This window comes from Pristiophorus japonicus, chromosome 10 (assembly GCF_044704955.1).
Source record: "Pristiophorus japonicus isolate sPriJap1 chromosome 10, sPriJap1.hap1, whole genome shotgun sequence".
Taxonomy (NCBI): Eukaryota; Metazoa; Chordata; class Chondrichthyes; family Pristiophoridae; genus Pristiophorus; species Pristiophorus japonicus.
The window spans coordinates 122,626,583-122,698,671 of record NC_091986.1 but is presented as its reverse complement, the minus strand read 5'-3'; the positions used below and the strand labels follow the sequence as shown (position 1 = coordinate 122,698,671).

Here is a 72,089-nt window from a genome sequence, read left to right as displayed (position 1 = left end):
GCTAAATAAATGCAAATTGTTTATGTTCTTGAGACCCCAATGATCTATGGTTGGCCTCCGCCCCTTCCTCATCTACATGCTGCCCCTTGGCAACATCATTTGAAGACATGGAGTCAACCTGCACATTAATGCTAATGACATTCAGCTCTACCTCTCCACCAGCACTCTCAACTCCTTCACTGCATCAGTGTTGTCAGATTGCTTATATCGACATCCAGTTGTGGGTTAGCCACAATTTCCTCTAATTAAACATTGGGAAGTTTAAAGCCATTGAATTCGGCCCACACCACAAATTCCATACCCTCGCCACCAATTCCATCCCCCTCCCCAGACACTCAGATTGAACCAAATTGTTCACAGCCGAGGAATTCTATTGAACCTCAAGCTGAGTTTCCGACCACAACCAGGAGGATCGAGGCCCAGATAAAAGGGTGCGGCAGATCGGGAGGAGCCAGTTGGTGCAGGGACAAGAAGTTTAAAAAAAAATAGAAATTGAAGTGTGACATCACAGCCAAGCAGGTAAGTGATTGGCTGGGGGATTGGTGAGTATTTTTCTTTTCTTTAAGAAACCTTTGGCATTGTTGTAAGTAGGAACTGCAAATTAAATCAGCTATTTGCTGAGTAGTGGCTGGGTATGTTTTGCTAAGGTTTAGAGTTTAGTTCTACTTGATAGTTGTGAGTGAAACTAGAGGGATGGCAGGGCAACTCAGTCCCATGGATTGCACATCCTGTGTCATGTGGGAAATCCTGGATGCTCCGCGCAGCTGGGACGACCACTTGTGGAGGAAGTGTCTCCAGCTGCACCAACTCGAGCTCCGTGTTTTGGAGCTTGAGCGGCGGCTGGAATCACTGCAGTGCATCCATGAGACTGAGAGCTACGTGGATAGCACGTTTCTCGAGGCAGTCACCCCACAGCTTAAGAGTGTGCAGGTAGATAGGGATTGGGTGATCCCTGGACAGAAGAGGAGGACTAGGCAGGTACAGCAGGAGTACCCGGAGTCCATCTCGCTCTCCAATTGGTATTCTCTTCTGAGTAGAGTTGGGGGCAGGGAGGTGTTGCTACAATTGTACAGGGCCTTGGTGAGGCCACACCTGGAGTATTGTGTACAGTTTTGGTCTCCTAACCTGAGGAAGGACATTCTTGCTATTGAGGGAGTGCAGCGAAGGTTCACCAGACTGATTCCCGGGATGGCGGGACTGACCTATCAAGAAAGACTGGATCAACTGGGCTTGTATTCACTGGAGTTCAGAAGAATGAGAGAGGACCTCATAGAAACGTTTAAAATTCTGACGGGGTTAGACAGGTTAGATGCAGGAAGAATGTTCCCAATGTTGGGAAAGTCCAGAACCAGGGGACACAGTCTAAGGATAAGGGGTAAGCCATTTAGGACCGAGACGCGGAGGAATTTCTTCACCCAGAGAGTGGTGAACCTGTGGAATTCTCTACCACAGAAAGTTGTTGAGGCCAATTCACTAAATATATTCAAAAAGGAGTTAGATGAAGTCCTTACTACTAGGGGAATCAAGGGGTATGGTGAGAAAGCAGGAATGGGGGACTGAAGTTGCATGTTCAGCCATGAACTCATTGAATGGCGGTGCAGGCTAGAAAGGCCGAATGGCCTACTCCTGCACCTATTTTCTATGTTTCTATGCAATGGTGGCTCCAGGGAGTGCAGCCAGAGCCAAGTGCATGGCACCACGGGTGGCTCAGGGAAGGAAGAAGAATGGAAGAGCTATAATGGTAGGGGATTCGTTAGTCGGGGAGCAGAATAGCTGTTTCTGCGGCCGCAGACATGACTCCAGGATGGTATGTTGCCTCCCTGATGCCAGGGTCAAGGATGTCAAGGAGGGCATTCTGGGAGGGGAGGGTGAACAGCCAGAGGTCGTGGACCACATCGAAACCAATGACATAGGGAGGAAGAGGGATGAGGTCCTGCAGGCAGAGTTTAGGGAGCTAGGAGAAAGATTAAAAAGCAGGATTTCAAAGGTAGTTATCTCCGGATTACTCCCGGTGCCATGAGCTAGTGAGTACGGAAATAAAAGGATAGAGCAGATGAATACGTGGCTGGAGAGATGATGCAGGCGGGTGGGCTTTAGTTTCCCGAGGCATTGGGACCGCTTCTGGGGGAGGTGGGACCTGTACAAGCCAGACGGATTGTACCTCAACAAAACCGGGACCAATATCCTCGCGGGGGGGTTTGCTAATGCTGTTGGGAAGGGTTTAAACTAGCTTGGCTGGGAGATAGGAACCTGAAAATAGATCCAGTAGGGAGGGGAGTAAAGCTGGAATTAGAAAGCAAAAATAAAGAAAGTGAGTTTGAAGGAGAGAGAAAACAAGCCGGAAAAAAGTGTAAAAAAACAAGATTAAAGGCACTTTGTCTAAATGCACATAGCATTTGCAACAAAATAGATGAGTTGACGGCATAAATTGAGACAAATGGGTATGACCGGATAGCCATTACAGAGACGTGGTTGCAAGGTGACCAGGACTGGGAATTAAATATTCAGGGGTATTTGACAATCCAGAAGGACAGACAGAAAGGAAAAGGAGGTGGAGTAGCTCTATTGATAAAGGATGGAATCACTGCAATCGTGAGAAACGATATTGGCTCAAATGATCAGGATGTTGAAACAGTTTGGGTGGAGATAAGGAATAATAAGGGGAAAAAGTCACTGGTGGGCATCGTCTATAGGCCCCCTAACAGTAGCAACTCTGTTGGTCGGAGCATAAACCAGGAAATAATGGGGGCTTGTAAAAAGGGAACAGTAATAATCATGGGTGATTTTAACCTCCATATTGATTGAACAAATAAAATTGGACAGTGTAGCTTTGAGGAAGAGTTCATATGAGTGCATAAGGGATGGGTTCCTTGAGCAGTATGTAACGGAACCAACCAGGGGGCAGGCTATCTTAGATCTGGTCCTGTGTAATGAGACAGGATTAATAAATAACCTCCTAGTAAAGGCTCCCTTTGGAATGAGTGATCATAGCATGATTGAATTTCAAATTCAGATGGAGGGTGAGAAAGTTGGATCGCTAATCAGTGTGCTAAGCTTAAATAAAGGAGACGATGAAGGTATGAGGGCAGAGTTCGGTAAAGTGGACTGGGAAAATAGATTAAAGTGTAGGACAGTTGATGAACAGTGGTGTACATTAAAGGAGATGTTTCACAACTCTCAAGAAAAATATATTCCAGTGAGGAGGAACAGATGTAAGAGAAAAGATAGCCATCTGTGGCTAACTAAAGAAATAAAGGACGGTATCCAATTAAAAACAAGGGCATACAATGTGGCCAAAACTAGTGGACAGAAGATTGGGAAGCATTTAAAAGCCAACAAAGAATGACGAAAAAAAATGATTACGAAAGGGAAGATAGACTATGAAAGTAAACTAGCACGAAATATAAAAACAGATAGCAAGAGTTTATATAGTTATATAAAAAGGAAAAAAAGAGTGGCTAGAGTAAATGTTGGTCCCTTAGAGAACGAGACTGGGGAATTAGCAATGGGGAACATGGCGATGGCAGAAACTCTGAACAAATATTTTGTATCAGTTTTTATGGTAGAGGACACTAACAATATTCCAACAGGGGAGAGTCAAGGGGCAACAGGGGAGGGGAGGAACTTAACACAATCACAATTACTAAGAAGGTGGTAGTCAGTAAGATAATGGGACTAAAGGCAGATAAATCCCCTGGACCTGATGGCTTGCATTGTAGGGTCTTAAGAGAAGTAGCAGCAGGGATTGTAGAAGCATTGGTTGTAATTTACCAAACATTCCCTGGATTCTGTGGAGGTCCCTGCAGATTGGAAAACTGCAAATGTAATGCCCCTATTTAAAAAAAAGGAGGCAGACAAAAAAAGCAGGAAACTATTGACCAGTTAGCCTAACATCAGTGGTTGGGAAAATGTTGGAGTCCATTATTAAAGAAGCAGTAGCAGGACATTTGGAAAAGCAAAATTCAATCAGGCAGAGTCAGCATGGATTTATGAAGGGGAAGTCATGTTTGACAAATTTGCTGGAAGTCTTTGAGGATGTAATGAACAGGGTGGATAAAAGAATAAGTAGATGTGGTGTATTTGGATTTCCAGAAGGCACTTGAGAATGTGCCACATAAAAGGTTAGTGCACAAGATAAAAGTTCACTGGGTTGGGGGTAATATATTAGCATGGATAGATGGTTGGCTAATGAACAGAAAACAGAGAGTCAGGATAAATGGTTCATTCTCCGGTTGGCAATCAGTAACCAGTACTGCAGGGACCCCAACTATTTACAATCTACATTAACAACTTGGAAGAGGGGACTGAGTGTAACGTAACCAATTTTGCTGATGATACAAAGATGGGAGGAAAAGCAACGTGTGAGAAGGACACAAAAAATCTGCAAAAGGACAGACAGGCTAAGTGAGTGGCCAAAAATTTGGTAGATGGAGTATAATGTTGGAAAGTGTGAGGTCATGCACTTTGGCAGAAAAAAAATCAAAGAGCAAGTTATTATTTAAATAGAGAAAGATTGCAAAGTGCTGCAGTACAGCAGGACCTGGGGGTACTTGTGCATGAAACACAAAAGGTTAGTATGCAGGTACAGCAAGTGATCAGGAATGCCAATGGAATCTTGGCCTTTATTGCAACAGGAATGGATTATAAAAGCAGGGAAGTCTTGCTACAGATGTACAGGGTATTAGTGAGGCCACACCTGGAGTACTGCGTGCAGTTTTGGTTTCCATATTTACGAAAGGATGTACTTGCTTTGGAGTCAGTTCAGAGAAGGTTCACAAAGTTGATTCCGGGGTTGAGGTGATTAACTTATGAGGAAAGGTTGAGTAGGTTGGGCCTCTACTCATTGGAATTCAGAAGAATGAGAGGTAATCTTATCAAAACATATAAGATTATGAGAGGGCTTGACAAGGTGGATGCAGAGAGGGTGTTTCCACTAGTAAGGGAGACTAGAATTAGGGGGCATGATCTTAGAATAAGGGGCCACCCATTTAAAACTGAGATGAAGAGAAATTTCTTCTGAGGGTTGTGGATCTGTGGAATTCCTTGCCTCAGAGAGCTATGGAAGCTGGGACATTGAATAAATTTAAGACAGAAATAGACAGTTTCTTAAATAAGGGACAATGGGTTATGGAGAGCGGGCAGGGAAGTGGACCTGAATCCATGATTGGATCAGCCATGATCATATTGAATGGCCGAGCAGACTCGAGGCCGTATGGCCTACTCCTGCTACTATTTCTTATTTTCTTATGTTCTTATATCCTCTCCATCACATAGATGGCCTACTTCCACCTCTGTAATATCTGTAGCCTCAGCCCATCTGCTGCCTCTCATCCAACAACAACAACTTGCATTTAGATAGCGCCTTTAACATAGTGAAACATCCCAAGGCTCTTCACAGGCGTATTAGGAGATTTTATAAAATTGACATCGAGCTACACAAGGAGAAATTAGAGTCGATGACCAAAAGCTTGGTCAAAGAGGTAGTTTTTAAGGAGTATCTTAAAGGAGGAGTGAGAGGTAGACAGGCTGAGAGGTGAAGGCAGGGAATTCCAGAGCTTAAGGCCGAGGCAACAGAAGGCAATGATTGAGTGATTTAATCAGGGATGCTCACAAGAGCAGAATTAGAGAGCAGATAGCTCAGGGGGTTGTGGGGCTGTAGTAAATTATAGAGATAGGGAGGGGTGAGGCCATGGAGGAACTTGAAAACTAGGATGAGAATTTTGAAATTGAGGCGTTGCTTAACTGGGAGCCAATGTAGGTCGGCGAGCACAGGGGTGGTGGGTGAGCAGGACTTGGTGCGAGTTAGGACCTGGGCAGCCGAGTTTTGGATGACCTCAAAATTACAAGCGTGGATGATGTGGAATCTGTATGGGTAGAGCTGTGGAACACCAAAGGGCGGAAAATGCTAGTGGGAGTTGTGTACAGGCCACCAAACAGTTGTAATGAGGTTAGGGATGGCATCAAACAAGAAATTAGGGATGCATGCAATAAAGGTACAGCAGTTATCATGGGTGATTTTTATCTACATATAGATTGGGCTAACCAAACTGGTAGCAATACGGTGGAGGAGGATTTCCTGGAGTGTATTAAGGATGGTTTTCTAGACCAGTATGTCGAGGAACCAACTATCCTAGACTGGGTGTTGTGTAATGAGAGAGGATTAATTAGCAATCTTGTTGTGCGAGGCCTCTTGGGGAAGAGTGACCATAATATGGTAGAATTCTTCATTAAGATGGAGAGTGACACAATTATTTCAGAGACTAGGGTCCTGAACTTAAAGAAAGGTAACTTCAATGGTATGAGACGTGAATTGGCAAGGATAAACTGGCGAATGATACTTAAAGGGTTGACGGTGGATAGGCAATGGCAGACATTTAAAGATCACATGGATGAACTTCAACAATTGTACATCCCTATCTGGCATAAAAATAAAACGGGGAAGGTGGCTCAACCGTGGCAAACAAGGGAAATTAGGGATAATGTTAAATCCAAGGAAGAGGCATATAAATTGGCCAGAAGAAGCAGCAAACCTGAGGACTGGGAGACATTTAGAATTCAGCAGAGGAGGACTAAGGATTTAATTAGGAGGGGGAAAATAGAGTATGAGTGTAAGCTTGCAGGGAACATAAAAACTGACTGCAAAAGCTTCTAGAGATACGTGAAGAGAACAAGATTAGTGAAGACAAAAGTAGGTCCCTTGCAATCAGAATCAGATGAATTTATAATGGGGAACAATGAAATAGCAGACCAATTGAACAAATACTTTGTCTTCCTTAGTGAAGACAGAACCACAAAGAACCTTCCGTAAATACTAGGGGACCGAGGGTCTAGCGAGAAGGAGGAACTGAAGGAAATTCCTTATTAGTCAGGAAATTGTGTTAGGGAAATTGATGGGATAGAAGGCCGATAAATCCCCAGGGCCTAATAAACTGCATTCCAGAGTACTTAAGGAAGTGCCCCTAGAAATAGTGGATCAGTTCCTATGGATTGGAGGGTAGCTAGAAAAGGAGGGAGAGAGAAAAGAGGGAATTATAGATCGGTTAGCCTGACATTAGTAGTGGGGAAAATGTTGGAATCAATTATTAAAGATGTAATAGCAGCGCATTTAGAAAGCAGTGACAGGATCGGTCCAAGTCAGCATGGATTTATGAAAGGGAAATCATGCTTGACAAATCTTCTGGAATTTTTTGAAGATGTAGCTAATAAAGTGGACAAGGGAGAACCAGTGGATGTGGTGTATTTGGACTTTCAAACAGCTTTTGACAAGGTCCCACACATGAGATTAGTGTTCAAAATTAAAGCACATGGTATTGGGGGTAATGTATTGATGTGGACAGAGAACTGGTTGGCAGACAGGAAGCAAAAAGTAGGAATAAACCGGTCCTTTTCAGAATGGCAGGCAGTGACTAGTAGAGTAGCGCAAGTTTCAGTGCTGGGACCTCAGCTATTTACAATATGCATTAATGATTTAGACAGAGAAATTTAATGTATTATCTCTAAGTTTGCAGATGATACTAAGCTGGGTGGCAGGGTGAGCTGTGAGCAGGATGCTAAAAGGCTGCAGGGTGATTTGGACAGGTTAGATGAGTGGGCAAATGCATGGCAGATGCAGTATAATGCAGATAAAGTGAGGTTATCCACTTTGGTGGCAAAAACAGAAAGGCAGAATATTATCTGAATGGTGACAGATTAGGAAAAGGGGAGGTGCAATGAGACCTGGGTGTCATGGTACATCAGTCATTGAAATTTGGCATGCAGGTACAGCAGGCAGTGAAGGCGGCAAATGGCATGTTGGCCTTCATAGCTAGGCGATTTGAGTATAGGAGCAGGGAGGTATCACTGCAGTTGTACAGGACCTTAGTGAGGCCACAACTTGACCATTGTGTTCAGTTTTGGTCTCCTAATCTGAGGAAGGACATTCTTGCTATTGAGGGAGTTCAGCGAAGGTTCACCAGACTGATTTCTGGGATGGCAGGACTGACATATGAAGAAAGACTGGATCGACTAGGCTTATAATCACTGGAATTTAGAAGAATGAGAGGGGATCTTATCGAAACATGTAAAATTCTGACGGGATTGGACAGGTTAGATGCAGGATGAATGTTCCCGATGTTGGGGAAGTCCAGAACCAGGGGTCACAATTTAAAGATAAAGGGTAAGCCATTTAGGACCGAGACGAGGAGAAACTTCTTCACTCAGAGAATTGTGAACCTGTGGAATTCTCGACCACAGAAATTTGTTGAGGCCAGTTTGTTCGACATATTCAAAAGATGTGGCCCTTATGGCTAAAGGATCAAGAGGTATGGAGAGAAAGCAGGAATGGGGTACTGAAATTGCATGATCAGCCATGATCATATTGAATGGTGGTGCAGGCTTGAAGGGCCGAATGGCCTACACCTGCACCTATTTTGTATGTTTCTATGTTTACATAAGGTAAAGCATGAGAGGCCAGCCAGGAATGCATTGGAATAGGCAAGTCTAGAGGTAACAAAGGCATAGATGAGGATTTCAGCAGTGGATGAGCTGAGGCAAGGGCAGAGATGGGTGATGTTACAGAGGTGGAAATAGGCATTATTTAGTTCTGCTGTGGATGTGTGGTTGAAAGCTCATTTCAGGGTCAAATATGAATCCGAAGTTGTGAACAGTCTGGTCCAGCATCAGACAGAAGTTGGGGAAAGGGATGGAGTCAATGGCTAGGGAACCGAGTTTGTGGTCGGAACTGAAAACAGTGGGTTCGGTCTTCCCGATTAATTTTTACTCATCCAGAACTGGATGTCGGATAAGCAGTTTAGAGACCGTGGATAGTTCGAGGAAAGTAGTAGTGAGGTGGAGCTGTGTGTCATTAGCATACATGTGGAAACTGACATGGTGTTTTGGGATGATGTCGCCAAGGGGCACCATGTAGATGAGGAATAGGAGAGGGCCATGGATAAATCCTTGGGGGCTCCAGAGGTAACTATGTGGGAGCGGGAAGAGAAGCTGTTGCAGGTGATTCTCTGACAACGATTAGATCGATAAGAATGGAACCAGGCAAGTGCAGTCCCATCCAGCTAAATGATGGTGGAGAGGCATTGGAGAAGGATCTATGTCTTTGTTACCACCAGACTTGGCTATGTCCCACTCCAGAGACTTGAGCGCAAAATCTAAGCTAACAGTCGAATGCAGTGCTGAGAGAACGCTGCACTGTCGGAGGTGCCGTCTTTCAGATGAGACTTTAAACAGTGCCCTCTCAGGTTGACGTAAAAGATCCCAAGATACTATTTCGAAGAAGAGCAGTGAAGTTCTCCCCGGTGTCCTGGCCAATATTTATCCTTCAACCAGAGTCACTAAATTACAGATTATCTAGTCATTACATCACAGCTATTTGTGGGACATTGCAGCTATTTGCTGTGTGCAAATTGTCTGGCACGTTTCCTACAATACAGCAATGACTACACTTCAAAAAAACTTCAATGGCTGTAAAACGCTTTGAGATGTCCTAAGGCCATGAAAGGCGCTATATGAATGCAAGTGTTTATTTCTTTTAGTGCCATGGAATCATTCTATTTCCTTTGAATAAGCAGATATGGCCTCAATTTAAACTTTCTTTTGAAAGGCATCACTTTTGATTGTGCAACACTACCTCTATGCTGCACTCAAATGTGAGATAAATTAGTCAGGCTTGAGCATTTGACCTTCTCATGCAGAAGGCAAGATTGCTACAACTGAGCTAAGTTAACATAAAATAGACATCTTACTGCAAGGCTAGCATACATTTTAAAATTCTAATTTTGACAAATGCAAAAAAGATTCAGGTTTTGCCAGGTGCAATATACAATATATATTGAAAATAAAACCACTATAGTATTTCTCATCAACAGTTTTCAGAAAATCATGTTAAAAGATGGTGAAAAACACTCTCGTAAAACAGCATACAATGCCAAATTAGCAATAAGAGCTGTGATGGAAATTTAATTTAGCTGTGCAACACCCACCGAACTAGGCAAATACTGACAAGAAGATCTTTATATTTGAAACATGCATAAAGTAGTCAGCAATCATTCTTTTATCTTGGTAAGATCTTTGAATTTTGCATAACCTGAGGTAACAGTATTTGATAGATGTATAAATAACAACAGCTGATCAGAAGTTAGAGAGTCTTAACGAAAATACATGCGGGCCAAGATTCCCTATTGCCCCGGTTGGGGACAATAACCTCTTCGCCTGGTGCAGAAGTCCCGCCCCGGAAGTGAAATTCGGGATACCATCCCTCAAGGAAGTAGAGTGCAATGTCGCACGCTCCACTTCCTTTTGGGGCAGGATCAGGGTGCTACCCGGGCGCAATGCATTTCAACGTCCCTCCCCTTCTGTTAAAGGGGCGGGACGCTGTGAGCTCCACACAGCCCTTTGATGGCCGCGACTGAGCCACCAGGGCAAAGGGATGCTATGGCGGCAGCCTGAAACCGAAGCGGAGTGCTGGGTGACATGATCGCTGCCTGGACCCCGTGAAAGGAGTGGACAATGACCCGACTGGTAAGGGGGGGTAAGAACAAAAGTTGCCAGTGTGCGGCATAGCGCACCTTCCCTTTAAGTTTTGCCACGTGATGGGTATACGGCTTGGCTCGTGACCAGTGAGGCTGGTGTGGGCATCGCCCATGACGGCCTCACGGGGCGCTGGCCAATTTCCACCATGGGGCGAAAAGGAGTCACCGCGCATGCCAATGACGTCATCATCGCCGGCACAGCGCTACCAGTGGGATGCGGCGCTAATACATTCACACCTCCGCCAACTCCCACACAATTTTGCGGGAGCCGGTAGCATGTCAAAACACTTTTGCGCCTCCCAGAGGCGCACAACAGGGGAATTTCAGCTCCATGGTCTTATACATTAACACAGACTGATGTAGCTTCATTGATTCATGAGCTTCATCTTACACAATTCTAATGGTGATGAGTTCTTGTTCCTTCTGTTGTGCTGTGCTGTTTTTGTTTGTCTCAACTCAACAGATACTTTAAAAGACAAAAAGGTCAAAATACAGTAAAATACATCAAAAGAATCTTTGCTCATTCTATTCATGTTATCACTCCTTCGAAGTGCTAACTAAACAGCTAGTATCAGTTTTTGTTAGCACATAAAGACTAATATAAAATGCCAAACCCAATGCTTTGAACCATCATAGTTGCTCAAAGGTGATTAATTCCTCATGTGCATAACTGTCTGTTTCTATTTTCTGGCGACCTGATGGCGTAGCATTATTATTCACTTCACAATCCAAAAAAAGCAGGTTTGGATGTTACATACTGATCTGACAAACACAAATAAGGTATAAATATAAAAGGGTTCTGATGAAAGGTCACCGACCTGAAATGTTTCACATAGAATTACATTGGCCTGGAACTTGCGGTCTGGATGATGCCGAAATGGCAGTGTTCGCCATCATTCCGCCTTTAAAACTTCGGGATTTGCACATGGACAGGTACATGTGGAAGTCCTGAAGTTGCAGTCCATCAATGACAGCTCCTCCACAGACTGCACTGTGCCTCTCCTTCCCACAAAGCCAGCAATCTGTGTAATCTGCTCTTTCAGGGAAACTGACATAATCTCTGGTTGTTCCGCTGTTAAATCCCCCACTAAAAGTTAGACCAAAGGGATTAGGTGTATATGGGGTTTTGAGAGAGTTATTACTGCTAAACAAATGTTGAGGGCCTAGAAAATTAATTTTAATTTTGTGCAGTTTGAAATGTATCCATTTTAATTAAAAATTACATTTTTCAGAAACTTTTATTAGTTTTAAAAATTTGTTCATCTTTATTTCAGGTTTGTCTTTTCCACATGTGAGTGTCCCAAAAAAGTTTTGCTTTCTCCAACATTAAAAAAAATGTGAATTTTAAGAGCTTACCCACTTCCTTGTTCACTCTAAGAATTCTGTGTTTGATTGGTTCGACAGCATGGTAATGTCACAGCAGCCATACAATGGGATTCCCACTATTCTTCTTTGATTCGAATTGAAGGTCAGAAAACCCAAAGTTCTTGACACAGGAATCACTAGATCCTTGTGCGAAGTGTACTTCGAGGCCAGTAACGAACACCTTTGCTTCGCTGCTGACCATGAATTCCAGGCCATAGAATCAACATAATCACACCTTAAATAAAAGCAGAAAATGCTGGAAACTAGACGAGTATAAGAGAAAAGGGAATAGAAAGATGTGCTGAAAGTCTGAGATGAGGTAGATGAAATGGGAGGAGACTCGTGTGGAGTATAAACACCAGTACAGACCAGTTGGGCTGAATGGCCTGTTTTTGTGCCGTATATTCTATATAATTCTATGTAATAAATGCTATTTTATCATTGCCTACTCTCAAACAACGTTACATAAAACTTCCAAGTTAAAGCACTGTAAGGGGTATAGAAGAATTGCAAGGGGATAAAATACGGTCACGAAAGTGGAAGTCGACAGACAGATAGATGGTCACTAAAGTGGATACTGAAGGTAGTGAATTGATCTGACACATGGTCCAGATTGTAGGGCTTATCAGTAGTAGGAGGTGCTGAGGAATCGGGAGTTCCTCTACCTTACGTAAAACTCGCTTCTGTATGTAAAGCACGCTTATAACACTCGCATACAATGGGTTTTAAGAAGGGGAAGCAGCAAAGCTTGCTATGCAACAAAGCTTGATGGTTAATGAACCATCCGTTATGTTAACCTTAGTACAGATGGATGGAAACTTACATTCAGTACAGAACAACATCCACCAAGGACAGGAGGAAGTCAACAGTCTAGAAACAAAGATTGTAACTGCATCTGAATCTCATGAGAATGAGAACATTTTGACTGGAGTTCTCTTGGGAAAGGGATAAGAAAGCAGATGTTCGGGAACAAGATAGCAAACCATGGGAAACAAGGTTAATTCACACGTCATGAGGAGCTGAGGCAAAGTTGACACCACTGATCAACACATTCCGGAAGGGTGACATATGATGGGAGATGAACAGGTGGGGGCAACCACTCAGAGCCAGTTTGATAAGGGTCAACAAATCAATGTAAGTTCATTGATAGCAATAGGCCAATCGGTGTTTTTTGTAGGAGGGTCGCACATCTCGGAAACTGTATAACTGTAGATGTAAAACCTCTGTTCTTAGAAGGCTTCATCGGAACTCTTCCCCTGCATGCTTGAATAAAAACCGGTTGAACCTAGGTTTCATCTGAGTGATTCCGTGGTCGCTATTCAGGTGAGTGTTGATTCCTTATATCAGGGAGTCCACCTTGAAGTCTTCTGTTTATCCCAACAACCACTTATCCCCATTCAGATGTATAGGTGATTCATGTACCAACGCGAAACAGCTTAAAATGTAAAAAGCTATTCCCCACAGGATTGCTCCTGAAAGCCCTGCTGTTCATAACATTTATTACAATTATGAAGAATATATCAGTAAAGCTAATGTGAGCAGATTGTATCATCTGTTAATTTACGAAAAATGTGTGCAGAAATGTAGGATACTCAGATATGATGGATATAGTAATACAGATAGTAAAAGCTTTTACTGATATATAAAATGGAAGAGAGTAACTAAAGTAAATGTTGGTCCCTTAGAAGATGAGAAGGGGGATTTAATAATGGGAAATGTAGAAATGGCTGAGACCTTAAACAATTATTTTGCTTCGGTCTTCACAGTGGAAGACACAAAAACCATGCCAAAAATTGCTGGGCACGGGAATGTGGGAAAGGAGGACATTGAGACAATCACTATCACGAGGTGGGTAGTGCTGGACAGGCTAATGGGACTCAAGGTAGACAAGTCCCCTGGTCCTGAAGAAATGCATCCCAGGGTATTAAAAGAGATGGCGGAAGTTATAGCAGATGCATTTGTTATAATCTACCAAAATTCTCTGGACTCTGGGGAGGTACCAGCGGATTGGAAAGCAGCTAATGTAACGCCTCTGTTTAAAAAAGGAGACAGACAAAAGGCAAGTAACTATAGGCCGGTTAGTTTAACATCTGTAGTGGGGAAAATGCTTGAAGCTATCATTAAAGAAGAAATAGCGGGACATCTAGATAAGAATAGAGCAATCAAGCAGACGCAACATGGATTCATGGAGGGGAAATCATGTTTAACTAATTTACTGGAATTCTTTGAGGATATAACGAGCATGGTGGATAGAGGTGTACCGATGGATGTGGTGTATTTTAGATTTCCAAAAGGCATTCGATAAGGTGCCACACAAAAGCTTACTGCAGAAGATAAAGGTACGCAGAGTCAGTGGAAATGTATTAGCATGGATCGAGAATTTGCTGGCTACAGAAAGCAGAGAGTCGGGATAAATGGGTCCTTTTCAGGTTGGAAATCGGTGGTTAGTGGTGTGCCACAGGGATCGGTGCTGGGACCACAACTGTTTACAATATACATAAACTGGAAGAGGGGACAGAGTGTAGTGTAACAAAATTTGCAGATGACACAAAGATTCGTGGGAAAGCGGGTTGTGTAGAGGACACAGAGAGGCTGCAAAGAGATTTGGATAGGTTAAACAAATGGGCTAAGGTTTGGCAGATGGAATACAATGTCGGAAAATGTGAGGTCATCCACCTTGGGAAAAAAACAGTAAAAGGGAATATTATTTGAATGAGGAGAAATTACAACATGCTGCAGTGCAGAGGGAATTGGGGGTCCTTGTGCATGAATCCCAAAAAGTTAGTTTGCAGGTGCAGCAGGTAATCAGGAAGGCGAATGGAATGTTGGCCTTCATTACGAGAGGGATGGAGTAAGAAGCAGGGAGGTCCTGCTGCAACTGTACAGGGTATTGGTGAGGCCGCACCTGGAGTACTGCGTGCAATTTTGGTCACCTTACTTAAGGAAGGATATACTAGCTTTGGAGGGGGGTACAGAGACGATTCACTAGGCTGATTCTGGAGATGAGGGGGTTACCTTATGGTGATAGATTGAGTAGATTGGGTCTTTACTCGTTGGAGTTCAGAAGGATGAGGGGTGATCTTATAGAAACATTTAAAATCATGAAAGTGATAGACAAGATAGAGTTGTTTCCACTGGTCGGGGAGACTAGAACTAGGGGGCACAGCCTCAAAATATGGGTGAGCCAATTTAAAACCGAGTTGAGAAGGAATTTCTTCTCCCAGAGGGTTGTGACTCTGTGGAATTCTCTGCCCAAGGAAGCAGTTGAGGCGAGCTCATTGAATGTATTCAAATCACAGAGAGATAGATTTTTAACCAATAAGGGAATTAAGGGTTATGGGGAACGGGCGGGTAAGTGGAGCCGAGTCCACGGCCAGATCAGCCATGACCTTGTTGAATGGTGGAGCAGGCTCGAGGGGCTAGATGGCCTACTCCTGTTCGTAATTCTTATGTTCTTATGTTATCTTTCAGAGAGATCTGCCATGAGATTACAACTGGACATAGGCAAGACAAATTACATTTAATATTGAGAATCCAGTGGTGATAACTGCAAGATAATGCATATTTGTAATGGAATAGCATGTATGATTACACAGTGATGGCTGCACTATTAAAGTGCAAGAATTCAATGTACCGAAAATGTTACTGCCAAAACAAATCAAATGCAAGGTTGGGCAAGTAGATCTAAAAATGCAAGTCACCAGAAGTTATAATAATACCATAAAGTATGCACGATACCATGTTTGGAGTATTCTGTCCAGTTTGGTTACTTTTTACATTTTGGGGGGATAAATTGTTGTGTTCATTGAGATGAAGCACATCAATCCTGAAAAATGCAGCACTTTTCCAGTTTTATTATTGTGTGTAACCATCAAGCAATATCAAGGATTGGTTTAATCTTAAAGTTAGTCTATTTCCCCCTAATAAAGTACTGGATCTCTAACTTGAGAAAAGCGCCTCACTGCACCAATGTGATTTTTAAAATGTCAAATGCTAGTCTACTTATGACCTTCTGATGGAAAATGCCATGCAAATATCAATTTGTGTTGAATTTCAGGCAATTCTGGTGTTATGGGCGTAAACCTACTAAAACTGGATTGAAACTGTTTAACACCGAGAGGTTTATTTTTCTCTGGCTGATTGTAATATAGCTCCACCTAGTGGACTACTGTGGTAATGCAACTGCTGCTGCAAATACTGTATAAAAGTCACTTGATGTATTGGAGCCATCTTGTAAAGTTTGTGCGTTAGTGATGTCATAAAGAAGATATCACATTGGCGATGAAGATAGGATAATCGGATTCCATAGCTGAAATTTTTGTTGGTGGATGTTCCTACAAACAACAGGGAGACTTTGGGGGCCTTCATTGTTTTGCAGCACATCTAAAAATCCAAGGTAAATTTCAAGCACATTGTTGACACTGCCCGCCGACTCCTCGGGGCCCACCGACTGTTTTGAGGCCCGCTGGGGCTCGCTGACTGTTCCGAGGCCCGTGGAGGCCCACTGACTGTTCCGAGGCTTGCTGGCTCTTCGAGGCCCACCAGCCTGCCGGCTCTTCGGGGCCCGCCGACTCGCTGACTGTTCCAAGGCCCGTCGGCTCTTCAGGGCCCACCGGCTCTTCGGGGGCCCCTGCACACTGATTGGCTGACTGACAGTCGATCCAACCAATCGGTGCAAGCACATACTTACCCCAGCAACAGCACTTAAAGGCGCAGTCGACCCAAACACGTGACCTCCCCTCATCCGGCTAAATCCCTCGTTCGGAATAGGCCAGGTCCCAAAGGTGCTGGATAAGGGAGGTTCAACCCATACTACATAGTGGGGAGGAGAGACCAATTGCTTTTGCTTCATGCACTCTCATGCCAGTGAGTGTAATTATGCACAGATCGAAAGAAAAGCTTTGGTATTAATTTTTGGGGTCAAGAAGTTCCACAAATACTTGTATGGTCTTAAGTTCACCATCGTTACTGACCATAAGCCCCTGACAGCAATCCTCCATCTAAAGTCATCAGTTCCAATGTTAGCTGCAGCCCGAATGCAGAGATGGGCTTTGATTTTGTCAGCATATAAGTATGACATTGAATATAGACGATCAGCTGATCACAGTAATGCTGGCTGATGCTATGTCCAGTTAGCCAGGTCTAGGTAAAGCTATAGAGTACATCATTATTCAGTGTACAACATGTCAATCGGTAAGCAAGAAACCAACATCAGCACCATTACAGCCATGGAAATGGCCTCCCAGGGTGTGGTAAAGGTTACATGTAGATTTTGCTGAGCTAGAAGGATAACAATTGTTCACTGTGATTGATAGCCATTCGAAGTGCTTCAAGGTGTTTCTGATGTGGAAAACAACAACAAGTAAAACATGAGACAATTTGCGAAGATTGTTTTCTTCATATGGGCTCCCAGAAGAAACTTTGTCTGATAATTGGCCACAATTTTGTTCAGAAGAATTTGCACAGTTCATGAGCAGAAATGGTATGAAATATACCAAAATTCCACTGTACCACCCTGCATCAAATGGTGCAGCAGAGCGCAGAGTACAAATTGTAAAACATACCCTCATCAAGCAAATGTTGGATCTAAATCCAAAGAAACGTCAATTGTCGTTGGACCACAAACTAGAAAATTTTCTAATTACTTTTCATAATACTCCTCATGCAACTACTGGTAGAACACCAGAAGAATTGTTTCTCAAACTACAGCCATGAACCATAATCTCATTATTAAAGCCAAATGTGGCACAGTCGGTAGAAGAGAAACAATTGAGACAGAAAGAGACAGAGAAAAGTGTGAAATTGAATCAGAAGATTAGAGTGAAGAACCATCCCAATAAATGGTTAAAGTGGTTACCAGGAAGAGTAGTGAAGATATGTGGTCCTCATACATATTTGGTCAAGATGTTTGATCATGAGAAGGTTAGGTTTGATTACATTGATCATATTTCACCTCCAGATGTAAAAGGAGTTGAAAGTCGGAACGATTTAATTATTTCTGATGAGTCAGATAGTCTTGTTACAAATAGAGTTCCAGTAGCAAATCTTACACCAGATGTACAAGAAATAAGTCCAAGAGAAAGTCAGAATTTAAGTCTGAGTCGAAGTTGTAGAGAGTCAAAATGTAGATCAAGGGTTACCCTTGGAGGCAATCTCTCCTCAGGCTCAGAAGAGAATGAGTCTAAGTTTAACACCATGTTTGGAAAGTTCTGTTCGAGAGCGAAGGTATCCTCTTTGAAAGAGAAAATAAGTGGTTAAGTTTGGTTTGTAAATATGGCAAAATAAATCCATATCTTTTGTTGTGTATAATCATGCAGTTATGTTTGATGATACTTCTTCATTAAGGAGGGAGAAGTGTAATATAGCTCCACCTAGTGGACTACTGCTCCACCTAGTGGACCACTCTGCTAATGCAACTGCTGCTGTAAATACCATAAAAGTCACCTGATATATTGCAGCCATCTTGTCAAGTCTGTGTGTTAGTGATGTTGCAAAGAATGTATTACATCGATATTTTAACATGCAATAAATGGATTGATGAAAGCAAGGACATATTAACCAGTGCAACGGGAAGAGAAAACTAAAGCAGGTGACAGTTGAGCAGAAGTATTTAAAACAGCTGCAATATTAACACTCGTGATTCATTTGTTTGTCCTGTGATTTGCAGAAGTTGAAGGTATTAATGGACGTCAGAAAATTAAATGTGTAGAATGCAATATGCCACTGAGTAAATCATGAGCAATAGAAAAAACATCCAGAGAAGAATATGGTGATAGGGTTAGATAAAGAGGTGGGAGAAGGCCCGTGTGGAGTATAAATACTGGCATAGACTAGTTGGACTGAATTATATGCAAGACCATAGATCACACACAGATGCTCCACAGGTCAACATGCATTCCGTGGGAGGAGTCGGGTTTTGTTTTGTCAGACTGCAGCAGAAGGCAGCCGGGGAGGGGGGGGCGGGGCAGTGGAGATGCATCTCCTTACTGCCAGTAGTGACTGTTCTAGTCTGCATCACTCAGATGGATCTCACAATCCTGTAGATAGTCTCAACAGATGAGGAATGGATCTAAAGGGACATCAATGCTGGCCATGACTTTCGTGGCACTCTAGATTGCTTCCAAGATGTTTCAATTAGAGAAGCAGAATGTGTGTATAAAAGTGTATCACTCGGGCTACCTTCACTCCAGCATTCCTGTGACAGGAAAGGGCAGAATCTATGAAGTTGACATCTGATGTGAAAGAGTGAATTGGCCTTTATGCATTTTATTGCAAACGGTGGTGGGAAAGGTTTTATCCCCCAGATTCCTTCCTTTCTGTTACGTCCGGACTCTAATGTACTGACTTACACGAGACACATACTGAAGTCAAGGTCACTCAGGACTTGCACCTTTAATTACAGCTCTCCCAGTGCTGCACTTGCCTGAGACCTCCCTTTATATACCACAGTGGGACAGGTATGGAGTGTCTCCTGCAAGTGCACCTCTGGTGGTAAGTTATGCTGATTGTTACAGGTCATATCCAGTTTCAGTCATGTATAGCATGGTAAGATACAGTTATATACAGTAATGTGAGATACATGACATCACCCTCCCCCAAGGTCTTATTGCCTTTATAGATTCAGTCTCTCAGGTGGTCTGCGCTCTCGCGTGGAGCGTCTTAGTTGTGGTTCAGTTGTTTGCCTTGGTGTCTGTTTTTCATTCGGTGTGATTGCTGGTATCTCGCCTGGGCTGTCTGTTGAGACTGCCCTTTCCTCAGGTTGTTCCACCTGTCTGTCCACCAGGTGTGGTGTGAGTTCCACATTGTCGTCTGCCTCTGGTTCTTCAGTGTTATCAGTGAATCTACTTTTTACTTGGTCTACATGCCTCCGGCAGGTTTGGCCATTGTCCATTTGTACAACCAGTAGCCTGTTTCCCTCTTTGTCTGTTACTGTCCCTGCAAGCCATTTGGGACCCCGGCCATAGTTTAGCACAAACACTTTGTCCCCTCTCTCATTTCACATCCCCCTCGAATTTCGGTCATGGTACTCAGTTAGCTTTTGATGCTTAGCCTCAACAATTTCATGCATGTCTGAGATGATTAACGAGTGCCTGGTCTTTAAGGTTCATTTCATCAATAGTTGCGCGGGGGAACCCCAGTCAACGAATGCGAACGAGATCCATATGCCAGCAGCAGTCATGACAGGCGGCTCTGCAGCGTGGGACCTTGTATTCTGAGCATGCCTTGTTTAATGATCTGCACTGCTCGCTCCGCCTGGCCATTGGAGGCCGGCTTGAAAGGTGTCGTCTTAACGTGATTTATACCATGGTCAACTTTAAAATTGTGAAATTCTGCGCTGATGAAGCACGGACCATTATCACTGACCAATATGTTAAAAATGCCGTGCATTGCAAACATGGTTCTAAGGCTCTCCACAGTGGTGGAGGTGGTGCTTGAGTTTAAAATGGTGCATTCGATCCATTTTGAAAATGCATCAACGATTACCAGGAACATTTTGCCCATGAATGGGCCCACATAGTCTACATGCACCCGCGACCATGGTTTGGTGGGCCAGGGGCTTAGGTGGACCTCCCTGGGGGCATTACTGAGTTGGGCACAAATGGTGCAACGACAGATGCAGAGCTCCAAGTCCGCATCAATGCCAGGCCACCAGACATGAGATCTGGCTATGGCCTTCATGAGGACGATCCCCGGGTGCTCGCGATGGAGCTCCCGGACAAACGCCTCCCTGCCTCGTAAGGGCATAACTACTCGGCTGCCCCACATCAGGCAGTCTGCCTGTAGTGAGAGTTCATGCATGCGCCTATGGAAAGGTTTGACCTCCTCGGGGCAGGCATCGCGAGCCTCTGCCCAGTCACCGGTTAAAACGCATCTTTTAACTAGAGATAATGGGCCCAAGTTTCCACATGATTTGCACCTGATTTTTAGGAGCAACTGGTGGAGAACGGACTATCTTAGAAATCGCAATTCTCCACATTTTTTTTTCTGCAGTTCTAGTGAGGTTGAACAGTTCTACTTTGGAACAGAATTTTTTTCTTCAAAAGGGGGCGTGTCCGGCCACTGACGCCTGATTTCAAAGTTTCTACAGTGAAAACGTACTCCAAACTAAAGTAGAATGGAGCAAGTGAAGATTTTTGTAGAACTGAAAAAACCTGTTCTACACATTAAAAAATCAGATGCAGGTTACAAATTAGGTGTCCAAAATGAGGTGGGGGGGGGAAAGGGAAGTCATTAAATTCTACGATCAATCCTTATTTATACTTCTACAAATATTATACAAATAAATCCAACCTGAATAAACATTTATAAGCAAAGAAAAGATTAAATAAACCATCTTCCTACCTGTGTGAAAGTGCTTCAGTCATCGTTCGTTGCCGTGGGGGGTGGGGAAGGAAACCGCCGTTTGTTGCCGCGGAGGGAGGGAGGGGAAGGAGACAGCGGTTTGTTGCCGCCGCGGAGGGGAGGGAGGGGGAGGAAACCGCCGTTTGTTGCCGTGGAGGGGAGGGAGGGGAAGGAGACAGCGGTTTGTTGCCGCCGTGGAGGGGAGGGAGGGGGAGGAAACCGCCGTTTGTTGCCGTGGAGGGTGGGGAGGGGAAGGAGACAGTGAGAAGGCTGCAAGAAGCCTCAGTGCTGATGGCAATGTGCTTTTATTAAAAAATGTTCAAAAATAAAACAGCTACAAAGAACTACAAAAATGGGCGAGTGACAATGTTTCCTTCACACTGCGCATGCGCGAATGCTCCAACGCGCAAGCGCAGCGTTGCCAGCAGGAAAAAAACTAATTTAAATAGTACCCGCCCCCTCCCACTTACAAAATCGGCGCGAGTGTAGGCTCCGCCCCCCTGGGCGCCGCGCCAAACAGGCAAGGAGCTGCAAAGCGCTCGAGAATAGCGCGTTTTTTTTCTGGCGCCGTTTTAGGCGCGAAAAACGGGCGCCCAGCTCGGAGGGGCGCCCGTTTTTTATCCTGTGGAAACTTGGGCCCAATATACCTCGCTAAAGAGTTTAGTGTAGGTGATACTTTAATTTTTATTCTTCTGTGCATCACTTGTTTGCTTTAGTTTTCATATTACTTAATTTTTCTGTTTCTTTCTGCCATTAAATTAGTCAATTTTTCATTCTTTGTCATCTATCTGAGCGAACTTACAATTCTGATTGACAGGTTCAAGGTGAGTTACAGTTACAATTAACTGCTGGCTTCTTGGAGTGTCCAAAGTTCTATCAGAAAAGCACAGTTGAAATGATTCATACTTTTAAATTTAAAAAAAAGTTTGGGGGGGGGAAGAGCCGCCATACAAAATACATTCATTTCTGCAGTAAATCTTTGATGACATTAACATATATATTTTTTTAATTATTGATTAATTAAAGTGATTGATGATGGTATTGGAGAATGGAGCATTGCCTACTTCACACAAAGACAGCATCAAGCACTAGCATATTAGCTGTGTCAAACAAAGGTAAAGCTTCCCACAATATACTACAACTCCTGCCTAAAATAATCCTCATTAAACACAGTGTCGAACTTTCATGGCAACATTCATTGTTATGCTCCTATTAAGGAAAATAGCCAAATTAGGATGAAGTATGAGAACAAGAGTTGGGAGCTTGTAGACATTGGGAACTGGACTGAGATGAACCAAGCTCATTGCACTTTGGGTCTTCAGTATTCATCACAATGAGAAGAACATCAACCTCTCAGTTCATCTTTTTCATGTCAGATCAATAGTTCCTTGCTAAATTGCATTCTAAGTCACAGCAAATGATAAAAACAAATTACGTTACATTTATCAGTGGACTGAAAGAATTTCATCAGCAAGTCTATGTAAGGAGCCACAGCTATGATGGGCGGTACTTGTGAATATTTCATTAAAACCATTATGGAGATTTTGTATAACATCTACAAATCTTGCAAAAAATACTAAGCAGCGGAAAATGCATTAAGCGATCTATCTAACATAGCACACTCCAGTTGATAGATAATATACTGCTCAAAGTAGACTTGGGATTTTAGCATTAAGCTGGACGATTCCCCCGGAAGCACTTGCCCAGCAGTAAGGTATCACAAGATTACCCTTTCTCTTCTTCCTCCACCAGAGGCGGGTGCTCCAGTGATGACTTAAATGGCTCCACTTGTCCTGAAATACTTTAATGCCTCTGACTCCAGGAAATAAGGACAGAGCATAACCTAGAGGCAGCTGGAAGTTCTGGCACACCAATTAACAGCCACCATGAAGGCAGACAGGAAATTCAGCCCAACATTTATCAAACAAGACTCTATAGCAACAAAGCAAAGTCTGTGTATTGGTGTCTCTAACCTTCACTCTTTACCAGAGTTCAATCTGACCTCAAAGCAGGAATCTGTGGCTAATGGCATAGATCTGTACATGAACTATAGATTACACACTGATATCTGCAGAAAAATGTCTTTAAAATGGATGAAGTTCTACAATGTTCCCAACACAGCAATTTATCCCCTGGTTTTCAGGGAGGTGCCTAGTGGAAACAATATAGTGTCCTTCATGGTAGGAAATGAAACAGAAGTTTAAACTTTCCCATGGTACTCTCATGGGGCCCAGTATGCTGGTTATCAGCGACAGGCCGAGGCCATAAAAGGAGTGGCAAGCGGCAGCCATGAACAGCGTGGCAGCATATCACTGCACGGTATAGTGCGAGCCGGTGACAACTTGGAGAAAGGCAACTGGATTGGACGTCACCAAAATCCAGGTTGCTGATTAGAGCGTGGGCAGGTACAGCAGGAGCAGCGAGGTCGGGGCGAAAGAGTGGCGAGAGATTGCAGAGTGACGTGATCGGGCCCAGGAGAGGCACGAGTTCGGGGCCCAGGGGTAGCATGGGCCAGCCCACACTGCGATGTGTGCGCACTAGGTCCGTGCAGCAAAGCTAGTTTCCATTCATCCTTGCGACTGGACCAAGACCAAGCTCTGTCAAGCCCATGTGGGGGTGGTGTGCAACGGCCACCACATGTTAAAAAAATCCATGCACAGGCATCTTCCACCCTTAGATATGTAGTTCGGGACCTGGAATATCAGGTCCTTCATTGAAACACCTGTGAACTCATCCCTTTTTGGTGTGGAAGCAAGTCATCCTCGATACGAGGGACCGCCCAAGAAGGAGGAGAATGTGGTTATTAAAATAATGACTTAGTCACTTTCGAAGGATAAATCATGAGGAACTAATAATTATTGGAATCTAACGTATCTTTATGAAATCATAAGCTTAACTAAAGATTTGACATACTATGCCTTTTTTTTTTGGCATGTATAAAATACAGTTGGGAAGTAATAAAAAGCTGTAGATAGTACCAAGTTCACTTTGAGAAAATAGTGATCATAGTATTGTAAGGTTTAGATTAATTATGGAGAAGAACAAAGAGCAATCTAGAATAAAAATATTTTACTGGAGGGCGGCTAATTTCATTGAATTGAGGAGGGATCTGGCCTGGGTAAATAGGAGTCAAAGACTGGCAGGCAAAAATATAATGGAGGAATGGGTGGCCTTTAAAGAGGAGATGGTTTGGGTACAGTTCAGGTACATTCCCACAAGGAGGAAAAGGAGGGCAAGCAAAGCCAGAGACCTCTGGATGAGGAAAGAGTTAAAGAGTAGGACACAGCAGAAAAAGTGTGCATATGACAGATGTCAACTTGATAATACAAGGGAGAATCAGGCTGAATTTAAAAAGTACAGAGGACAAGTGAAAAAGGAAATAAGAGGGGCAAAGAGCAAAATTGGAAAAGATTGATGACTTGCATAAAAGGGAATCTAAAGGTCTTCTCTAAGCATATTAATTGTAAAAGGGTTGTTAGAGTGGTGGGGTCAATTAAGGACCAAAATGGAGATCTATTGGTTGAGCCAGAAGGCATGGCTGAGGTTCTAAATGAGTACTTTGCATTGGTGTTTACCAAGGAAGAGGACTTTGACAAAGCTATCGTAAATGAGGAGGTTGCAGGGATACTGAATGAGATATAAATAGATAAAGAGGAGGTACTAGAAAGGCTGGCAGTACTGAAAGTGGCTAAGTCACTCAGTCCGGACAGGATGCATTCTAGGTTGCTGAGGGAAGTAAGGGTAGAAATTGCAGAATTGCTGGCTCCAATGTTCCAATCCTCCTTAGATACAAGGTAGATGCCAGATGACTGGTGGATTTCAAAGGTTTCTCCCCTTTTTTGAACAAGGGCATAAGATAAACCTGGTAATTGCAGGCCAGTCAGTTTAATATCGGTGGTGAGGAAGCTTTTAGAAATGATAATCCAGGAGAAAATTAACAACCACTTAGACAAGCGTGGACTAATAAAGGAGACCTCTGGGCTCCCGCTGTCCTCCGACCTCCATGATCTTCACCGTGTGGCAGATACAAGAGAAATGCAGGGAACAGCATCAACCCTTGTACATGGCCGCCTTTGACCTCACAAAAGCCTTCGACACAGTCAACCGTGAGGGATTATGCAGTTTTCTCCTCAGATTCGGCTGCCCTCAAAAGTTTGTCACCATCCTTCGCCTGCTCAATAATGACATGCAAGCTGTCATCCTGACCAATGGATCCACCACAGACCCATTCCACGTTTGGACCGGGGTCAAGCAAGGCTGTGTCATTGCACCAATGCTCTTCTCGATCTTCCTTGCTGGAGTGGAGCTAAATTACAGGACAAATGGGAATCTGTTCAAACACTGCCACCTCCAGATCAGATCCAAGGTTGACCTTCCTTCCATTATCGAATTACAGTAAGCAGACTACGCTTGCATCTATGCACACTCGGAGGCCAAACTCTAAGTCATCGTCAACACCTTTACTGAGGCGTACGAGTGTATGAGCCTTACACTAAACATCTGTAAGACAAAGGTCCTCCACCAATCTGACCCCGGCACACAGCACTGCCCCCCGGTTATCAAAATCCATGACGAGGCCTTAGACAACATGAACCATTTTCCATAGCTCGGGAGCCTCCCATCAACAAGGGCAGACATCGACGACAAGATTCAACACTGCCTTCAGTGTGCCAGTGCAGCCTTAGATAGCCTGAGGAAGAGTGTGTTTGAAGACCAGGACCTCAAACCCAGCACCAAGCTGATGGTCTACAGGGCAGTGGAGATACTCGCACTCCTATATGGCTCAGAGACATGGATTATGTACAGCAGGCATCTCAGAACACTGGAGAAGTACCACCAATGCTGCCTCCGCAAGATCCTGAAAATATACTGGCAGGATAGGCGCACCAACATCAATGTCCTCGCTCAGGCCAACAGCCCCAGCATCAAAGCACTGACCATGCTCGATCAGCTCTGCTGAGTAGGCTACATCATCCGCATGCCTGACACAAGACTCCCAAAACAAGCGCTCTACTCAGAGCTCTGACATGACAAGTGAGCCCTGGGTTGGCAGAGGAAACACTTCAAGGATACCCTCAAGGCCTCCTTGAAAAAATTGTAACATCCCCACTGTAAGGGATAAATTGTAGCAGACAAAAAGATGATAACCTAATCAGTATTAGGTCTGAGAAATTGCCTATGTAGGTAACACTTGCTTATGTAGGTATAGCACACTTACAACGCATTAAAACTGTAATCCTTAACCTTAGCACCAGTTAAACAGCCGAAGTCAGCAGTTTTTGATTAGAAGTCTCTGAGGAAGAGATAAGGAAGCCAGTATTTTGGTACAGTTACTCCAGGCAATGTGCAGACTGAGGGAGAGGGCAAATAATGGAACAACACAATGATGGGAGATGGACAGTTGCATATACTACTCAGATCCAGTCTGATAAGAGTCGACAAATCAATGCAACTCCGCTGATAGCAATAGACCTATTGATGATTTTGTAGGAGGGTAACTCCTCTCCAAAGCCTATATAAATTGTACTCAAAGCTTCATGTATTTCAAAGGTTCCATGACCTTCCCTTGCATTGCTCGAAGTAAAGCCGGTTAACCTGAGGTTTTGTTTGTTTACTTCAGTGGTCGTTATACAATGGGAGCTGAGCGAGGTGTCGATTATCTATATCAGTTAATCCACCCCAAGGAAGAGAAGCCTTCCTTTTACCCCAACACATGGGTGAGGTGTCGATTACCTATATCAGGTAGTCCGCCCCGAGGTAGAGAAGCCTCCTTATTACCCCTACACCCACCGACACCTGGGAATCCCTGGCCCAAGACTGCCCAAAGTGGAGGAAAAGCATCCGGGAAGGTGCTGAACGAGTCTCTTCGTCGAGAGCAAGCTGAAGCCAAACATCAATAGTGGAAGGAACGCACGGCAACCGAGGTACCCCACTTACCCGTTCCTTCAACCACCATCTGCCCAACCTGTGGCAGAGATTGTAGGTCCCACATCAGACTCTTCAGTCACCTGAGAACTGAGAAGTCATCCTCGACACCGAGGGACTGCCTATGATGATGAATAAAGGAGAACAGCACGGATTTGTTATGGACAAATCATGTTTGACTAACTTTATTAAGTTTTTTGATGTGGTGAACAAGGGCAGTGCAGTTAATGCTGTTTATATGGACTTTCGTGCCACGGAACAATTCCCCCCGTGAGGTGAAAAGGGGTTAGCACAGGGTGATAAGGGGTTGGCACGTATGGCGATGACATAATCGCCGGGGTGCAGCACAAACCCCTTATCGCCTGCTGACTCCCAGGGGCAAATCCGGTGGGGGGGGGGGGTAGCAAATCCGGTGGGGGGGGGGGGTAGCACTCGGTGCGCAGAGCCCAGACGAAAACCCTTTAGCACACCCTTATCTCCTGCTGCAGGCGCCAACTGGCCCTGCGCAAATGGGCAATTTCAGCACCATAGAGTATAAAAGCCAAGAAGTTATGCTAAACTTTTCTAAAACACTAGTTCGGCCCAAGCTGGAGTATTATGTCCAATTCTGGGCACCACACTTTAGGAAGCATGTGAAGACTTTGGTGAGGTTACAGAAGAGATTAACTAGAATGGGTCCAGGGATGAGGGATTACAGTTACGTGGATAGACTGGAGAAGTTGTTCTCTTTAAAGCAGAGAAGGCCAAGCGGAGATGTGGGAGAGGTGTTTAAAATCATGAAGGGGTTAGATAGAGTAAATAAAGAGAAACTGTTTCCAATGGCTGAAAGATCGATAACAAGGGGGCAGAGATTGAAGGAGATTGGCAAAAGAACCAGAGGCGACATGGAGAAACTTTTTTTTTAAACAAGCGAGTTCTTGTGATCTGGAATGCACAGCCTGAAAAGGATGGTGGAAGCAGAATCAATAGTAATTTTCAAAAGGGAATTGTATAAATACTTGAAGGAGCAAATATTGCAGGGATATGGGGAAAGAGCAGCGGAGCAGGATTAAATTGATTGCTCTTCGAAAGAGCACAGACTCGATGGGCTGAATGGCCTCCTTCTGTGCCATACTATTCTATGATTCTATGATTCTGTGTATCCAAGCATAAAATCACAAAGGGATAGCATACTTTTGCAATCTCCAACTTTGTATTACTGTAATTCATTGCACAGATAACAGCATTAATTGTAAATAAACTTATACCACAGTCCAAATAATGAGGTAATTTCTCAATTTAAAATAAAACACTTTTTCTTGCAGATAACAGTACATTGAAAGCTTCAGGAGGATAAAATTGAAATTGTATTGAATCACAAAATCTTGAAATCTTGTACCGAATAATAGACCTCCCAGCGTGTTGCACATAGCTTGTAATGATCATGCAGTATCCAGGTCAAAGCAGAATTAGGCAGTTGAGAGATAAATTGGACCCAGAAAAGGGATGGAAGAGATGAGAAGAGAGAGGGTGCACAGGGGAGTAGAATAGAGGTTGGAGAAGAGAGAGTGCAGAGGGGTGAAGAAAGGGCAGAGGGGTGAAAAAAAAAGGGCAGAGGGGGATGAGGAGGAGCAGAGAGGAGGAGGGGGGAGGGAGGACAGGGGTGGGGTGGAGAGAGGGCAGAGGGGTGGGGTGGAGAGAGGGCGGAAGGGGGGTTTAAGGACGGAAGGGGATGAGGGGGGGCAGAGGGGAGGAGGAGGTGGATGGGCAGGGGGTGGGGTGGAGAGTGGGCAGAAAGGGAGAAAAAGGGAGAAAAAATGGTGGAAAGGGGTAAGGGTGGAAGGGTGGAGTGAAGGGAGGGCAGAGGGGAGAGAGGGCAGTGGGGAGGAGGGGAGGGTGAAGGCGAGGATAGGTGAGGTTCTGGGATGAAGACTGGGGAGGGGGCAGTCAATGGCACAGGGAATCTGGAAACTGTTGAGATTTCAAGGGCAGTAGGAAAAAAAAATATTTTACTAAAGGCAGTAAATGTTTAAACTATCGTTCAACAATGATTACCTTTTATTTACCTCAAAAGCAAAAAAAAACACGATGATCAAGTACAGAGGAATACAGCAGGCTATGCCATAAAGTCGCCATTAACCAGAGCGTACAACTATAGGCAGATTTCAAGCAGTGATTATTGCCATTTCATCATGTGTATTCACTATATAAATCAAATATAGAGTTAGGACGTCACATAACATTAGTTCAAAAGCACAACATTCAGTTAAAATGAAAAAAACCCTGCACAGCACTACTTATGGATGTAACGGGTACTGCAGGAAAAAGTTGATACTTTTAGATTCGATTTTACCAGAGAGAGAGAGCAGGAGTTTTCAATGCATTTTAAAATCGAACGTTGTAACCCACTGAGCACCTTTAATGTACAATAAAGTAGAATGGACTATAATACTGGCACAATATACCCTCCCTAGCTCCCTCTACTCCATATATGAACATAAAATTCTGGGTTTGGGAATACAAGAAAGTACATAGAAACAAAGTAAACATCGGTACCAAGCCAAGTCTTGTTGGATCACAATTTTTGTTTCTTGGTTTCTGTTGGAGAGAATGTGCAGACATCTAGTAAGGACAAAATTGGCCTTAGCTATGATGCCACCATTAAATTATTAGCCTGCCAATACATTTGTTGTTTAAGCTCAAGAATGGCCACTTATGTGATGTATGAGTCAGCAACTATGGAACTGTACCCGATGAGAAAAAGGAAAGAAAATCAAAAAATAGTTGCTGTTCTCCCATCTCCATGCACAGCCTATAATTATGAATTCTTCTAATATTTAACTGGAGCCTCATCCATTATTTTGCACACTTCCTGAAAATTCCTGGGTGCATATCATCTTGACTAGTTGGCCTGTTGGTATGCAATTAAAACTAATATACAACAACAACTTGCATTTATATAGCACTTTTAACATCGTGAAATGCCCCAAGGAGCTTCACAAGAGCAGTATCAAACAACATTTAACATAGCAGTTTCACTTCCATTAAGGAGCTTGGGTAATGGCCAGGGCTGGTGAGCAATGAGGAACGTTAGACATTTTATCCTGATCTGAGCAATGACAATATTTTTACACCATAAATCCTCCAAAAACACTGCAAATAGTCAGCTAATTATTGTCTGTTATAATTAATATACACATTTGGTAGTCCAATGCAAAGGTGGATGAAATGCGTGCTTGTAATAGCAATACAGCACTCAACAAGATCTGGTGGCTCTGCAGTACAGATGTACCAAAGAAGGGTTCATTTTTAAACATGATACAGATGTTGTCTTATTTTGTTCAGTCGACAGTTTGTCTGGAGGGAAAAAGACTCTCAGTGGGTTAAACCTGAAATTCCACACCAGGGATTGAAAATGTTTTTAGACTCGAAGCATAGTATGAACCAGCAGTACTTCGACAGGGTGCTAATTGCTAAATGACAGTCTGCATAGCAGTGTAGTTGTTGGGCAACAGACAGTTAGATTTGTTCAAGGGACCTCCTATGATGATGGAGACTTGTTCAAGCTAATAGTCCTTTCCCACGGAGTTGTGATGGAAAAACACTTTAAAAAAGGGATTTTTAAACCTAGGCAAGAGGCCCTTTAGAAAATTAAACATCCGATGCGTCAGACTGAATTGGTAATGATATTAAAAAAAACTAGCATTTTTAAGTGCATAAATAAAACATTAATGTTTTTAGCAGACTGATATAAATAGCCTGAAGGGCACTTGTATTGTTTTTTGGCTTTGTTTTGTCGGAGGAGTCTTCTTTCACCTCAATTAATTTGTGGTTAATTAACCCTTCATAAAAAGTACACATTGGATATAAAATTCTGAAATGAAAAACAGGAATATGCGAGTGTTTCACCATAATTAACGGTCGCTAACAAAATGAAAGTATTGAAACATGTAACATATCAGAATGAGACTTTATTAAGTCATTAATAAAGGAATTTTACCCACTGTACTTTTTGTCAAGATTTATAAAGCAATTAAGTGATCCCTCATGGTCTTGTACATGGGAACTCAAAGCCAAGGCAGTAATTGTGTCAAGCAGGCTAGGGGTAGAGGGATGGGGTTGAATTAGGGGAGGGGAGAAGGAAGAGAAAGAGGAGTGTGAGGGTGGAGGGGGGGGGGGGGCGGTGGGAGAGATGAGGAGTGATGGGAAGAGGAGGAGTGAAGGGGAAAGTAATAGTGTAGAGGAAGAATTCATGGAATGTCTTCAAGATAGTTTTCGAGATCGGTATGTTGAGGGACCAACTAGGGAACAGGCTATGTTAGATCTAGTATTGTGCAATGAGAAAAGGTTAATTAAGAAGCTTGTAGTAAAAAGGCAGTTAGGGAAGTGTGATCATAATATGATGGAATTTTATAGCGAGTTTAAAGTGTTTTAGGTAAACCTGAAACTAGGAGCTTAAATCTCAACAAAGCAAACTATGTAGGTATGAGGGGTGAGTTGGCTAAGGTAGATTGGGAAACTACATTAAAAGGTATGATGGTAGACAAGCAATGGAAAGAATTTAAAGAATTAATAGATAATTTACAACAAATATACATTCCTTTAAGGCACAAAAACCTGACAGGAAAAGTAGTCCAACCGTGGCTAACAAGAGAAGTTAAAAATAGCATTAGATCAAAGGAAGAGGTTTGTAATGTTACCAGAAAGCGTAGTAAGCCTGAGGATTGGGAGGATTGGAGAAGTCAGCAAAGGAGGACCAAGAATTTGATAAAGAAAGGGAAAATTGAATAGGAGATTACAATTTTGAAATCTGCGTACGACATGAAACTTTGAAGTGTAATAAACAATAAGGAAGATAGTAATAGACTTCAAGAGAATACAGACAGGCTGGTGGAATGAGCAGACGAAATAGCAGATGAAATTCAATACAGAAAAGTGTGAGGTGATTTTGGTAGGAAGAATGAGAGTAAACTAACAGGAGACATAAAAACAGATTGTAAAAGCTTCTAAATGTAAGTAAAAAGGACAAAATTAGCAAAAATAAATGTGAATCCCTTACAGGCTGAGACAGGAGAAATTATAATGGGGAATAAGGAAATGGCAGAGAAATTAAACAAATACTTTGTTTTCACGGAAGAGGACGCAAAAAACCTGCTGGAAATAGTGGAGAACCAGGGGTCTAGCAAGAATGAGGAACTGAAAGAAATTAGTATTAGTAAAAATAATACTTGAGAAATTAATGGGACTGAAAGTAGATAAATCCCCTGGACCTGATGGCCTACATCCTAGCATTTTGAAAGAGGTGGCTATAGAAATAGTGGATGCATTGGTTGCCATCTTCCAAAATTCTATAGATTCTAGAATGCTTCCCATGGATTGGAAGGTAGCAAATGTAACCCCACTATTTAAGAAAGGAGCGAGAGAGAAAACGGAGAATGACAAATCAGTTAGCCTGACATCAGTCGTAGGGAAAATGCTAGCATCTACTATTAAGGATGTGGCAACAGGGCACTTAGAAAATAAGAAGAAAATTGGGCAGAGTCAACACAAATTTATTAAAGGGAAACCATGTTTGACAAATTTGGTTGTGTTTTTTTTTTGAGATTGTAACTAGCAGAATAGATAGGGGAGAAACCACTGGATCTGTGTATTTGGATTTTCAGAAGGCATTCAATAAGGTGATACACAAGAGGTTATTAAACAACATTCGGGATTGGGGGTAATATACTAGCATGGATTGAGGAATGATTAATGGAGAGAAAACAGAGTAGGAATAAACAGGTCATTTTCTGGTTGGCAGGCTGTAACTCATAGGGTAACACAAATATAGGTGTTTGGGCTTCAGCTAGTCACAATATACATCAATGATTTGGATTAGGGTCCAAATGTTATATGTCCAAGTTTGCTGATGATACAAAGCTAGGTGGGAATGTAAGTTGTAAGGACGATGCAAAGAGGCTTCAAGGGGATAGAGACAGGCTAAGTGAGTGGGCAAGAACGAGGCAAATGGAATATAATGTGGAGAAATGTGAAGTTATCCACTTTGGTAGGAAACATAGAAAAGCAGAGTTTTTTTTTTAAATGGTGAGAGATTGAGAAAATGTGATGTTCAGAGGGAGCTGGGTGTCCTTGTACACAAATCGCTGAAAGTGATCATGCAGGTACAGCAAGCAATGAAGAGAGCACATGGCTTGTTGGCCTTAATTCCAAGAGGATTTGAGTATAGGAGCAAAGATGTGTTACTGTAGTTATATAGGGCCCTGGTTAGGGCACACCTGGAGTATTGTGTTCAGTTTTGGTCTCCTTACCAAAGGAAGGACATACTTCCCTGCAAGCGATAAATTGTAAGAGTTGCAAATAGGTGGTCAGAATTATGTATAATGCATTAAACTGTATCCTTAACCTTAGTACCACTTAAACAGCCAAAATCAGCAGTTTTTGATTAGAAGTCTCTGAGGAAGAGATAAGGAAGTCAGTATTTTGGTACAGTTACTCCAGGCGACGTGCAGTCTGGGGTAGAGGGCAAATAATGGAACAACACAATAATGGGAGATGGACAGTTTTATATACCACTCAGAGCCAATCTGATAAGAGTTGACAAATCAATGTAACTCCGCTGATAGCAATAGACCTACTGATGATTTTGTAGGAGCATAGCTCCTCTCCAAAACCTATATAAATTGTACTCAAAGCTTCATGTATTTCGAAGGTTCCATGACACAGTTTCAGCTTTGAACTATGGTAGGCATGTGTGGCACCAGGAGGTATACCCTTTCTGAACCCTTTCTATTTTTCTCATTGCAGGCAAAGATCTCACACAACAGACGTGAGCAGTGCCCGACAGGCGGAGGGCCGCCTCAGATTCTGGATTTAACAGATGTCGAGGAACGGATGTCTGCCCTCCGTGAAGAACCAGCTCGGACAATTTCCGGGGCGATGCTGAGCCTTCTTCAGGCAGTGAGGGTATGTCAATGGATTGCGGGACTGATGTGACTTCATTGAGACGCATTATGAAGTAGCATGGGGCCTTCACATGTACATGTGCAATGCCACATTCCTGCATTCACCCTGTCCTCTACCCTGCTGCTAACTACATGTCTATTGTTTTCTGCTTGCAGAAGAACAGCCGTAATCGCGACAGGCATCCAGGGAGCCACCAACATCTGGCCATGGCGGAGATAATGAGGCATGCGACGAGACTGCAATGCCCGAGCCGTAGAGCTCACCCGTTGGCCAGCGCAACAAAACACATCTGGGGACGAAGCCAATTTCCCTGACTTTGAGTCATCGGAGGTGTAAAGTCCTGCCCCTCAGTACAGATTCACACGAGGCATGTAGTGAAGTCAAGGTCACTCTGGACCTGCACCTTTTATTTCACAGCTCTGGAATGCTGCACTTGCCTGAGACCTGTCCTTATATACCTGTCTCTTGCAAGTGCACGCCTGGTGGTAAGATATGCTGGTGGTTACAGGTCATATCTTATTACAGTCATGTATAGCATGTTAGGATACAGTTATATATAATAATGTAAGATACATGACATCACCCTCCCCCAAGGTCTTATTGTCTTTATAGGTTAAGTCTCTCAGGTGGTCTACGCTCTCGCGTAGAGTGTCTGAGTTGTGGTTCAGTTGTTTGCCTTGGTGTCTGTTTTTGTTTGGATATGGTTGCTGGTATCTCGCCTGGGCTGTCTGTTTCGATTGGTGTGATTGTTGTTGACTCGCCTGGGTTGTCTGTTGGGATTGCCCTTTCCTGAGGTTGTTCCCTCTGTCTGTCCACCAGGTGTGGTGCGAGTTCCACATTGTACTCTGCCTCTGGTTCCGCAGTGTTGTTGGTAAACCAGCTTTTGACTTGGTCGACATGCCTCCGGCAGGTTTTGCCATTGTCCATTTGTACTACCAGTAGCCTGTTTCCTTCCTTGCCCGTTACTGTCCCTGCAAGCCATTTGGGACCCCTGCCATAGTTTAGTACAAACACTTTGTCCCCTATCTCATTCCATCTCCCCCTCGAATTTCTGTCATGGTAGTCAGTCAGCTTACGGCGCTTTGCCTCAACGATTTCGTGCATGTCTGGGAGGATTAATGAGAGCCTTGTTTTTAAAGTCCTTTTCATCAACAGTTGCGCGGGTGGGATCCCAGTCAATGAGTGCGGACGAGATCTGTATGCCAGCAGCAGTCGTGACAGGCGACCCTGCAGCGTGGGACCTTGGATTTTAAGCATGCCTTGTTTAATGATTTGCACTGCTCTCTCCGCCTGGCTGTTGGAGGTCGGCTTGAACGGTGCCATCTTGACGTGATTTATGCCGTGGTCAATTATAAAGTCTTGGAATTCTGCGCTGGTGAAGCACGGACCATTGTCACTGACCAATATGTCAGGGATTCCATGCATTGCAAACATGGTTGCGAGGCTCTGCACAGTGGTGGAGGTTGTGCTCAAGTTTAAAATGGTGCATTTGATCCACTTTGAAAATGCATCTACAACTACGAGGAACATTTTGCCCATGAATGCGCCCGCATAGTCTACGTGCACCCGCGACCACGGTTTGGTAGGCCAGGGGCTCAGTGGAGCCTCCCTGGGGGCGTTGCTGAGTTGGGCACAAATGGTGCACCTTCGGACGCAGAGCTCCAAGTCCGCGTCAATACCAAGCCACCAGACGTGGGATCTGGCTGTGGCCTTCATGAGAACGATCCCCGGGTGCTCGCAGTGGAGCTCCCGGACAAATGCCTCTCTGCCTCGCAGAGGCATGACTACTCAGCTGCCCCACATCAGGCACTCTGCTTGTAGTGATAGCTCATGCATGCGTCTGTGAAAGAGTTTTAATTCCTCGGGGCAGGCATCGCGAGCCTCTGCCTAGTCACTGGTTAGGGCACATCTTTTTACTAAGGATAACTTGGGATCGCTGGCCGTCCAGGCTCTGATTTGGTGAGCCGTCATGGATGAACCTGTGGACTCAAAGGCAATGAGTGCCATGACTATCTCACAGTCCTGTTCATCAGACCCTTCCCTGGTCACCAGGGGTAGCCTGCTGAGCGCGTTGGCACAGTTGTCTGTGCCTGGTCTGTGCCTTATGGTATAGTCGTAGGACGCCAGCATGAGTGCCCACCATTGAATTCACGCCGGGGCGTTGGCATTTATTGCCTTGCTCTCGGATAGAAGGAACGTGAGGGGCTTGTGGTCAGTTTCTAACCCGAACTTGGCCCCGAAAAGGTATTGGTGCATCTTTTTGACACCGTACACGCATGCGAGTGCCTCCTTCTCTACCATTCCGTACGTGCGCTCCGCCTGCGAAAGTGACCTGGAGGCATAAGCAATGGGTTGTAATTTGCCCGCACTATTTACATGTTGCAAAATGCACCCGACCCCATACGCTGACGCATCGCATGTGAGAACTAGCTTTTTACCTGGGTCAAAGAAAGTCAAAACACTGTTGGAACACAGAAGGTTGTGGGCCTTATTGAAGGCGCGTTCCTGGGCGTCCCCCCAAAACCAATCGCACCCCTTCCTGAGCAGCACGTGGAGAGGCTAAATTCTGCATAAAGTTCCCAAAAGAATTGAGTAACCCGAGAAAGGCTTGCAGTTCTGAGACATTCCGGGGCCTGGATGCCAGGCGAATTGCTTCTGTTTTGGACTCTGTTGGGCGGATTCCATCAGCGGCAATCCTTCTGCCCAAAAATTCAACCTCAGGTGCGAGAAACAGGCACTTGGATTTCTTGACTCATAGGCCTAGCCGATCCAACCGCTTTAGTACTTCCTCCAAATTACGGAGATGGGAGTCGGTGTCCCTGCCCATGATAAATATGTCGTCTTGAAATATAACTGTCCCCGGGATGGTCTTGAGCAGACTCTCCATGTTGCGCTGGAATATGGCATCTGCCGACCTGATGCCGAATGGGCATCGATTGTACATGAAAAGGCCTCGATGTGTGTTGATGGTGGTGAGTAGCTTGGATTCCTCGGTCAATTCTTGCATCATATACGCAGATGTGAGGTCTAGTTTTGAGAAAAGTTTACTTCCAGCCAATGTGGCAAATAAGTCCTCCGCTCTGGGCAGCGGGTACTGGTCCTGTAGGGAGACTCTATTTATGGTAGATTTGTAATCCCCACAGATTCATACGGATCCATCAGGCTTCATGACTGGGACGATGGGACTTGTCCTGTCTAGTTCGTGTTCAATCTTTTCCCTCATCACATAGGGTGCAGCTCTGGTCTTGTGATGGACCGGTCGAGCATCCTGTGTGATGTAGATTTTGACTTTGGCCCCTTTTGAAAGTGCCCACACCTGGCTGAAAGAGATGTTCAAATCGCTTTATAACTGTTGAGCAGGAGGTCCATTCCTCTAATGACATGGCATGGACATCATCCCATTTCCAGTTTAATTTTGCCAGCCAGCTTCTCCCCAGCAATGCTGGGGGATCTCCGGGGACAATCCACAGGGGAAGTCGGTTCACTGTCCCTTTGTGTGTGACAGAGAGCATGGCGCTGCCGAGGACTGGTACGATTTCTTTTGTATAGGTCCTTAGTTTGGTGTTGACCCTTGTGAGTTTTGGTCTGTCTCTTTTATGCGGCCACAGTTGTTCAAATTGAGAGATTGACTCGCTCCCGTATCCAGCTCCATGTTGACAGATATCCCGTTGAGTAGGATCCTCATCATTATAGGAGGCATACTGTTGTAGGAGCAGCGGCCATTGATCGTGTTGACCCGCTGTACATCGGTGTCCCGGGTACTGTCCCCACCATCTTCTGGTCCGCTTTCCGACCCATCCGATTCGTATACCAGCCGAGCTGCTGTTTTTTTGCACATGCGGGCCAAATGCCCTGTATTTTCACAATTTCTGCAAACAGCCTGCTGAAATCGACATCCCCTTGATGAGTGCCCACCCCCACACTTCCAGCACAGACCTGTTCCATTGTTCAAAGTGTTCCCAAAGAATGAGCTGCGTCTGGCTGATCTCTCTTGAGCTTCTCTCAGTTTGTAGTTGATTGCTCGCATTGTGGGTTGATGAGGTGTGAACGGCCATTCCTGTGGCCCTTGATGGCTTCTGCCTGCTGTCAAGAGCCTGTTCTCCTGGTTTTGTCTGTGTGTGGGGGTAGCAGCTTGTTTAGTGCTGTGAACTTATTGTTCCGATATTTCGTTAGTTGTCGTACCTGCATTGTCAATCAACCTCGTTTCTTCTTCCCCTACCAAGAATGTCTGTGCAACCAGTGCTGCTGCCTCTACGGTCAGGTTCTTGGTCTCTATGAGCTTTCGGAATATGCCTGCGTGGCCTATTCCTTCAATGAACAAGTCTCTCAGCATTTATCTCCTCAGTTCATCGGAGAACTCACATAAACGAGCTAACCTCCGGAGTTCCGCCACAAAGTCGGGTATGCTCTGGCCCACACAGCGTCTGTAGTTGTAGAACCTGTGTCTGGCCATTTGTAGGCTGCTCGCTGGCTTCAGGTGGTCTCTTACCAGTGTGCTCAATTCTTCAAATGACTTACTTGCTGGTTTTTCGGGTGCCAACAGATCCTTCATTAAAGCGTATGTTTGAGCCATAGCTGGTCAAGAGATGGGCTCTTCTCTTAACTGCCTAATCGTCGCCTAACCAGTCTTTGGTTACAAAGCTTTGCTGGAGCCTTTCTCTAAAGTCCTCCCGATTGTCTCCCGCATTGTACTTTTCATCTGATGTTGTTCGCCATTCTGTGGATTCTGTAATCCCGTAACTCGTCGCCACTGTAAAGTCCTGTCCCCTCAGCACAGATTCACACGAGGCATGTAGTGAAGTCAAGGTCACTCTGGACCTGCACCTTTATTTCACAGCTCTGGAATGCTGCACTTGCCTGAGACCTGTCCTTATATACCTGTCTCTTGCAAGTGCACCCCTGGTGATAAGGTATGCTGGTGGTTACAGGTCATATCTTATTACAGTCATGTATAGCATGTTAGGATACAGTTATCTAAAATAATGTAAGATACATGACAGGAGGCCCCTGGCCTCAGTCATCTACAGCAACGTGCAGCAGGAGAGGAATCTCGCAAGTCAGCTCTCTGGAGGGTGAGTTGGCAAAGTAGGTCTGCTCAACAATAGGCAGACATGGAGGTGGACTTGGTGGAAATGTCCACGGAAAATACAGGCATGCACCGTGAGCCCATGGCTGTATTGGGTCAGATCACAGAGAGCATCGACAAGCTTTCTGCGATTGTTATGGAGGCAGCATCACGAATTGTCAGTGCAATTCAGGACTCCAGCTAGGCCATCATTGCCCATTCACAGATGGCCTACAGTATACGACAGTGGTGTTCTAGATTGTGTGGCGCATGCCATTGACCATGTTGCAGCATTGATCGAATCGCAAGCACAAGCGATGCTGCAGGTTGGTGATGTGATGCAGTTGATGACTGATGCCATCCTCTCTGTGTTCCCCACTGTCCAACGGGATGGTGCCAATGTGAGGAGGAGACAAAACATCTGCAAAAGGACATAGACAGGCTAAGTGAGTGGGCAAACATTTGGCAGATGGAGTATAGTCGGAAAGTGTGAGCTCATGCACTTTGGCAGAAAAAAATCAAAGAGCAAGTTATTTAAATGGATAAAGATTGCAAAGTGCCACAGTGCAGTGGGACCTGGGCGTATTTGTGCATGAAACACAAAAGGATAGTATGCAGGTACAGCAAGTGTTCAGGAAGGCCAATGGTATCTTGGCCTTTATTGCAAAGGAGATGGAGTATAAAAGCAGGGAAGTCTTACTACAGCTATATAAGGTATTGGTGAGGCCACACCTGGAATACTGCGTGCAGTTTTGGTTTCCATATTTACAAAAGTATATACTTGCTTTGGAGGCAGTTCAGAGAAGATTCACTCGGTTGATTCCGGCGATGAGGAGGTTAACTTATGAGGAAAGGTTGAGTAGGTTGGACCTTTACTCATTGGAATTCAGAAGAAGGAGAGGTGATCTTATCAAAACGTATAAGATTATGAGGGGGCTTGACAAGGTGGATGCAGAGAGGATGTTTCCACTGATGGGGGAGACTAGAACTAGAGGGCACCATCTTAGAATAAGGGGCCGCCCATTTAAAACAGAGATGAGCAGAAATTTCTTCTCAGAGGGTTGTAAATCTGTAGAATTCACTGCCTCAGAGAGCTGTGGAAGCTGGGACATTGAATAAATTTAAGACAGAAATAGACAGTTTCTTCAACGATAAGGGGATAAAGGGTTGTGGGGAGAGGGCGGGGAAGTGGAGCTGCATCCATGATCAAATCAGCCATGATCTTATTGAATGGCGGAGCAGGCTCGAGGGGCCGTATGGCCTACTCCTGCTCTTATTTGTTAGGTTTTTATAACAAGGAGCAACACACAAGGATCGTGGCCGAAAGTAAAACAAAGAAGTAAAAAGAAATCGAAGTGTGACATCACAGCCAAGAGGGTAAGTGATTGGATGGTTGACTGGTGAGTAGTTTTTCTTTTTTATTTATCTTTTTTCTTTTTCTTATCAGTAAGAAACCTTTGGCAGTGTTGCCAAAGTAAGTTAATTTAAGGGTTAACTCATGGCAGGAGAGCCCAGACCCATGTCATGCTTCTCCTGTGCTATGTGGGAAATCAGGGTGTCCCTGACTACTATGTGTGCGGGAAGTGTATCCAGCTGCAGCTCCTGTCAGACGGTAGGACGGCACTGGAGCTGCGCATGGATTCACTCTGGAGCATCCGCGATGCTGAGGATGTCGTGAATAGCATGTTTAATGAGTTGGTCACACCACAGGTAAAGGTTACAAAGGCAGATCGGGAATGGGTGGCCATCAGTCAGAGCAGGAGTCGGAAGGTAGTGCAGGGGTTCCCTGCGGTCATCTCCCTCCAAAACAGATATACCACTTTGGATACTGTTAGGGGAGATGGCTCATCAGGGAAAGGCAGCAGCAGTCAAGTTCATGGCAACATGGGTGGCTCTACTGCACAGAAGGACAGGAAAAAAGAGAGAGTTATAGTGGTAGGTTTTAAGGGGAATAGATCGGCGTTTCTGCGGCCGCAATCGAGACTCCAGGATGGTATGTTGCCTGCCTGGTGCAAGGGTCAAGGATGTCTCAGAGCATCCCCCGCCCCCCCCAACGTATTTGGACTCACTGGAAAGGAAATTTAATTTGGAACTATGTACCAGAAAGTTTGAAATCCTGAAGTGCACATGGAAGAAATTATGAAGTTTAATCGAATTTAGGATTTTACAAAGCAGATTGAACCTCTGTGGGCAGGGCTAAGGAACGATCTCTCAAAGAAGCCAGTTTGATTATTGAAACTGCTTGGGGCATTGAGACTAAAGTAAATTGTCTGGAAAATGGATACTCGAAAACCCTTTCCACAAGAGACATTAACATTAAAATTAAACAAAGAATTCTGGATTGATTTTGCGCGAAGATAAGGACAGCTCAAACAGTATAACTGGGCCCCTGTTTTAACAAAGGATATGCTTTGCTGCTGCTTATGCTACTGCCTCAAGAGACACTGCTTGTGCTAGTGGTAGTGTCATACTACGCCTATGCCATCAAGAAGGGAGAGAAACCAACGCGACAGTTGTAAACTAACTTCTCCAGCCTCGATGTCCTGAATTCGAAAAGGAAGGAAGAACATCACCATCGCAGCAGCAACCAACCATAGCCAACATGGTACCACTAAAACCATCGCGATCGACCAAACTCGAAACAAAACTTCACAAGGAAGAAACCGAAGAATTGAAAGTTTCCACTCTACAATCTAGGCCTGACAACCAACAGGTGAAATTCTATTTCTAACAAAAGAAAATGGGTGCTTACCCCACAAATCCAAAATGCGCCCTTTCACATCAGCGGACTCAACCCAACTAAAGATTATGCAGTAAGAAGTCATCTCCGACGTTCAGGGTATAGCAAGCAGAATCTACAGAATCCAACGAACCCCGAAACTGCGAACTACCGCTAACTGACCAGAAAGGATTGGTAAGCATAGTCCCTGTCTGCCCTCGAATCGAGCCGAGCCAGTATTAGGTATTTGGGAGGTGGAAGGTGTAATTTTCACTGCAACCCCTTTGAATGTGTGAAGTACTGTTCTTTATTAGTGTAATTATCGGTGTGACATTGACTTTATAAAGGATAGGAAAATACAAAGTTCTTTTGCACCAAACTAGTGGTCTTTCGCACTTTATAACACCTCCCAAATAAATCCAGAGTCTAGAAACAAGGGAGTGGGAGCAATTCGAACGGTTCAAGTAGGTCAGAACCTGACCCCCCGGGACCGCCCCTTACAAATGTTGGGGGAGATGGCTCATCAGGGGAAGGCAGCAGCAGCCAAGTTCATGGCATCATGGATGGCTCTGCTGCACAGGAGGGCAGGAAAAAGAGTGGGAGAGCTATAGTGGTAGGGGATTCTATTGTAAGGGGAATAGATAGGCGTTTCTGCGGCTGCATACGAGATTCCAGGATGGTATGTTGCCTCCATGGTGCAAGGGTCAAGGATATCTCAGAGCGGCTGCAGGGCATTCTGGAGGGAGAGGGTGAACAGGCAGTTGTCGTGGTGCATATAGGTACCAACGATATAGGTAAAAAAATGGGATGAGGTCCTACAAGCTAATTTAGGGAGCTAGAAGTTAAATTAAAATGTAGGACCTCAAATGCCGAGGAACCAACTTGAGGGCTGGCCATCCTAGACTGGGTGATGTGTAATGAGAAAGGACTAATTAGCAATTTTGTTGTGTGAGGCCCCTTGGGGAAGAGTGACCATAATATGGTAGAATTCTTTATTAAGATGGAGAGTGACATAGTTAATTCAGTGACTAGGGTCCTGAACTTAGGAAAGGTAACTTCGAAGGTATGAGACATGAATTGGCTCGAATAGACTGGCAAATGATACTTAAAGGGTTGATGGTGGATAGGCAATGGCAAACATTTAAAGATCACATGGATGAACCTCAACATTGGACATCACTGTCTGGAGTAAAAAATAAGATAGGGATAAGAAAGAAACCAAGCTACCATGTTATGGTCACTCTTCACCAAGGGGCCTCGCACAACAAGATTGCTCGTTAGTCATTTCTCATTATACATCACCCACTCTCGGATGGCCAGTTCCCTAGTTAGTTCCTCGACATATTGGTCTAGAAAACCATCCCGAATACACTACAGGAAATCCTCCTCCACCGCATTGCCACCAGTTTGGTCAGCCCAATCAATATGTAGATTAAAGTCACCCATGATAACTACTGTACCTTTATTGCATGTGTTGTGTATCTGTAAAGCATGCACTCCCATGTTCCACCACCAGGGTGCACATCCCCTGAAGTCCCAAGGGATCCCAGCATCCCTTGGGAGCACTGTATATAAGCTGGCCCCCAAGGCCTGTTCCTCACTCTGGAGTGTCTTAATAAAGACTGAGGTCACTGTTACTTTAATCTCCTTGTGGACAGTCTCATCTGTGTTAGGAACACTATAACAGGCGAGGAGTATACAAATCCAACGCAGATGCAGCAAACGTTGGGCATCCTGGAGAAGTTCTCAGAGGGTGAGGACTGGGAAGCCTATGTCAAATGGCTAGACCAGTACTTTGTAGCCATAGAGCTGGACGGAGAAGGAAGCGGTGCAAAGAGGAGAGCGGTCCCCCTCACGGTCTGCGGGGCACCGACCTACAGCCTCATGAAGAATCTTCTGGCTCCGATGAAACACACAGATATGTCGTATGAGGAGCTATGTACACTGGTTCGGGAGCATCTTAACCTGAGGGAGAGCATGGTGATAGCGAGGTATCGGTTCTACACGTGCCAGCGATCTGAAGGTGAGGAAGTGGTGAGCTACGTCGCCGAGCTAAGGCAACTTGCAGGACAGTGCGAGTTTGATGGCTACCTGGAGCAGATGCTCAGAGACTTTTTTGGACTGGGCATTGGCCACGAGACCACACTACGAAAACTTTTGACTGTAGAGACACCGACCCTCAGTAAGGTCATTGCGATAGCACAGGCGTTTATGTCCACCAGTGATAACACCAAACAAATCCCTCAGCACACAACTGCTAGCAATGTTCACAAATTAACTGGAACTGTGTTTACGAGCAGAAATGTACAGGGCAAAAACCACGAGTCTGCAACTGCCAGCAGGCCTCGGGTGACCCAGATGACTCAGAGTCCGCAACAAAGGATGAATGCAAGGCAATTCGCACGTTGTTGGCGTTGTGGAGGCTTCCATTCAGCCTATTCATGCTGCTTCAAAGAGTATGTTTGCAAGAGCTGTGGAACAATGGGTTACCTCTGAGCTTGCAGATGAGCTGCAAGCTCTGCAAAACCTGCTAACCACCACGTGGCAGAGGAAGATCGGTCCATGGTGGATCAAAGCAATTTCGAGCTTCAGAGAGGAAGCAGATGCTGAAGTATATGGAGTGCACACATTTTCTACGAAATGTCCACCTATAATGCTAAATGTAAAATTGAATGGCTTACCCGTAGCCATGGAACTGGACACTGGCGCTAGCCAATCCATCATGAGTAAAAGATATTTGTGAGACTGTGGTGCAACAAGGCACTCAGACCAGCCTGGGCCCCATCCACACAAAACTGAGAACGTACACCAAAGAGCTCATCACTGTCCTGGGCAACGCCATGGTCAAAGTCACCTACGAGGGCACGGTGCATGAACTGCCACTCTGGATTGTCCCGGGCGATGGCCCCACACTGCTTGGAAGGAGCTGGTTGGGCAAAATCCGCTGGAACTGGAATGACACCCGAGCGCTATCACATGTCGATGAGGCCTCATGTATCCAGGTTCTTCACAAATTTCCTTCCCTTTTTGAGCCAGGCATTAGAAACTTTTCCGGGGCGAAGGTGCGGATCCACTTGGTTCCACAGGCACAACCCATTCACCATAAGGCGTGAGCGGTACCTCACATGATGAGGGAGAGAGTGGAAATCGAGCTAGACAGGCTGCAACGCGAGCGCATCATCTCCCCAGTGGAATTCAGTGAGTGGGCCAGCCTGATTGTTCCAGTACTCAAAAGTGATGGCATGGTCAGGATTTGCAACGATTATAAAGTAACTATTAATTGCTTCTCACTGAAGGACCAATACCCGCTGCCTAAGGCAGGCGACCTATTTGCGACACTGGCAGGAGGCAAGACGTTCACCAAGCTCGACCTGACTTTGGTCGACATGACGCTGGAGCTGGAGGAGTCTTCGAAGGGCCTCATCTGCATCAACACGCACAAGGGACAGTTCATCACAACAGATGCCCGTTTGGAATTCGGTCGGCAGCAGCGATCTTCCAGAGAAACATGGAGAGCCTAATCAAGTTGGTACCACACATGGTGGTTTTTCAGGATGACATATTGGTCACAGATCGGGACACCGTCGAGCACCTACAAAACCTGGAGGAGGTCCTCCAGCGATTGGATCGAATACGGCTGCGGCTGAAGAGGTTGAAATGCGTCTTCATGGCAACAGAAGTGGAGTTTTTGGGGAGAAAGATCGCGGCGGACGGCATTCGGCCCACTGACGCCAAGACAGAGGCTATCAGGAACGCGCCCAGGCCACAGAATGTCATGGAGCTGCGGTTGTTCCTGGGACTCCAACTATTTTGGTAACTTCCGACCAGGGTTAAGCACTCTCTTAGAGCCCCTACTTGTGTTATTGCGTAAAGGTGAGAACTGGGTGTGGGGAAAAAAACCAAGCAATTGCTTTTGAGAAAGCCAAAAACATTTTATGCTTCAACAAGCTACTTGTATTGTATAACCCGTGCAAAAGACTTGTGCTAGCATGTGACACGTCGTCGTATGGAGTCGGGTGTGTATTACAAGCTAACGTTGCGGGGAAGTTGCATCCTGTCACCTATGCCTCCAGAAGCTTGTCGAAGGCCGAGAGGGCCTCCAGCATGATTGAGAAAGAGACATTAGCGTGTGTGTTCAGGTTAAAGAAAATGCATCAGTAACTGTTTGGCCTCAAATTTGAGCTGCAAACCGATCACAAGCCCCTCATATCCCTGTTCGCTGAAAACAAGGGTATAAATACTAATGCCTCAGCCTGCATACAAAGGTGGGCACTCGCGCTATCAGCATATAACTATACCATCCACCACAGGCCAGGCACAGAGAACTGCGGATGCTCTCAGTCGGCTACCATTGCCCAACACGGGGGTGGAAATGGCGCAGCCTGCAAACTTGTTGATAGTGGCGCAGCCCGCAGACCTGCTAAAGTCATGGAAGCGTTTGAAAATGATAAATCACCTGTCACGGCCTGCCAGATTAGGACTTGGACCAGCCAAGATCCTCCGCTGTCCCGAGTAAAAAACTGTGTACTGCATGGGAGCAGGGCCAGCATCCCCGTTGAAATGCAAGAGCTAATCAAGCCATTCCAGTGGCGAAAGGACGAGCTGTCCATTCAGGCAGACTGCCTGTTGTGGGGTAACGGCGTAGTGCTACCCAAAAAGGGCAGGGAGACGTTCATCTCGGATCTCCACAGCACACACCCAGGTATAGTAATGATGAAAGCGATAGCCAGATCCCACGTGTGGAGGCCCGGTATCGACTCTGATTTGGAGTCCTGTGTACGGCAATACAGCGTGTGTGCTCAGTTGAGCAACGTGCCCAGAGAGGCACCACTAAGTTTGTGGTCCTGGCCCTCCAGACCATGGTCAAGGATCCATGTCGACTATGTGGGCCCGTTTCTCGGTAAAATGTTCCTGGTGGTGGTGGATGCTTTTTCAAAATGGATTGAATGTGAAATAATGTCTGGAAGCACCGCCACCACCAGCATTGAAAGCCTGAGGGCCATGTTTGCCATCCACGGCCTGCCTGACATACTGGTCAGTGACAACTGGCCATGTTTCACCAGTGCCGATTTTAAAGAATTCATGACCCGCAATGGAATCAAACATGTCACCTTGGCCCCGTTTAAAACAGCCTCCAATGGGCAGGCAGAGCGGGCAGTACAAACAATCAAACAGAGCCTTAAACGAGTCACAGAAGGCTCACTCCAAACCCGCCTGTCCCGAGTACTGCTCAGCTACCGCACGAGACCCCACTTGCTCACAGGGGTGCCCTCGGCTGAGCTACTCATGAAAAGGACACTTAAAACCAGATCCTCGCTGGTTCACCCCAACCTGCATGATCAGGTAGAGAGCAGGCAGCAGCAACAAAATGTAAACGATGGTCGCGCCACTGTGTCACGGGAAATTGATCTGAATGACCCGGTGTATGTGCTCAACTATGGACATGGTCCCAAGTGGATCGCGGGCACAGTGATAGCTAAAGAAGGGAGTCGGATGTTTGTAGTCAAACTAGACAATGGACAAATTTGCAGAAAGCACCTGGAGCAAACGAGGCTGCAGTTCACAGACTGCCCTGAACAACCCACAGCAGACACCAGCTTTTGAGAGTCCACAACACACACCCAAAGGATAAACGACACCACCCCGGACCAGGAAATCGAACCCATCATGCCCAACAGCCCAGCAAGGCCAGGCTCACCCAGCAGTCCTGCAGGGCCAACAACACGCCAGCCCAGCGAGGGCACAGCCAACACACCAGAACATACATTTGTACCGAGGCGGTCCACCAGGGAAAGATAAACTCCCAACTGCCTCACCTTGTAAATATTTTTCACTTTGACTTTGGCGGGGAGTGATGTGTATCTGTAAAGCATGCATTCCCATGTTCTGCCACCAGCGAGCGCATCCCCTGAAGTCCCAAGGGATCCCAGCATCCCTTGGGAGCACTGTATATAAGCCAGCCCCTAAGGCCTGTTCCTCACTCTGGAGTGCCTTAATAAAGACTGAGGTCACTGTTACTTTAACCTCCCTGTGGGCAGTCTCATCTGTGTTAGGAACACAATAGCATGAAACCCTAATTTCTTGTTTGATGCTGTCCCCAACCTTACTACTACTGTTCGGTGGGTTGTACACAACTCCCACTAGCGTTTGGGGGTAATGTATTGACGTGGATAGAGAACTGGTTGGCAGACAAGAAGCAGAGAGTCGGGATAAACGGGTCCTTTTCAGAATGGTAGGCAGTGACTAGTGGTGTGCCGCAGGGCTCAGTGCTGGAACCCCAGCTATTTACAATATACATCAATGATTTGGATGAAGGAATTGAGTGTAATATCTCCAAGTTTGCAGATGACACAGTGGCAGTGAGAGCTGTGGGGAGGATGCTATGAGGCTGCAGGGTGACTTGGACAGGTTAAATGAGTGGGCAAATGCATGGCAGATGCAGTATAATGTGGAAAAATGTGAAGTTATCCACTTTGGTGGCAAAAACATCAAGGCAGATTATCTGAATGGCAGCGATTGGAAAAAGGGGAGGTGCAACGAGACCTGCGTGTCATGGTACATCAGTCATTGAAAGTTGGCATGCAGGTACAGCAGGCGGTAAAGAAAGCAAATGACATGTTGGCCTTCATAGCTAAGGGATTTGAGTATAGGAGCAGGGAGGTCTTACTGCAGTTGTACAGGGCCTTGGTGAGGCCTCATCTGGAATTTTGTGTTCAGTTTTGTTCTTCTAATCTGAGGAAGGACGTTCTTGCTATTGAGAGAGTGCAGCGAATGTTCACCAGGCTGATTCCCAGGATGGCAGGACTGACATATGAGGAGAGACTAGATCGACTGGGCCTGTATTCACTGGAGTTTAGAAGGATGAGAGGGGATCTCATAGAAATATATAAAATTCTGATGGGATTGGACAGGTTAGATGCAGGAAGAATGTTCCCGATGTTGCTGAAGTCCAGAACCAGGGGACACAGTCTAAGGATAAGGGGTATGCCATTTAGGACGAAGATGAGGAGAAACTTCTTCACTCAGAGAATTGTGAACCTGTGGAATTCTCTACCACAGAAAGTTGTTGAGGCCAGTTCGTTAGATATATTCAAAAGGGAGTTAGATGTGGCTCTTACGGCTAAAGGGATCAAGGAGTGTGGAGAGAAAGCAGGAATGGGGTACCGAAGTTGCATGATCAGCCATAATCATATTGAATGGCGGTGCAGGCTCAAAGGGCCAAATGGCCTTCTCTTGCACCTATTTTCTATGTTTCTATGTTCTTATAAAGCAGACCAGCAAATTGTGGAGACATATGCTCCATATGTTGAGGCCCAGCCCCTTCAGAATCTCAGTGGGTACTCAGGATGATAGCATTCCGCCTCCCATCACTGACTCTCCAACTATGCACTCTACACCCGAGCCACCAGTGACTGATTCCGCCAATGATAAGGCGCAGCAGTCCGCAGCCGGACCTTCCAAGCCCAGAGCTGGCCCAGGGCATCCTCCTCAGATGCCATCTGCTCTGTATGCCTCCCTAACATAGCAGCCCTCAAGCAGCCTTGCTGTGGTAGACACTGAAGCCTCATTGAGGAAGAGCAGCAGGCGTGGGAGGGGGATGAAGGGAAGGTGGGGGCAGGGGAAATCTCCAGCCAAGTTCAATTAAGGGGTGGGACAGCCTTCTGCAGATGCTTTGATATTTTATCAGAACACCTGTAAATAGTTGTTTTTTTAATAATGCGCTTGCTGTTCAGTAACTTGCAGCAGAACACTGTTTATTGTACCATTTGGTGACGATGGTTTATTGCATTGTTCGGTTATGATGGTTTATTGTGTCATTTAGTGTTGTTGGGGGTGCATTGTTTGTAACATTTTTTGATAAATAGGTCATTTTTACCCTTTGCTGTTGGTGTCGTTTGTATCATTCAAAAGCTCGGCGTAGCTGTGCCTGTATGGTGGCACATAGCAAGGCTAGTATTCGATGCATCCCTCAACTTCCTCCATTCAACGAAACCAGTCCATTATGAGCTGGCGATGCTGCCTCCCCCTTGGACAGGTTGGGCTGTGCAATCGGGACCTCGCCAGGCTCCTCCTCCTGAGGTGGGTCTACAATCTCCATTGGCAATGCATGGCCCCTCATATTGGCCAAGTTGTGTAGCATGCAGCACACCACAATGAATTTGGAGAGCTGTTCAGGTGAGTATTGAAGGCTGCCTCCAGAGCAATCGAGACATCGGAAGCGCTGCATAAGCACTGCAATTGTCTGTTCAATCAGGCTGCGGTTGACTGCATGGCTCTCATTGTAGCGCTGCTCAGCTTCTGTGGTAGGGTTGCGAAGGGAGGTCATGACCCTTCCATTTGTCGCTGAAACATTCATGAGACAGTGCTCTCATGCAAGATGAAAGCATCATGTGTGCTCACTGGATAGCGGGCATTCACTGTGAGGATGCGTTGCATGTGGTCGCACACCAGCTGGACGTTTAGGGAGTGGTATCCCTTTCAGTTTCTGAAATTGTCCAATGGTGCTCATAAGGTCACGTGTGTGCAATCAATGGCTCCGTGAACCCTCGGGAAGCTTGCAATTCTGCCAAACCCACATGTCCGCTCATTCTGGCTGTCCCTATTCATTGGGAACTTTATGAAGTCCATTCTGCGGGCCTACAGAGCCTTTGTGACTTGGAGAATGCAGCGATGTGTAGCGTATTGAGAGATGCTACATATGTCCCCTGCTGCTGCCTGGAAGGAGCTGGAACCATAGAAGGCCAGCGCCACAGTCACCTTCACTGTGACGGGCATGCGCTGGAAGGCTGTAGGTCTGCTTGTCGGAGATGGCATATCTCTGTCAGCATTTCTTTTCTAAAGCGCAGCCTTCTCACACACTTCTCAGAGAGCTGGAGGTATGAGCGTTGTACCCTGTAAACCCATCAGAGGCAAGGCTTCCTCCCCAGACGTATTTGGTCTCTCCACATCCGTGGCTCATAATGGCCAGTAGCCCTTCTTCCAGCTTAAAGCCAATAGCAAGCAGCATGATACGCTTGCAAACAAGTAACACCCCCATGAAAGTCTCTCACTGACCATGGAAGGACACTATAATTGCAGATAAAACTGTTGTTTGCAAGTCAGAGCTTCATGCAGCATTCTGTGCGCAACCATTGCTCTCAATGGGACCTGCGATGTAGGATCCTGCTCCCTCCATTAATACGCTGCCAATACTGCCTGCTGCACCCTGGGAATGCCATTTTTTTCAGACGTTTCCTGGGGCGGACATTAAATGAGGCGTAAGGACTGAATTTGCCATCCGGGCGCAAGTGCAACATTGCACGACAACTGACATCATAATCTCAGTCGAACTGGAGGGCGGGGCAGTAAGTTTTTGCACAACTGCAAATCAGGATCATAATGTACCAGCCAGGCGCTAAAACCTGAATGTTGCACCCAGAAATATCATTTACCACCCCTCTGAGGCGCAAACAGAGGTGCAAGAGAATGGAAAATCCAACCCATTTCATTTGGTCCACTCACCCAAATTATTGACATAGATTGTGAATAGCTGGGGCCCAAGCACCAATGGTACCCCATTAGTTACAGCCTGCCAACCAGAAAATGACCCGTTTATTCCTACTCTCTGTTTTCTGTCTGTTAATCAATCCTCAATCCATGCTAGTATATTACCCCCAATCCCATGAGCCCTAATTTTGTTAAAAACCTCTTGTGTGGCACCTTATCGAATGCCTTCTGAAAATCCAAATACATCACATCCACGGGTTCCCCCTTATCTATTCTGCTAATTATTACCACAAAAAACAGATTTGTGAAACATGATTTCCCTTTCAAAAATTCGTGTTGACTCTACCCAATCCTATTATTATTTTCTTAGCATCCTGTTACCACATCCTTAATAAATGATTCTTACATTTTCCCGATTAGTAATGTCAGGCTAACTGGTCTAGAGTTCCACGATTTCTCTCTCCCTTCTTTCTTAAATAGTGGGGTTACATTTGCTACCTTCTAATTCCCAGGAAGCGTTCTAGAATCTATGGAATTTTGGAAGATGACAACCAATGCATCCACTATCTCTGTAGTCACTTCTTTCAAAACCCTAGGATGTCAGCCATCAGGTGCAAGGGATTTATTGGCTTTCAGTCTCATTAATTTCTCCAGTACTATTTTTTTACTAATACTAATTTCTTTAATTTCCTCATTCTCACTAGACCCTTGGTTCTGCACCCTTGGTTCTGCACTTATTCTGGGAATTTTTTGCTGCTTCTTCCGTGAAGACGTATTCGTTTTTGTTTAATCCATATTTGTTTAATTTCTCTGCCATTTCCTTATTCCCCATCATCAATTTTCCTGTCTCAGCCTGTAATGGACCCCCATTTACTTTTTACAGAAGATTTTAGTCTGTTTTCCTGTCTCTCGCTAGTTTACTCTTATTCAATTTTCCCTTTCTTTTTCAATTTCTTGGTCCTCCTTTGCTGAATTCTAAAATCCCTAGGCTTACTGCTCTTTTTGGCAAAATTATAAGCCTCTTCATTTGATTTAATACTATCTTTAACTTCTCAGCCATGGTTGGAGTACTTTTCCTGTGGGGTTTTTGTGCCTTAAAAGAATGTATGTTTGCTGTAAATTATTGTTGTCGACCATCATACCTTTTAATGTAATTTCCCAATCTATCTTCGCCAACTCGCCCCTCATACCTACGTAGTTTGCTTTGTTAATTTAAGACCCCAGTTTCGGATTTAATGAAATCACTTTCAAACTTAATATAAAATTCAATCATATTATGGTTACTCTTCCCTTAGGGCCCCTTTACTCCAAGGTTATTAATTAACCCTTTCTCATTGCACAATACTAGATCTAAAATAACCTGTTCCCTAGTTAGTTCCTCAACATACTGATCTCGAAAACCATCTTTTATACATTCCATGAATTCACCCTCCATTCTTAATGCAAATTTGGTTTGCCCAGTCTATATATAGATTAAAGTCCCCCATGATTACTGTATTACACTTGTTACATGCACCTTTAATTTCTTGATTTATAATGTGCCCTACATTACAACTATTGTTTGGAGACCTCTAAACAACTCCCACCAATGTTTTCTGCCCCTTGCTGTTTCTTAGTTCCACCCTAACCGATTCTACTTTTTGATTTTCAAAGCTAATTTCCTTTCTCTCTACTGTCTTTATTCTATCCTTTATCAGGGATACTACTCCTCCTTTTCCAATTTACCTAACTTTTAGAAAACTGAAGTATCCTGGAATATTTAGGGCCCGAAATTGGTGGACTTGCTGTCCACTGCCGCCGAGTTTTCTCGTCCGTCTCCCTGGATTCTGGCCGCTCTCCCCTCCGAGCGAATTTGATGACGTCCTCCCGTCGGTGGGGAGAGAAGACCACTGAGTACCGTCCGCTGGCGTGCAATGCCCACAAGAGACTTCCCGCCCGCTGCATTGCCAGTTTGATCCGGGAGGTCCTTCGCTCCAGCAGGGGAAAAGACCACTGCATGAAGGCAGGTCATACCTCAACAGTAAGTATTAAGTCCTGCAAAAAAAGATTAGTCCACATCTTTTCTTTATTTATTTTGCAGGGATTTAGGTGGATGGGATCCCCTGAAGGATTTTTGGTGTTTTTAACATTTTTATCAGTTCCACCCCTCCCTGGGCCCGACTCAATCCTTGGCGGTACTTTGCCGAGGATTGCATTTGCCACCCAGAATGGGAGCTACTGCCCGCTGCCAGTCAGAATCGGCGTGCAAGGCCCATTTTTGCCGCCCAGCGGTCGTTCCCATATTTTTCCATGAAACTTCCGACCAAAGTACCATCAGGATCTTAGCGGTCCTTTGAACGGAACTTAGCTTTTACCAAACTCGAGCCCTTAGTTCCAAACCTTGGTCAATTTGCAGCCACGTCTCCGTAATGGCGATGAGCTCAAACCTATTATTAAGAAATTTCTATCTGCACCATTAATTCATCTATTTTGTTGCGAATGCTTCGTGCATTGATATAGTGCCTTTAGCTTTGACTTTTTTCTATTTTTCCCTGATGGTCACCTTAGTCTGTAATGCCCTATTACCATTGTTACTCTCTCTGTCCTTTCCTGACCCCCTTTGCTTATTTATACCCAAAACTCTATTCTGCTCTAGAGCCTTGACATTTCATTTGCTGCTTTATTTATTCTTTTCTGAATCCTCCCAACGCTTACCACCCCCCATCATTAGTTTAAAGCCCTGCCTATTGCCTTAGTTATTTGATTTGCCAGGACACTGGTTTCAGTCCAGTTCAAGTGGAGCCCATCCCAACAGAACAGCTCCCTCTTTCCACTGTACTGGTGCTAGTGCCCCATGAAGCAAAACCCCTGCCTCCCACACCACTCTTTGAACCATGCATTTAACTTTCTAATCTGCTTATCCCTATGCCAATTGGTGCATGGCTCAGGTAACAATCCAGAAATTATTCCCTTTGAGGTTCTGCGTTTTAATTTGACCCCAACTCCTCAAACTCTCTCAGCAGAAACTCATTCCGAGTTCTACCTAGGTTGCTGGTTCCTATGTGGACCACGATAACTGGATCCCCTTTTCCACTCCAAGTTCTTCTCCAGCCGCAAGGAGATGTCTTTAACCCTGGCACTGGGTCGGCAGCACAACCATTGAAACTTCTGGTCGCAGCTGCAGAGAACAGTATCTATCCCTTTGACAATATTGTCCCCTACCATAACTACATTCCCCTTCACCCACCCCACTTGAATGGCCTCCACCACCATGGTGACATGGTCAGCCTGCTCATCTATCCTGCAGGCCTTTTCCTCATTCACACAGGCAGAAAAACCTCATACTTGCTGGATAAGGGCAAAGGCTGAGGCTCCTCAAGCATTGCACCTGGGGTCCCCTCACCTGCCCGACTTGCAGTCACACTCTCCTGTCCCTGACCACTAATCAGACCTGTACCAGTACCTAACCTAAGGGGTGTGACTGCCTCCTAGATCAAAGTGTCCAGGTGACTCTCCCCCTCCCTGATGCCCCACAATGTCTGCACCTCAGACTCCAGCTCAACAACTCTGAGCTGAAGTTCCTCAAGATGCAGGAAATTACTGCAAATGTGTTTGTCTGGGATCACAATGTTCTCCACAAACTCCCACATGCTGCAGTTGTGGCACACCACCTGCCGTCCCTATATGACCTTATTCTATTTACTTAAATTTGTATTAAAGTAATTCATTTTACAGTTTAGTTCCTTGACTACTTAATTGATCTAGATTAGATTATGGGTAATGAAATTAAATATCTACCTGTAACATAAAGCACTACAAGTAGTGCAGGCAAAAAGCAACAACTCCTTCCCCCTCTTGTCCGAATTCCCACGCTTTCCAAATTCCAAAACAAAACACTCTGTTTAAGTGCACTGCGTTTAAGTGCACTGCATTTAATCCCACTTTGTGCAGGCTGCTCCGTGCTCTGCAGAACTGTTTATTTTTATACTCTGGGAGCTTTACCCAATTTACAAATGTTGACTCAGTTCCCCTGTCCCCTGTGATTAGCACCTATTTAAGACAAATATTTACAGTTGATTGCCACTGGCAGGCAGCTTCTGTTAACTACAGTTTTACTGTTCTAGGTTTAAATCAAAATGCTAAACTAAATTTCAATTTTTACAGCTTCTACTTACCCAGTTCTGACCAGAAATTCCCACTTTTTCCAAATAAAGCATTGTTTAAGTCACTTTATTTAAGACCACTATGTGCAGACTGCAGAGTGAGGGGGGGAGGGGGGAGAGGAGGAATGAGTGGGAGAAGGAGGAGTGAGGGGGAGAGGAGGAGGAGGTGGAGTGAGGGGGAGAGGAGGAGGAGGTGGAGTGAGGGGGAGAGGAGGAGGAGGAGGAGTGAGGGGGAGAGGAGGAGGAGGAGGAGGAGTGAGGGGGAGAGGAGGAGGAGGAGGAGTGAGGGGGAGAGGAGGAGGAGGAGTGAGGGGGAGAGGAGGAGGAGGAGGAGGAGAAGTGAGGAGGAGAGGAGGAGGAGGAGGAGGAGGAGTGAGGGGGAGAGGAGGAGGAGGAGGAGGAGTGAGGGGGAGAGGAGGAGGAGGAGGAGGAGTGAGGGGGAGAGGAGGAGGAGGAGTGAGGGGGAGAGGAGGAGGAGGAGGAGGAGGAGGAGGAGGAGTGAGGGGGAGAGGAGGAGGAGGAGGAGGAGTGAGGGGGAGAGGAGGAGGAGGAGTGAGGGGGAGAGGAGGAGGAGGAGTGAAGGGGAGAGGAGGAGGAGGAGTGAAGGGGAGAGGAGGAGGAGGAGTGAGGGGGAGTGAGGGGGAGAGGAGGAGGAGTGAGGGGGAGAGGAGGAGGAGTGAGGGGGAGAGGAGGAGAACATAAGAACATAAGAATTAGGAACAGGAGTAGGCAATCTAGCCCCTCGAGTCTGCTCCGCCATTCAATAAGATCATGGCTGATCTGGCCGTGGACTCAGCTCCACTTACCCGCCCTCTCCCCATAACCCTTAATTCCCTTATTGGTTAAAAATCGATCTATCTGTGACTTGAATACATTCAATGAGCTAGCCTCAACTGCTTCCTTGGGCAGAGAATTCCACAGATTCACAACCCTTTTGGAGAAGAAATTCCTTCTCAACTCGTTTTAAATTGGCTCCCCCGTATTTTGAGGCTGTGCCCCCTAGTTCTAGCCTCCCCTACCAGTGGAAACAACCTCTCTGCCTCTATCTTGTCTATCCCTTTCATGATTTTAAATGTTTCTATAAGATCACCCCTCATCCTTCTGAACTCCAACGAGTAAAGACCCAGTCTACTCAATCTATCATCATAAGGTAACCCCCTCATCTCCGGAATCAGCTGAGTGAATCGTCTCTGTACCCCCTTCAAAGCCAGTATATCCTTCCTTAAGTAAGGCGACCAAAACTGCACGCAGTACTCCAGGTGCGGCCTCACCAATACCCAATACAGTTGCAGCAGGACCTCCCTGCTTTTGGACTCCATCCCTCTCGCAATGAAGGCCAACATTCCATTCGCCTGCCTGATTACCTCCTGCACCTGCAAACTAACTTTTTGGGATTCATGCACAAGGACCCCCAGGTCCCTCTGCATCTCAGCATGTTGTAATTTCTCCCGATTCAAATAATATTCCCTTTTACTGTTTTTTTTCCCAAGATGGATGACCTCACACTTTCCGACATTGTATTCCATCTGCCAAACCTTCGCCCATTCGCTTAACCGATCCAAATCTCTTTGCAGCCTCTCTCTGTCCTCAACACAACCCGCATTCCCACTAATCTTTGTGTCATCTGCAAATTTTGTTACACTACACTCTGTCCCCTCTTCCAGGCCATCTATGTATATTGTAAATAGTTGTGGTCCCAGCACCGATCCCTGTGGCACACTACTAACCACCGATTTCCAACCCGAAAAGGACCCATTTATCCCAACTCTCTGCTTTCTGGTCGCCAGCCAATTCTCTATCCATGCTAATACATTTCCTCTGACTCTGTGTACCTCTATCTTCTGCAGTAACCTTTGGTGTGGCATCTTATCGAATGCCTTTTGGAAATCTAAATACACCACATCCATCGGTACACCTCTATCCACCATGCTCGTTATATCCTCAAAGAATTCTAGTAAATTAGTTAAACATGATTTCCCCTTCATGAATCCATGCTGCGTCTACTTGATTGCACTATTCCTATCTAGATGTCCCGCTATTTCTCCTTTAATGATAGTTTCAAGCATTTTCCCCACTACAGATGTTAAACTAACCGGCCTATAGTTACCTGCCTTTTGTCTGCCCCCTTTTTTTTTTTTAAACAGAGGCGTTACATTAGCTGCTTTTAGAGACCGCATGGATGAACTACAACAATTGTACATTCCTGTCTGGCGTAAAAATTAAAAAGGGAAGGTGGCTCAACCGTGGCTATCAAGGGAAATCAGGGATAGTATTAAAGCCTCGGAAGTGGCATACAAATTGGCCAGAAATAGCAGCGAACCCGGAGACTGCGAGAAATTTAGAACTCAGCAGAGGAGGACAAATGGTTTGATTAGGGCAGGGAAAATGGAGTACGAGAAGAAGCCTGCAGGGAACATTAAGACGGATTGCAAAAGTTTCGATAGATATGCAAAGAGAAAAAGGTTAGTAAAGACAAACGTAGGTCCCCTGCAGTCAGAATCAGGGGAAGTTATAACGGGGAACAAAGAAATGGTGGACCAATTGAACAAGTACTTTGGTTCGGTATTCACTAAGGAGGACACTAACAATCTTTCGGATATAAAAGGGGTCAGAGGGTCTAGTAAGGAGGAGGAACTGAGGGAAATCCTTATTAGTCGGGAAATTGTGTTGGGGAAATTGATGGGATTGAAGGCCGATAAATCCCCAGAGCCTGAGGGACTGCATCCCAGAGTACTTAAGGAGGTGGCCTTGGAAATAGCGAATGCATTGACAGTCATTTTCCAACATTCCATTGACTCTGGATTAGTTCCTATCGAGTGGAAGCTAGCCAATGTAAACCCACTTTTTAAAAAAGGAGGGAGAGAGAAAACAGGGAATTATAGACCGGTCAGCCTGACATCGGTAGTGGGTAAAATGATGGAATCAATTATTAAGGATGTCATAGCAGCGCATTTGGAAAGAGGTGACATGATAGGTCCAAGTCAGCATGGATTTGTGAAAGGGAAATCATGCTTGACAAATCTTCTGGAATTTTTTGAGGATGTTTCCAGTAGAGTGGACAAGGGAGAACCAGTTGATGTGGTATATTTGGACTTTCAGAAGGCTTTCGACAAGGTCCCACACAAGGGATTAATGTGCAAAGTTAAAGCACATGGGATTGGGGGTAGTGTGCTGACATGGATTGAGAACTGGTTGTCAGACAGGAAGCAAAGAGTAGGAGTAAATGGGTACTTTTCAGAATGGCAGGCGGTGACTAGTGGGGTACCGCAAGGTTCTGTGCTGGGGCCCCAGCTGTTTTACTGTACATTAATGATTTAGACGAGGGGATTAAATGTAGTATCTCCAAATTTGCAGATGACACTAAGTTGGGTGGCAGTGTGAGCTGCGAGGAGGATGTTATGAGGCTGCAGAGCGACTTGGATAGGTTAAGTGAGTGGGCAAATGCATGGCAGATGAAGTATAATGTGGATAAATGTGAGGTTATCCACTTTGGTGGTAAAAACAGAGAGACAGACTATTATCTGAATGGTGACAGATTAGGAAAAGGGGAGGTGCAACGAGACCTGGATGTCATGGTACATCAGTCATTGAAGGTTGGCATGCAGGTACAGCAGGCGGTTAAGAAAGCAAATGGCATGTTGGCCTTCATAGCGAGGGGATTTGAGTACAGGGGCAGGGAGGTATTGCTACAGTTGTACAGGGCCTTGGTGAGGCCACACCTGGAGTATTGTGTACAGTTTTGATCTCCTAACCTGAGGAAGGACATTCTTGCTATTGAGGGAGTGCAGCGAAGGTTCACCAGACTGATTCCCAGGATGGCGGGACTGACCTATCAAGAAAGACTGGATCAACTGGGCTTGTATTCACTGGAGTTCAGAAGAATGAGAGGGGACCTCATAGAAACATTTAAAATTCTGATGGGTTTAGACAGGTTCGATGCAGAAAGAATGTTCCCAATGTTGGGGAAGGCCAGAACCAGGGGTCACAGTCTAAGGATAAGGGGTAAGCCATTTAGGACCGAGATGAGGAGAAACCTCTTCACCCAGAGAGTGGTAAACCTGTCCAATTCTCTACCACAGAAAGTTGTTGAGGCCAATTCACTAAATATATTCAAAAAGGAGTTAGATGAAGTCCTTACTACTAGGGGGATCAAGGGGTATGGCGAGAAAGCAGGAATGGGGTACTGAAGTCGCATGTTCAGCCATGAACTCATTGAATGGCGGTGCAGGCTAGAAGGGCTGAATGGCCTACTCCTGCACCTATTTTCTATGTTTCTATATTTCTAATCCGCTGGTACCTCCCCAGAGTCCAGCGAATTTTGGTAGATTATAACGAAGGAGGAGTGAGGGGGAGAGGAGGAGGAGTGAGGGGGAGTGGAGGAGGAGTGAGGGGGAGAGGAGGTGGAGTGAGGGGGAGAGGAGGTGGAGTGGAGAAGGAGTGAGTGGGGAGAGGAGGAGTGAGTGGGGAGAGGAGGAGTGAATGGGGAGAGGAGGAGTGAATGGGGAGAGGAGGAGTGAATGGGGAGAGGAGGAGTGAATGGGGAGAGGAGGAGTGAATGGGGAGAGGAGGAGTGAATGGGGAGAGGAGGCGTGAATGGGGAGAGGAGGAGTGAATGGGGAGAGGAGGAGTGAGTGCAAGTGGAAGATAGATTACAGTGGAGGAGAATGAGGGGATGCCAGTCATTGTCTTAGCTGGGATAGGAATGCGAAGGCCTGGATATGTTCCCACAGGGCACAGAACGTAGAATTACAGATTTTCTGGTGCAAAATCATGGAACTTTAGCAGCTTCAGGATGGTGAGGCATCAGAAAGAAGAGAGGTGGGAGCTCATTATTCCAACTCTCCACTGACAAGATTACTAACTTGCAGAGACATTGGGGGATTGCCAAACATCAGCCCCTATGTGAAACCTGTTTGAATAATTCAAAGGTAGCCAGAATGGGTTTTTCTAGTGAGGGGTACTTTACAAAAGAATGATTTGAGGAACAGCCACACATGACCACTTGAGTTACTCAGGGCAGGGGGAGCACAATATCAGTGGGGTTGGGATACCTTTAGCATCGTCAGGAAGTACCAAAATAAAGTCAGGGATAGGAAGGAAATATATTACTCAGCTGTCTGTCAAAAGCTGTTGAGAATAAAAGACTGCTACTCAGCCAGCTAGTAGTCAATGTGTGGGAGTTCAGCACGACTCAAGTATTAGTTTGACATACTACTTCTCCAGCTAATATTCCTGTGACATTTAAAATGATCAGTCATTTACAGCACAACCTACAGGAATAACTAGTACTGCAGACAACATTTTTAGAATGGGCGAGACACTGTGGTCGGAGGCGCACCTTCAGAGTACGCCTCTGACCCGTGAAACAATTACAAAGTACCTGATGGCGCCCAGGCTGCGGAAGGTTGCGGTCTCAGGCCGAGGCAGAGGGCAGTGTATTGGCCCATGGAGCCCAGGGTCGCAGTGGTGCGGAAGCAAAACAGGGATCACGTGGGCCCAGTCCTCCAATCAATAAGTACATTCCATTTCAATTATTTACGAAGGGAGTTTCCTCATGATATGCGATGGAATCTCCAATCTAATATTTATACAATGTACAGAATTGGAATCTTATTCATCATCACCTTCATTCCATCACCTTCACTAAAATTTTTATATTTTGATAAATTTATGTAACAACTTGTATTTATATAATGCCTTTTACGTAGTAAAACATCTCAAGGTGCTTCACAGAAATGTTAGAAGACAAAAAAAAAATTGACACCGAGCCATACAAGAACAAATTATGAACAACTAAAGGTCAAAGAGGTAGGTTTTAAGGAACATCTTAAAGGAGGAAAGAGAGGTAAAGAGTCGGAGAGATTTAGTGAGGGAGTTCCAGAGCTTAGAGCCCAGGCAGCTGAAGGCATGTCCACTGATGTTTGAGCAGTTATAATCAGGTATGCTCAAGAGGGCAGAATTTGAGGAGCGCAGATATCTTGGGAGGTTGTTAGGATGAAGTAGATTACAGAAATAGGGAGGGGCGAGGCCATGGAAGGATTTTTAAACAAGGATGAGAATTTTGAAATCGAGGCGTTGCTTAACCAGGAGCCAATGTAGGTCAGCGAGCACAGGGGTGATGGGTGAATGGGACTTGGTGCGAGTTAGGACACAGGCTGCGGAGTTTTGGATGACTATAAGTTTATGTAGGGTAGAATGTGAGAGGTCAGCCAGGATTGCATTGGAGTAGTCAAGTCTAGAGGTAACAAAGGCATGGATGAGGGTTTCAGCAGCAGATGAGCTGAGGCAGTGGCAGAGACGGGAATGATACGGAGGTGGAAATAGGCAGCTTTAATTATGCCGTGGATGTGGCCAGAAGCTTATTTCGGGGTCAAATATGACACCTAGGTTGTCAACAGTCTGGTTCAGCCTCAGACAGATGCTAGGGAGAGGGATGGATTCGGTGGCTAGGGAATGGAATTTGTGGCAGAGACCAAAGACAATGGCTTTGGTCTTTCCAATATTTCATTGGAGAAAATTTCTGCTCACCCAGTACTGGATGTCGGCCAAGCAGTCTGACAATTTAAAGGTTGTGGAGGGGTCGAGGGAAGTAGTGGTGAGGTAGAGCTGGGTTTCGTCAGCTTACATGTGGAAATTGTCGCCATATTTCCGAATGATTTCGCCAAGGGGCAGTATATAGATGAGAAATAGGAGAGGGTCATGGATAGATCCTTGGGGGACACCAGGAGGTAACGATGCCGGAGTGGGAAGAGAAGCCATTGCAGCTGATTTTCTGGCTACGTTCAGATAGATAACAATGGAACCAAGCGAGGGCAGTCCCACCCAGCTGGATGATGGAGGAGAGACATTGGAGGAGGATGGAGTGGTCAACCGTGTTGAAGGCGGCAGACAGTTGAAGAAGGATGAGGAGGGATAGTTTACCTTTGTCACAAAGGATGTCATTTCGAAACATAGAAAATAGGTGCAGGAGTAGGCCATTCGGCCCGTCGAGCCTGCACCGCCATTCAATGAGTTCATGGCTGAACATGCAACCTCAGTACCCCATTCCTGCTTTCTCGCCATACCCCTTGATCCCCCTAGTAGTAAGGACTACATCAAACTCCTTTTTGAATATATTTAGTGAATTGGCCTCAACAACTTTCTGTGGTAGAGAATTCCACAGGTTCACCACTCTCTGGGTGAAGAAGTTTCTCCTCATCTCAGTCCTAAATTGCTTACCCCTTATCCTTAGAATGTGACCCCTGGTTCTGGACTTCCCCAACATTGGGAACATTCTTCCTGCATCGAACCTGTCTAAACTCATCAGAATTTTAAACGTTTCTATGAGGTCTCCTCTCATTCTTCTGAACTCCAGTGAATACAAGCCCAGTTGATCCAGTCTTTCTTGATAGGTCAGTCCCGCCATCCCGGGAATCAGTCTGGTGAACCTTCGCTGCACTCCCTCAATAGCAAGAATGTCCTTCCTCAGGTTAGGAGACCAAAACTGTACACAATACTCCAGGTGTGGCCTCACCAAGGCCCTGTACAACTGTAGCAACACCTCCCTGCCCCTGTACTCAAATCCCCTCGCTATGAAGGCCAACATGCCATTTGCTTTCTTAACCGCCTGCTGTACCTGCATGCCAACCTTCAATGACTGATGTACCATGATACCCAGGTCTCGTTGCACCTCCCCTTTTCCTAATCTGTCACCATTCAGATAATAGTCTGTCTCTCTGTTTTTACTACCAAAGTGGATAACCTCACATTTATCCACATTATATTTCATCTGCCATGCATTTGCCCACTCACCTAACCTATCCAAGTCACTCTGCAGCCTCATAGCTTCCTCCTCGCAGCTCACACTGCCACCCAACTTAGTGTCATCTGCAAATTTGGAGATACTACATTTAATCCCCTCATCTAAATCATTAATGTACAATGTAAACAGCTGGGGCCCCAGCACAGAACCTTGCGGTACCCCACTAGTCACCGCCTGCCATTCTGAAAAGTACCCATTTACTCCTACTCTTTGCTTCCTGTCTGACAACCAGTTCTCAATCCATGTCAGCACACTACCCCCAATCGCATGTGCTTTAACTTTGCACATTAATCTCTTGTGTGGGACCTTGTCGAAAGCCTTCTGAAAGTCCAAATATACCACATCAACTGGTTCTCCCTTGTCCACTTTACTGGAAACATCCTCAAAAAATTCCAGAAGATTTGTCAAGCATGATTTCCCTTTCACAAATCCATGCTGACTTGGACCTATCATGTCACCTCTTTCCAAATGCGCTGCTATGACATCTTTAATAATTGATTCCATCATTTTACCCACTACTGATGTCAGGCTTTGTGACTTTGACGAGAGCCATTTCGGTACTGTGACAGGGGCGGAAACCAGATTAAAGGGATTCAAACATGGAATTCCAGGAAAGATGGGCACGGATTTGGGAGGTGACAACACGTGAGAGGAAACGGAGGTTGGAGATGGTGACATAGCTTGCAAGCACAATGGGGTCAAGGGCTGTTTTTTTTTTGAGGAAAGGGGTGATGACGACAGAGTTGAAGGAGAGAGAACCATTAATAATGTCATAGGAGCCAGAAAAGAAAGTTAGGTAGTCAGCAGTTTAGTGGGAATAGGGTCAAGGAAGCAGGAAGTGGGTTTCTTGGACAAGATGAGCATGGAGAGGTCAAGAGGGGAGATCTGAGAGAAACTGGAGAAAGATGCGAGTTCAGGACTAGGACAGTGGGGAACCTCAGAGGAGGTATTGCCTGGTGGGCTATGGAAAGGAAGAGAAATGGCAGAGGCAGCTGATCAGATGGTCTCAATGTTTGAGACAAAGAAGTGCATGTGCTCCTTGTTGTTGGAGGGGAGTGTGCTGGAGACGAGGAGAGGGGTTTAAGAAAACAGTTTGCAGTCGAGAATAGCAGTCAGGGGTTATCGTTGCATTCTAGAATGATCCTGGAATAGTGAGCAGTTTTGACAGACAAGAGTACGACCTGATAATGCTTTATGTGGTCCAGCCAGACCTGGTGGTGAATGGCTAAACTAGTTATCCACCACATCCATTCAAGTCTGCATCCTTTGGACTTAAGGGAGTGAAGATGAGGGCCACGCCAGGGGGAACAGCCAGTGTGAGAGAGAGAGAGGACTGGGCATCAAAGATGATGATGAGGGTGTAGTTGAGCAAATCGGTGGCTGCAGAAATGTCAGAATGGAGGGCCAAAGGCTGGACAATTTGGAGTTGATAAGTGCAATTGTAAGAGAGTTTGGAGAGATTTTTTTTTTCCGGGGTGGATGCAGAAGGAAGTAGGGTTGGATGGGGGATGGGGCATGTGGGTGGAGAGCGATACAAAGAAATGGTCAGAGATTGCCTCAACTGCAATTGACACGGTAGGAATAGCGAGTCCACGAGAGATGGCAAGGTCAAGGGAGTGGCCGTGAATATGGGTTGGGGAGTTCACATGGTGGGAGAGATTAAGGGAGCATAGGAGAGAGAGCATGATGAATTGAGACGGAGGTTGAAATCACCGAGGATGAGAAGTCGCTCGGTGCTGAGGGAGGAAAGCAGAGAAGAAAACATTTTTATCGTACTTGGATGGGCAATAAAGAATGAGAATTTTAAATGAGATGAGAAGGGTGGAAATATACATTTAGACTGAAATATTTGCATAAACACATTTAATACAGTATATATGCATAATTTAGGATAGGAAATTTTTTTAATTAAAGCCGTAGATATCTCCTTACGCTGATGCAAGCAGACCCTGTTCCTGATTACATCAACCATAAGACTTACATGGGCAATTTCTGGCCAGATGCTGGGCAGATAGCCCAACTCTGTGCCAGCGATTGCTTTGACTGGGCCTCCGTGGATAGCCTGTCAATGCGTACGTTGACAGTCCTCAAGGTCCCGAACTTGCAGGGCATTTCAAAGGGAATACGACAGCATACTCCACCGCAATTTTAGGAACCATGTTTTTCTCCAGAGACCCAATCTGACCCACTCAACATTTTTAATATAATATGGGGTTGAAATCTTGCCATGTGACCTGAGTAATGGACATGTTAATGTCATTGCTAAAGTATTAGACGAAAGAATTTCACATAAAAACGTTAAGCCCATATCGTTTAATCTGTTATGAATGGCTCATAGTGCAATTTAATCTTCGCGAAACTGAAAATTGCTTGAGCAATTATCAGCAGCTACAACTATTTCAAATATTTACTATCAGCAATATAAAAATCCCCCCAAAATTGTCCAATTATTTCATGTGAATTTGGGAAAAGACCATCAAGTCTATTAAATCCACCATATTCAGATATAGTGCGGGCATTTGTGCTATAAACCCAACCCCCTAACTATGCAATCTCTTGGGAGAGGCAAAAACAACAGGGACAGAAAACACACAGCTAACCGAGGACAAAGTCTGAGAAGTGCCTCTCTGACTCCCTAAAGCAATGAAGCAAAGCTCCAGTAGATTCCAATGCTTCGACCTTCATAGAATTAACTAGAAAGTTACCTTCTGCAACTGGAAATGTCCTTTGCACTCAGCAACTTGTCAAGTTCTCTTTGAAAAGAATCTATAGCATCCATGTTAGGTAATCTCTTGTAGAGGGCAATTACTCTCTGCAAGACTAAATGTTTCCCAATAGCTAATCCGAATCTTTGCCTGTTGATTTTATATGCATGCGTTCTAGCCCTACCATCCCAATTCATCTCAAATAATCTATGCAACTGGAGTACAATCCCTTCCTCATTATGAAAACCTCAATTATCTTCCCTTAGGACTTGTGACCAGGTGCCATTCCGATCCACTGTCACTGATCACCCATCCAGCGTAGTGTCTGTCAGATTATTCCATGTGATCCATTTTATCCCCCCAATAGTCTTCTGCACTTTTTGAAAATCAAGATATAGATCAACAGGATTATCAACATCTACCATACATATCAATTCCTCAAAGAACGCAGTTAGCTTAATGAAGCAGAACCTACATTTGATTCATTTCTTGACATCAAGCTGGGAAATCGCTAATAAATGCTAAAATCTCCAAATAACCATAAATTATTACCTTGCTTTCCGAACATTGCTGCACATCAGACATCAAACTTACAGGCCTATAATTCTAAGGATCTAATTTTCTCTTCTTTTTTAAATAATGGGACCACATATATATTCCTGATCCATGGAGACTAGCTATTCAATGAGTGACCCACATGCAAAATCTTTCATTTCCTTTAACACTAAATGAAACTGTGTCCACATACACCATCAGCTTTTAGTGCTCTCCTGGCAGGCCTCCCATCTTCCATCCTTCATAAACCTGACCTCATCCAAAACTCTCCTGCCCGTATCCTAACTCACACTAGTCCCTTCATCCATTAGCCTTTGCTCACTAATCTGCATTAGCTCCCAGTCTGACAACGCCTTGATTTAAACTTTATCATCATCATGTTTAAATACCTCCATGGCTTCACCCCTCCCTATCTCTGTAATTTCCTCCAGCACTACAAATCTCCAAGAACTCTTGTGTTCCTCCAACTCTGGCCTACATCCACCACTTCCTTCGCCTCACCATTGGTGGCATTTAGGCTTCATGCTCCCCAATCCTCCCTCCCTCTTCTCCTATAACACACTTTTAAAGCCTACCTTTCTTTGACCAAGCTCTTCTTTCCTGGCTCGGTGTCAATTTTTGTCTGATTACACTCTTCCGAAGAGCTTTGAGCCATTTTCCTATGTTAAAGCCATTGTATAAATACAAGTTGTTTAATCTTAATATTGAAGGATTTAGTGCCCAGTCCGGTTTACATTGCAGTTTGCTGCAGCAGACTTGACTTTATTATTTGCTATATTCTATGGGGGGATAGTTAAAAGTCTAACTTTGGTAAAGCATGCCATTGCTTCTGTCCAGTTATCCATTTACTATTTAACAAATCTGTTTGGCAGTTTACAGGCTAAGCCACAGTCTAATGAAGTGTTTATTCTACCACTTTTCTTCATCATCGCTATAACCAGCAAGCCAAAATGCATTGACAAGGATTTTCTGTTCAATCCCTGAGCATGCTACAAAATTGTTTCGATGCTGGGAAAGTAAAGACACTCAAGGCTATAATAGGATAGGGGTCCTCCAGGAATGATCCAAGGCACTGAACCAGAGAAAAATATCAATAGTAAAATCCCCAAAACATCACAAATTCCCTCTTTTAGGTATCCAGAATTAGCCTACAAGGTTTCAAAGCTTGTTCAGTTAATTGTTTTAAAATTATTTTTGCTATCCTAATTGAAAATTAGCCTGAGCAGGCCACCATGCAATATTCAGCATAACACAGAAATGCATACAAGTCTAATCTATTTTTAAAGAGCTGTGTCCTCTTTTGGGAGGTGGTAATAGCTTAGAGTAACCCAAGCTATTTCTTAGCGACAGCATCTGCATAACATTATCCTTAGTGCCAAGGTACTCCAGTAGAAAATAATGATGATAGACAGGACTTGTGCTGTATGGTCGAGGATCAAGAACCTCTGTTAATGGTGAAATGGGTCCCAGCTGGGAAAAAAAAGAGAAGGCCCAAGCTGTACACAGAAAACCTGAATGGAAGTGTGAAGTTGGGCAGGAGAGTCTATGGAGAGCCAGATTTTGAGTGAATGAAATTACTTCATCTGTAATTGGAATACAGTGCAGTGGTCATAATGATGAATCAAAGACTTCAGAAGCGACACAGCCAATGGCTTACCCCATCTGCATTAACTGAACAAATTAAGCGAATCAAAAGCAAAATACTGCGGATGCTGGGAATCTGAAATAAAAACAGAAAATGCTGGAAATACTCAGCAGGTCAGGCAGCATCTGTGGAGAGAGTTAACGTTTCAGGGCAAAAACCTTTCATCAGAACTGGAAAAAGTTATAGATGTAACAGGTTTTAAGCAAGTACAGAAGCAGAGAAAGGAAGAGTAAAAGTGAAGGTCTGTGCTAAGGTGGAAGTCAGGAGAGATTTAAATGATAAAAGGGATGATGGTGCAAAGCAAACAAAGATGGTAATGGTAATAAAGAAACAAAAGATGGGTCCAGAGGAGATCTAAATGGGAATATCAGAACCATCAGCAACAGCTGCCGTCCGAAAAAATGGGGGCACAGGTTATGATCTGAAATTGTTGAACTCAATGTTGAGTTCAGAAGGCTGTAAAGTGACGAATCGAAAGGTGGGGTGTTGTTCCTCATGCTTACGTTGAGCTTCATTGGAACAGTGTCGGAGGCCGAGGACAGAAGGTCAGAGTGGGAGTGGGGTGGAGAGTTAAAATGACAGGTGGCTGGAAATCCAGGGTTACACTTATGGACTGAATGGAGGTAGTCCGCAAAGCAGTCACCCAACCTGCGTTTGGTCTCCCAATGTAGAGGAGACCACATCGTGAGCAGCAAATACAGTATACTAAATTTAAAGTAGTACAAGTAAATTGCTGTTTCACCTGAAAGGAGTGTTCGGGGCCCCGGATGGTGGGGAGAAGGTAAAAGAGCAAGTGTTGCATCTCCTGTGCTTGTACAGGAAGGGGAGTGGGTGTTGGGGTGATTGAGGAGTGGACCAGGGTGTCGCAGAGGGAGCGGTCCCTTCAGAATAATGAAAGGGAAGAAAGGGGAAAATGTGTTTCCCCAAGCTGGAGGTGGTGGAAATGGCAGAGGATAATCTATTGAATGCAAAGGCTGGTGGGGTGGAAGGTGAGGACAAGGGGAACCCTATCATGGTTCTGGGATGGTGGGGAAGGTGTGAGTGCAGAAGTGCAGGAATTGGAAGAATTACATTTATATATCGCCTTTCATAATTTCAGGGTCTCCCACAGTGCTTTAAAGCCAATGAAGTACTTATTTTGAAGTGTAGTCATTGTTGTAGTGCAGGAAATGCTACAACAGCTGGGTCCCACAAACAACAATGTGATAATGATCTGATGACCTGTTTTTGATATGTTGAATAACGAATAAATATTGGCCTGGACACCAGGGATTAACTTCCCTGCTCTTCTTCGAAAAATACCAAGGGATCTATTATGTCCACCTGAGGGCAGACGGAGCCTCAGTTTAACATCGCATCTGAACGATGGCATCTCCGATAGTGCAGCTCTTCCTCAGTACTCATCATCATAAAAGGCAATCCCTCGGAATCAAGGAAGGCTTGCTTCCACTCTTCAGTGAGTTCTTAGGTGGCTGACTAGTCCAATACGAGAACCACAGTCTCGGTCACAAGTGGGACAGAGAGTCGTTGAGGGAAGGGGCGGGTGGGACTGATTTGCCGCACGCCCTTTCCGCTGCCTGCGCTTGATTTTTGCCTGCTCTCAGCAATGAGACTCACGGTGTTCAGCGCCCTCCCGGATACACCTCCGCCACTTAGGGCAGTCTTTGGCCAGGGACTCCCAGGTGTCAGTGGGGATGTGAACTCAGTACTGCACTGGTATGTCAGCCTAGATTTTTGTGCTCAAGTCTCTGGATTGGGCCTTAAACCCACATCCTTCTAACTCAGAGGCGAGAGTGCTGCCTGCTGAGCCACAGCGGACACAAGGCTTTGTCACAGCCCAAGGGGCACTTGAGATATGTCTGACACCATACTGGCTCAAGCAATATACAAGTGTCCCTGGCAGCCTCTTTAAACAGGAGTTAAGTAGCATTTCCTACACTACAAAGTGACTACACCTCAAAATAAGTACTTCATTTGCTTTAAAGCACTGTGGAACATTGAGATTGTGAAAGGCGTTATATAAATATGTCCTCTAATTCCAGCACTTCTGTACTCACACCTTCCTCACCATCCCAGAACTATGTTAGCCTACTTGCATACGATAATGAGGGATTTAACATCTGTTGAGAGACTCTTATGTGAAATTGGTCAGAAACTCAGTGGAATATGCACCGGGCATGATGCAGTCAGTTTTTTTTCCAGTTCTTTCCATGACCATATCAGCTATATAATACTGTTTAATTTCCAGACCATTATTAAATTATCTGGATTCAAATTGGAGGTGAAGGGATTATTCTAAAACATCCCCAGAATTGAAGCACTGACCACTCTCGATCAGCTCTGCTGGGCAGGCCACATAGTCCGCATGCCAGACACGAGACTCCCAAAGCAAGTGCTCTACTCGGAACTCCTTCACGGCAAATGAGCCAAAGGTGGGCAGCGGAAATGCGACAAGGACACCCTCAAAGCCTCCCTGATAAAGTGCAACATCCCCACTGACACCTGAGAGTCCCTGGCCCAAAACCGCCCTAAGTGGAGGAAGTGCATCCGAGAGGGCGCTGAGCACCTCGAGTCTCAACGCCGAGAGCATGCAGAAATCAAGCGCAGACAGTGGAAAGAGCTTGTGGCAAACCAGTCTCACCAACCCTTTCCCTCAGCGACTACTTGTCCCACCTGTGACAGAGTCTGTGGCTCTTGTATTGGACTGTTCAGCCAACAAAGAACTCACTTCAGGTGTGAAAGCAAGTCTTCCTCGATTCCGAGGGATTGTCTATGATGATGATGATAATACTGCTTAATTTCTGGACCATTATTTAATTATCTGGATTCAAATTGGAGGTGAACGGACTGTTCTAAAACACCAGTATAAGTCAGCTCCCTACATTTTAAATAAATATTGCTATCTGGAAAAGCTGTATATGCATGTAAACAGTTGGATTAAATAATATTTGGTTTTATTGTATATTGCCAAGAGGGGACAGTTCTTGGGATAATTCCTTCAGGGATGTTTATTGAACAACTAATTCAATGCATGGAGCATTTATAGGAAGTCTTTAGATAACTTCTGCTGTGTATTTTTTGACAATCTATTACAAATTACTCTATGAAGAGGCCAGGAGGACAGTGACAGCAATTAGCCAAAAAGTGAGGTTGATGAAACTTAAGGTTCTGTTTCCATATTCCAGGTTCTGTTTCCATATTCCATTAAGAGCTATTTATCGTCCCTGATGTATATCGAGTATTCCTTCTCATTAGCTGTTCTACTGTGTGACCCATGAACTGTACAAGGTGACAGCCCATCTAATTATCTCATATGCTAATACTGCAGTGAAAACATCCTTCCAGAACCAAAGGTATTTAACTTCAAAAGTCATGAGCTTGTAGCTGCAATGTTACTTTAATCTAACTGCAGAGTCTTTGAATAAATTATCTTGCTCTCCTACCAAGATAAATTAGAACCATGAATCCAAAGAGTAAACTCCAGCACATGTTAGCACTCCATTAATATTCTGCCTCATGCTGTGTTATATGGTCCTGTGAAAGCTTACCATGTGGGAATTTGAACACAGAATACAGAGATCAGCTGTGGCTATTTAAAATGACATTGAATGGGTGTGTGTGTGAAAAGCCCAAGAATACAAGTCAACACAGCAACTCTGTTTCTTGGCAGGTGAAATGCCGTAGTGGCTGTGTATTCAGTCCAATGAGTAGAACTGTCACTGATCAAGGTATAGCACATTGGCAGACACAGCAGCATGTTGCAACATACGTCAAAAAGAAATCTCATACACAAATCACAGCATTTACCAGTTGTGACACAGTTAGAGATAACAGTTCACATTAACAGACGTATACAATCTGATAGAGAATCAGA

The 72,089-nt window shown here is 44.9% G+C and overlaps 1 long non-coding RNA gene across 1 annotated transcript; it reads left to right on the top strand.

Moving 5' to 3' along the window:
- The first annotated feature begins 13,130 nt into the window (after nt 1–13,130).
- Nucleotides 13,131–34,802, top strand: LOC139274792 (uncharacterized). Its single transcript, XR_011595607.1, has 3 exons — nt 13,131–13,211; nt 33,939–34,097; nt 34,253–34,802. It is a non-coding gene; the product is annotated as an uncharacterized lncRNA (long non-coding RNA).
- Nucleotides 34,803–72,089: the final 37,287 nt, after the last annotated feature.